This window comes from Leptosomus discolor, chromosome 26 (assembly GCF_034619465.1).
Source record: "Leptosomus discolor isolate bLepDis1 chromosome 26, bLepDis1.hap2, whole genome shotgun sequence".
NCBI lineage: Eukaryota > Metazoa > Chordata > Aves > Leptosomiformes > Leptosomidae > Leptosomus > Leptosomus discolor.
In genome coordinates this window covers 1,223,092-1,288,917 of record NC_141416.1, presented here as the reverse complement: position 1 = coordinate 1,288,917, position 65,826 = coordinate 1,223,092, and the positions used below count along the sequence as shown (strand labels likewise).

The following is a 65,826-nucleotide window of genomic DNA, read 5'->3' as shown; positions in this document are numbered from 1 at the left end:
ACCAAATCACTTTTTAGCTCACCCTCAGTTCTTCAAGCACAGTTACAGGCAGAAGCACACACTTTATTTTGCTGCATTTTCACCCTTACAATACCAAGTTTAATGAGCTGAATGCAATCCGGAACCTTCCATAATACGCCGGTTTAAACAGCGACTTTGACTCCTCTACAGTTACGAGGCAGCCCGAAGGGCTCCAGTCGGTGGTTCTCACCCCCCGAGCAGACACACGGCGGTTACGGGTCGGACCGCCGTGCAGACGGTGCCCTCTAGTGCTCCTTCTTCCTAAGCCAGGGGCCAGATCCCGCCTGGGGGGCCCGGAGCCCATCGAGTTTGTCATCAGAATCGGTAACGCGTGGTTAAATAACCGTCCGGAGATTTTCACGGAGCTGCAATTTTTGTTTTTAACAATTTTCCCTTCCTCTTTCCTCCGTCTCCCTCCCTGTTCCCGGAGCGGCAAATGAGAAACGGCACCGGGTGCCTGGGCGAGCGGCAAAGCGCCCCGTTCCCCCGGGCCCTGCACGCTGGCCGTGCCCGTCCTACTGGGAAAGCACCGGCCCACGAGAACAGCCCAACCCCGGGCGGGCAGGAGGCTCAGCGGCCGAGGCGCCGGCTGCTCCCCACAAGCCGGGCCCCGGGGAGGGTCCCAGGGCCCGGCAGCCCCCGCCATTCCAGGCACTTGCCAGACGAGGTCACCCCACAACCGGAGACAGGAGGTTCTCCCAGCCCCGCCGTCCCGGGCACTTTCGCAGGGGCAAAGAGCCATTTCCCGAGGGGGTTTCAAGCGCCCCAGGTCGGACCCAAAGCTGCGGCTCTGCCCTCGCAGGGCACAGCACCGCCGCGCGGTTTTGAAGCGGTGGCTGCCCCCGAGCACGACGCAGCGCATCTCCCGCGGCACCGGCTGCTGAACCGGCGAGTCCGGGCTTGGGGGCGCCCAGCGTACAACCCTCGTGGCGCTTTCGCGACTCTGATTTTGCCCGATTTACTGCCGCTTTCTGTCCCCGGGACCACGCGAGACAACCGGACCTGGCCTTTGTCTCTGCACGCCCACGCAAGCTTTTCATTCACTCACTCCAGCCAGAAAACTGACCAGCTCTGGGCACTGCTGCCGTTACGCTTGCTGGCTTGGCACTGGTATCTGGGGAGCTGCTAGCTGCCACCACAAAGGGGGGGGGGGAACCCGAAAATTCTGTGCCTGAGTGCAACTTGTGTGTTCTTTTACGTTCCTTTCTTCTTAATTGTGCCATATTGGAACCACCTGAGAGACAGCAGGTTTGCATACGTTCTCAGCTATCTTCTAAAGAGCAACTCCAGATAAATGCAATTGCTTGTAAAAGCAAATTGAGTTTTAATAAATTTATTTGCCTTCACTTTCTTAATTATGTCACTTCCCTTAATTATGCTTAGCTGTTTCTGAATTAGTGATTAATGAGAATATCTGTGAGTAATTCCACTGCCTCGGCTTCAAGCATGTGGCCAACACTTACACAGATTAAAGATAAATAACTAATTTGGTTACTATTGGTCTAAATACCACCAACCGCTGAGTAATCTCCCACGTTTAGGAGCAGATTCAGCAAAGGACTTCAGCAGGTCCTTAGTACCTCAGATCAGAGCCCGAAGTCCGTTCCTAGGAGGCGAGCCTGAACCGTACGTTGAAGCACACGGCTGCTCCCGCCCCAGCCCTGGCCCTCAGCAGAGGCCGGAGCAGCTTCTTCCCCGCGGCGGGGCAGGAGACCTTGCCCTGCTCTCCACTGCCCCTCACCTGCTCTCCCCTCTTTCGAAACCACATCTCTCCCTTCTGCGCAGCAGACAGCCTTCGCACTAATCTTGGATATAGGACCCAGGTTTGGGGGCCAAGGGAAAGGACATTTTCTGTACCATTGGAAATTCAGGTGAACTAAAGGAAGGACAAGGGACCTATTGGGCGAAAGCTGCAACTAAAACACTTCAAAAGACCTGCAGTAAGAGACACACAGCAAGAATTTCCAAATTTAAACGGTTGTCTCAGTGGGCGTTTCATATTATTATCTTCTTCATGATTCCTCACTTTGTTCTAGGAAATATTTTTGCTTTTCAATAGTACGATGTTCCCAGAATCTTCTTTGTAGTGAAAATGCTTAACCTTAATGCAGAAATTATGCAGAAATTTAAGCCTACAGCTATTCAGAAATTCAGAGCAGAGATACATTAATATTCTTCCTCCTTCCGTCCCTCCTCATTCTTACAAAGGTACAACTAGTCTGTTCAGACCTGTGGTTTGAACGAGGAGTAACTCGAGATGTCTGTGTAAAAAAAAAGAGGCGCTCTCAGGGAAAGCCTCTCATTCATTTGTGTAACATGGTAATGGAAGAGATTCCAGCACCAACCAACCTTGCTACCCCTGGCGATACACATCAATTGAGATGGAAATACCCCTCGTTATATCATAAGATAAAACATTTTCATCTCAAGAAGTCTGTGCTTCAAAGAAAGCAAGCCCCAAACACAGGCATTTCTCTTCAACACCGGAAGCTTTAAGCATTTCAAGAGGCACAATCTAAGCTTTCAGAGCTGTACTCACTTCGGAGGGATGCACACAGGGGGTGCGATTACACCCAATATTTAGCATTAAAAAGTCAGAGAATACAGACGGAAAGGAATTAAAGACAGGGAACATGCTGGGTGGGCCAGCCCACGGAACAGACCCCTTTCGTGCACCCGTGAGACTCTGCTTCAGCGCATCAGCCCTCAATGCCAGGCAGAGGGGGCAGAGGCCGGCCTGGCTGGTGGGGGAAGGAAGAGGCTCCTCAAAGCTTTGCCTGTTTCCCCAAGGCCTTCCATGGAATTGCTGTCAGATCCGGATCTTTCCTGCTATTTTGCACCAACCAGCTGACCTTTCCCTCCCGTGGCCTGCCGGGGTTTGCAGAGCGTTCTCCGTGGCTCTACACGTGCCACAGGGTCTTTCAACGTTTTACGGCACGGGACCGCAGCTGCGTAACAAGATGGAGCGAGCGGGGCTGTCACAGCCGCAGCCGCGGCGGGCGGTCTCTGCAGACCGGGGGAAGGCAGCAGCTGGCAGCAGCCCGGCGCAGCACTGCTGCCTGCCCGAGCCGCTCGCGCTCCGGCACCACGCAGACGTGGCATTTCTGTTTCGGCTGGGACCATTTTTCTTTTTTTTTTTTTTTTTTCCCTTTCGTTTTCCCCTCTCGCAAAACCCGAGCTGCATGATGTCTGTCAGATGCTTGTTGGAGCGCCTGTGTCCCCTCCCCTTCTGCGGGTCTCTTGGGGACAGTCGTGACATGGCAGTGCAGCCGCTGAGCATGAGAAGGGCACGTCGGGGCTGCCCAGCGAGGCAGAACGGGAACCAGCTACTTAGACCGTATTGAGCAGAGCAGGGTGAAATCACCCCTGTGCCCGCAGCAGCTCTTGAAGAACCTCTCCAGGCCCCTCAGCAGAGCCTGTGGGTTCAGTGCAGGTCTAACGGGCAGAAACCATTAGTGCTTTGCCTCTGTGGGGCTGAGGGGCTCTAATCTGCTCCTCCTCAGTCATCAATATGATTATTTTATTTGAATTAATTTTACTGTAGAAGGAAACGCACATCAAACACACTGTTTTAACATATTCTATTAACATAGGGAAAATCTCTCATTTTTTCCAACACAAAACCAAACATGAAGTCTGTGGTCATTTTCTTCCTAGAACAGAATCCTTTCCCTCAGTGCCAAGACTTCCCAGGCTTTAAGTGTTCTGCGGTTTTCTTCTGGTTTGTTGTTGCGGCCGTACATTTATTTTTGGATTCTCTCTCATTTTCAGCCATTAAATCAGAAGCATGAGGAAGGGATTTCCTCAATTATTTTGGGGGCTGGGGTTTTTTTTGAGACGCAATCAAAGCAGAAACCGATGCGTACTATGAACTAGAAAGTTCAAAAACCAGAAGGAGGTTCCCCAGAAGATAAAGCTGTAACTCAAGTGAAAAATCTCAAAACAGGAGCAGCACCAGAAATTTCACTGTCCCAGGCTGGGCTCTGCAGAAACAAATTTTCGGCCACCCTGCCCAAAGCGGCTGCTGTCCCTGACGTGTTCTGTCCCCGTCCTGTACACTCAGCTGCCCCAGGGCAGCCGCTCGCCCCGACTCCCCATTTGTGCCAGCCCTGCTGATCAATAGACCACAAACGGAGAACGGGAGCGTGTGCTCACGGTATGATGTAATCCTACTCAGGCTGCAACCCCAAGCACAACCAAGACATTAGAAGTAAAAATAATTTAAGAAATGGTTTATGAATTATTTTTATCTCACGACTTCTGTTCTTATGCTTTGGTTCGGACCTTTGTAACATTTATGATCAGTGAAACTGGTGTGTATTTTTTTGCTGTAAGGCAACAACTCTTGCTGCCAAAATCAACAGGCAGTACTCTGTTTACTGCTGAACGTGGCAGTTTTCATTTTGATAATTCTCATTACTTCATCATGCTGCTCCTAGTATTTTACACTTTTCTCCAAGCCCAAATTCCTGAATTCCTGTTTGCATGAGAATGTCGGTGTCCCCTTTATCACATAAAAATACAGATGAAGAAACTTGCAAGCGCAGTCCCTGAAGGCCAGACACTGAGAGACCCTTGTGCGTTTACATCCTTAACGGTATTATTTATTTATTTATTTCATTTGGGGGGAGGGGGAGGGAAAAAAAAGGCTAAATCATCATTTTGGAATGTGTGGGAATGGCAAGGGATAGCTCTGTGAGCTCTTGGTTACTTTACAGATGGAAGAAAAAAGCCTTTTGTGTAAATCTTACCTGCACTAGGGTTAAAACAGTTGGTAAGAGAAAAGGCTGCCTGTCCTGGGCAGGTCTAAAGACAGCGCAGGAGGTGACTGGGACGGTTGTGACATCTACTAGACACGTGCAAAGCAGGAGCAGTATCTTCACCAGCACCTGATCGAACCTGCAGAGGCAACAGCGCAGGAGTTTCCTGAGAAACACGACTCGCAAAACCAGGTTTCTTTAACAAAGAGCAAGTTTATTACCCCGTCCCTCTGTGAGAGCAGCCACGCCATCGCTCCCCTTGACCCAGGTACCCCAAATCCTTTTGGGACTGTGGCTGCATCAGATTTACCTGACAAAAGGCGATAGCTGCTGTGGGGGAGAAGGTGAGAAAAGGGGAAATTTGTCTGGCAACCCTGCGGGTGCCATGTTTCCTCGGGAGTGGAGGCCAAACGTGGCAAACAGACACACAAACTACGCTGCAGCACAAGCTGCCCGAGAACACAGAGCTCTCTAGCCACCAGGTTTTAACTAGGGAAGAATTCCTTCACATTTTCATGCTGAGAGTTTGTACCAAAGTCCAGCTAAACTTACCCTTTCTCACACGTGACGTTGAAAAAAACCCTTTGAGATTAGGTTGGGGTTTTTAGGGTTTTTTTCCCCCCTCTGTTTGGACGCCGAACCACACTCTGGTTTTCACCACTCGCCACCGGCATGAGGCTCACACGAAGTGACAGGAAAAGCCTCTCCTGAGGGGCGGGGGGGAGGCAGAGGCTGGTTTGGGATGAGAACGATGGCGGCAGGCGGCCTGCCCTCGCCTCCCGGCGCGGTGAGGGGCCGCTCCGCGCCCGCCCGCCTCGAAGACCCGCGGGAGGCGGGAACGGCCGTTGGGGAACGACCGTTACGGGGGGGGGTATGGGGGGGAGGCTGAGGGAAAAGGCGGGCTCCGGCGGAGGGGCGGAACTGCGGCAAATCTCATCCAATCAGCGGCGGGGTCGCGGCTCGGCCCCTGCTGCCCAGAGTCGGGGAACCCTGTGGCGGATGGTTTCCCGCTCTCGGGGGGCCCGCGCGCCCCCTCCGGCGGGGGCTCGGTGGGGCGGGAAGGAGGAGGCGCCCCCTCCCCGGCACCCGGTCGCCTCATGAGGCGTCCCTCCCGCTGAGGAAGGAAGGGGAGGGGAAGCAGCAGGGCTGGAAGGGGGAGATAAGGGCCGAGAGGGGCGGGAAAGAGAAAGAAGGGGCAACAAAAGACAAAAGCTCCGGGAGGAGGAGGAGGAAGGAGCAGGAGGGAGGAAGCGCACGGCCGCCCGCCAGCAGGGCTTCCCTTCACTGCGACAAAATGGAGGACAGCAGAGCCCCTGGAGACAGCGGTCTGGGGCGCTTTTGGAGAGCGGCAGGCTTCTCCCCGTCCGCGCCTGGCAGCCATCGGGACGGGGAGCGTGTCCACCAGGCGTGCGGAGCGCCAGGCCTGCGGGAGCCGGATGGGTGGCTTCAGCAGCAGCGGCGGTGTTTGAAACCGGAGGGACCGCCAGGCTGGGGCAGGGAGAAAGGTGGTTTATGGCAGGTCACGACAAGCTGCTCGCCTCCAAGGGAATGAGCTCGGGAGCAGCCAGCCCACGCCTCAAGTTTTTCCTGATTTTGAAGACGTGCCTGCACAGCGCTGCATTTCCCCTCGTCTCCTTTGCCGTGCACGTACCAGAATGGAACAGCCCGGTTTTACTTAACATAAGCCCACCACTATCCCCAAAAGGTAGACTCAACTTTTGTCAAAAACAATGCTAAAAGCTCAGCTTCCCCCTTCGGCAAATAGGTGCACAGGGATTGAGCGGCAAAATTGGAAAGGCAATTCTTCCCCACACTTTAAAAAAAGGAGGAAAAAAAAAAAAAAATCCCAGAAAACCACCACCCATGTCTTGGCTAATCATGAAGAAAAGCCTGTTTAGTTACTAGCTTTCTCAAGTGCATCCAGGGGATTTTTGCCAAGAATGCTGGACTAATCCCAAAATAAAAACAATGCCGTGTCTCGCTGTATAGGAGAAGCAGCTTTTCCTAAACATTGTTCTTGCATGAGGAGCAATTCACACAGACCGAGGCAGCTGCTTTGAAAGCACAGCGTCAGACCTGCAGCTCAGGCTGTCGGGCACACTAAGTCAGCATTTATGAAAAGCAAAACATACCCAGGCTCTTGCTGTTCATTTTTGTTTCTTAAGACTCAGCCAGACTTGCATAGCTCAGCTACGCTGGAGCGGTGGTGGTTTATACCATATGCAAACGCCCTGTCAGCTCCAACACTCGTTTCTGCATTAAATTCCTCTGGAAACGCTCTAAGGGAACTAACCAGACTCTGCTGTGGGTTTGCCCTAGCGTCCTTCCTCGACTGTGATGGTGTTACCAAGAACTACAGTACCATCAAGTCCAAGTTCTAGCCCCAGAAAGAGACACAGCTCTGCAGGTTTCCCCAGCAGCGAAAAGGTAAGAGGGAAGAACAGTTACCTCTCACTCCGTTCCTTCAGAAAGACGGCATTCTCCACAGCTGTGCATACTAAAAACAAGTAATCCAATACAATAGTCTCAATTTATTTGAAATAATTCGGTTTGAAAACTTTTTAATTTAAAATTTACAGCACACGTGGGGAGGAAACATGTTTTGTTACAACTAAAAATTATCAGTGCTGCAGGGTTGTTTTCTTTAATTTAACACTGTCATGGCTTTATTCAAAACACAGTTGCACAAAATCAGATACTCCAAAGTTTAAGGAAAGAGTTTGATAAGGAACCGAAACACACTATATACATACTGCCATACAAAGAGCATTAAAATAGGACAAAACCTCTACAAAATATAAAACCCACCCTTACATATTTGCATGAAAAGACCACCCACCAAGCAAAAAAGTTTCAAAAGTTATCTGGAGGCTCTGTATTACTTATTTTAAAAAATGCTATGCCGTTTAATCGCATGCCAAGCTGACAAATAGGAAACTATACTTGGATGGTAACACTGAGGAGAAGACGAAGTTACTTCGGAAGTTACGTTTTGTGTGAGGCTCAGATTTTTAGGTGTAGCGGCTGATGCACGACCCTGCGAGTTGGTCTGAGGAAGCGTTACGTCTGCCCATCCGGGGGAAGGTCTGCCAACCCCTCCCGAGCCTGTCCTGCTTTGTCCAATTAGCTCGTCCAGTGCCAAGGCTGGACTCGCGTACTGAAACGAGACCAGCACTCAAATAATTCTAATCCATCGAAATAGAAAGTTTTTCCATTTAAAACTAATGTTATATGCATCAGTAACAGACAGTTAAGGAAAACCCTGACAATGACGTACTTTAAAGTACACGCTTATAAATAATAGGCTTCAATCGTTCGCCAAGACTAAAAAAAAAAAAGTAAGCAAAAAGATGGGAAAACACACTTTTCTATCTCGAAGCTGAGCACTAAGCAACTGCCCTGAACACAGAGCCTCCACGACACGATAGGATGTGCACTTACCTAAGGTTTCTATTCATTCAGGATTCATACACAAACACAGGAACTTAGATTGTGGTTGCAAATGTAGTTTCACCACTACGTTTCTAGTGTCTTTACAGATACTCATTAAAAAATGCAAACCCCATTCGGTCAGTTCGTTTCCACGCCTGTTGCCATCTGCCTGACTCGTTTCGTTCCGACGCCTTTCGTGGCTGGCGATGCTTTACAGCTACATGAGAAACTATGATTTAAGGCTCTATTCGGGGGGGGGGAAAAACCACACACACAAGAAACTGGGCTTTGCAGAACTTCAACCCTGCAGTATCTAAACTCGATTTAAGAGCTGGAAGTCACGTTTAAAGTCTGCTAGTGTGTGAAATACCTAGTAAATATTCACAGGTAACCGATCTATGGGTGACTGACTCTCACTTAGGTCCAGGACATCTCCCTCTTCCCCACCCTTGGTGTCTCCCCCAGTTTAATGGCAGCTACTGTCAGCCAAGACAGGTATAAAAATAAGTCTCTTGAATAAAGCTGTGTGTGATATTTGGTTCAGTACCTACATGAAACAATGTAAATTAGTTTTACATCAAGACTGCTGCTTTAAACCCAAATCAAGACGGGCAGAGGAATGCTGTGTGTCTGAACTTGTTGCGCAGTGACTCCAATAGAAAACATGAATCCGTTGGGGCAGAACTATCGAGACCTGTCGGTCACAATCAGGCTGCTAGAAAAAAAGCTCGTCTGGGCGTCTCCTGCACTGGCCACCAACTGTCTGCAATGGAACAGGTTTCTGCAGCCATTCCATATAAAAAACTCTACACTATTAACTAGTATTATACATGAACGTTTTGCCTACAACCAGATTTAAAAAGTTTAAAAGGTGACCTGCGAAGAAAGACTAACACATGTTCATCTTTCCCCCTTCAGTGATTCTATAAAAGTGGGGGGGGGGGTGTTTGAAAACAACGTGCCTGAAGGAGTTACCCGTTAACGCTGCATTAGAAATGCACATATTTTATAGCCAAACACCATGACTGTTGCAGAATTCCCAACATGACAATGCAAGAGCGAGGTGAGTGAAAGTTTAACAAAGACTTTTAGCGAAATGGTTTAAAACTACAGATTATTTACTTTTGTTAATACCTGCAATGACTATTTTGGAGAAAATTTACTCATTACAACCCTTTCAGTTGGCCAAGATACGCTCTTGAAGGTATCTAGTGAATACTCCAGCAACCACTGAATGTCTGAACCAGCAGGAAAAAAAAAAAAAAAAAAAAAAAAAAAAGATCTTCTGAAACCCACTCAGGCTTTACAACATAATGCACAGAACGGGACAGAAGATTTAAAAAAACATTACAGGAGTCACCTTTCACAAAGCTGAAATAAAGGTGTAATCTAGTTGTTGATTTCAAACAGAATCTCTGGTAAACTCAGACTACAGTCAGCTTCTCTTTTAAAAGAGTCTGGAATTCGCCATGTAGCAGTTTTGAGTTCAGTTTTTTAAGTATAAAAACTTCAGGGAAATTCACAAGATTAAACCCACGTGAGATGGGTGTTTTAACTCTGGGCTAATGATGACCAACACAGCAAGCTTGTATAAAATTAAAGAGCTCCAAATAAAAGTCTAGGGGGGGAAATCTTGACAATGGCTTCAGTGATTATAGGGCTGGAAATTGTTTTCTACATATAGGTTCACTAACAGGCTATTATATCTTATTTGGAATGATAAAAAGGGCAAGAATAGTAAAACCACACTTCTCCTATAAAAAGTTAACATATTATCTTCTGTAGGGACATCTATGGTACATGGAGACATACAGATCTGCATAATCACTATTGCGTATTCTGTAACTGAAGAGTCTGGTCCTACTTGTGTCTATGACAAATTAATCATCCTCTTCCTCGCCTTCATCTTCGGGGTCTCGTTTCCTCTTCTCCCCTCGAATGCCCTCTGCTAAGGAAGAGAGGTACGCACACAGGGATTACTGACACGAAGCAGACCTATACAAAAGTGTTTCTTAATGTGTATTTGAGACCTAAAATGAAAATGACAGTTTTGCATCTCCCTAACTTCAGGAGCCGCACGCACGCTGCCCAAACCCCAGCAGTTTCTGCGGACACTGAGCGAAACACGCTCCGTTCTCCCTCCAATGCCAAGCCGGTACAAGCATCTTGCATAAACCTCTTTCAGCTTATTCTTACAAATATCCGTAATTTGGTCAGTGGACTATGCGCTCTTGTGGTGAAATCATGAAATGCAATTTTGTCAACTCTAATAGATTTCTTTTCCAGCAGTCATTTCCTGGCTAATGAGCCAGCCGGACCGCCTGCTTTGGTGTCTTAATAGACGCGAAGGCTGCGTTTGTAAAGAGGGAAGGACCAGCATTACTACTTCAGAAGCTTTTCAAGCGCAAGCTCCATCTCCAAAAACCGCTCCATCAAGCCGAGCGCACAGGTGAGATTCTGGTGGGAAATTCTAGAATTTGTCTACCGTTTGCACAGGCTTCAGGACTAATACACAACTTGGCTGCTAGGGACAGCTTAAAGATCGGGACTGAGTTCCTAAGCATTAGAAAAGCAAAGTTCTGGCAGAGCCTCACAGCAGAAGTACAGAGAAAAAAAACAGCTAATTTGAAGATGAAGCTTGACAATTTTTTTTAAGGGACTTCAGCAGCCGCTGGCTGGTGTAACGGGACTCCTATCCGGCATCTTGATCTCGGCCTTCGGAACACAGAGGTGCACACAACTAAGCCACCCACAAATCAGAGCGCGCCGGTATCTGCGCCAGAATCCAGACCAGGCCTTCCGCCTGCAGAGCACCTTCCGTCCCAGTGCGCCAGAACAGAGCGGGGGCATCAGCCGCACCGCTGGTCCCTACCCTGACAGCTTCGAAACCTCAATTAAAGCGGCAAAAAAGAATGAGGGGTATGTTTGTCCTGTTTGACTTCTTGCAGGTCCTTTTTGACACATCAAAAGATAAAATAAAATGCTGTTTTATGAAAAAAACACTCAACCCGCTTCCTGCAAACAGAACTTTATGTCCTGCAAAATACCAGAAGGGCAGCATCAGCCTGCGAGAACGCCACCTTTCCCACACCAGGTGCACACCCTTGACACGCTGCACCGCCTTAAAGCGGGAGGAACCACCGCACCGGCAGGCTTTTTCACAAGCTTTTCACTATTACGCATGTACCTGACATCAAACCGGTAGTTTATGAAGTTAAGAAGTTACAACCATTGATAAAAAGACTAAACAGAAAAAATACGATCAGGCTCGCCGGCTAAGCCGTGAGACAGGAGACAGGGTCCAGTTGGACTCTAGGAGTCACCCCTGGAGCAGAAGGGTTTACTGGAGAAGCCACTTCCAGCTTGATAAAGGGGAAAGACCCAGCAGCTACTGCTGCTTCGGGGGCTTTGTCTCTGGTGCACGAAACGAGGTATTGTAAAGGTATGTAGGTAGCAGTGCAAGGCACACAGAAGAGTCCCTCTCCTCTCCACGCTGGAAAATTAAAATTTCTAGCAGCGTAGGAGATGCAGTATCCTTCATTTTAGAAAACTGCTCCAACGAGACTTTGAAAACTCTAATTTCTTCCTTATTTTCACTTGCCAAGCGAGGGGACAACAGCACACCAAACACTGCACAGCTACTTTACCACCTGCTTGAGCTCTTAAACCAATCGTGAGACGGACCAGCCAAACGGTGATTTCTGCCATTAAACCGCACATCCCAAACTTGCAAAGTTATGGAATTAGAAAGAATCAATTGCTTCAGTCACAAATTTGATAACTTGAGATCTTACCTTCCTCCTCCTCCTCGCCTCCTTCTTCAACATAGTCATCATCATCATCTTCATCCTTTATAAAAATGGTGAAGTATTTTTACAACTGTGGTTGATTTAAGTTTTGCTTACACGCTGATCCTGAGCGGAAAATGAGAAAATCCTCCTTGCTCTGTCCAGAGGCGACATCCCACACTCCCATTTTGTTCCTGGACACCCAGACAGGGACAGGCAGCCAGACCATGGTACGCCGCATCACCCCAGCCTGGGTATTATCTGGCCCCGTGTTCTTGTTTCTTTGTTCTTCCCGCTTATCTCTACCTTACGCCAGCCCAAGAGTCAGTTATTGCAAAATTAACCGAAGGGGCCACGACAGCAAATAGAGATGACAAACAGCTGTAGTTTTGCTTTTAACCCACGGTCATTAAAGGACAAGGAAGAGGAGAAAGCAGAAGAGCTAATATCTTCACAAAATTATTGGGTTTATGTCAAATGACTTAAGTTGCTGGGGTTTTTCCCTTGTTTTTTGGTTGTTTTTTTTTTTAAAGCTGATTAGCTGAAAAATGTAAACCAATTAACAATCAGGAGCCCCAGAAAATTAAACAATGGTGCAAGATCTCTGCCCTATGGGCACCACGTCAGCCTTGCAGACAAGCTCAAGTCTGATTTTTATATCCACCCGCTATATCAAATTCTATACGTAGGGTAGCGTAACCAGTAAAAATGTGGAAACATTAGAGAGCCCACCTGACCCCTGCCCTTCGAACGCAGGAATTAAAAACCACTCTGGATTAATCCATCGCAATTAGAACAGCGCGTGATTTCATTTTTGGAAATACAGAGAAAAGCTACCAGACCAGAACTCTTCCAAACCTTTACATGCTTCGCCCGGGCCAGCCCCCTGTTCCTTCCCTAAACGCAAAACACAAGCTCCACGTCTGCTTTTGTTGCAGCATCAACAGAAGAGCTGCGGGTCGGAGCTGCCCCGACATCGACATCGTGCGGAGCCCATGCGTATACTAACGACCACACACGATTAACTCCTGATGCTCCTCCTTGTCGCATATTGTTCATTTTCCAAAGAACTACCTCTGAAGTCTTGGCTTCAAAAGCGGTTTAGTTTTAGCTTCAGGAATTAACTGCGCCACAGCCATTACCCCTTCAGAGCGTTAAGGCAGAACAAAGTTACCCAAATCGCCCAAGAGCCTGCTCCAAGGCCAAAATGAAGAACACCAGAGAGTTTAGTTCAAGACTCTCTGCACATCCACGTGAAAGGCAGCTGACAGGAAGTGAACTCTCATCAATAGTAACAGTAATGGCAGTGGTGGCCGCAGGGGGTTCTGCGATCTGGAACGTGTGAGCTGCTTGCACAGACCTGCACACAAAATCCACGCCTGACACCTTCTCCCTCGGAAACCCCTGCAGCTGCCAAGGGAGAGCACCGAGTCAGGACTCCTGGGTTTTCCTTCTACCCAATAAGCATTTTGGCACAAGATGTTTAGATCTGCAAGAATCCACTCACAACCTTGTAAAACGGGTGTATTTTCTTACCCTAAAATACTCCTCCACTTGCTTTTTAGCACAGAACTACTCAGAAGACCCTGTGGGCTATTTTCTTCACACCACCACCACCAACATTTTCAAGCGAGTGCATGGTTAAAAAACCCAACATTTGTTACAGCAAAACCCACAGACTTCTCCTTTGTTTCATTTCACTTGAAGTGCTGCTAACTTGTTGCTGCTTCATTCTCTTCTTTCACAAGACCAGGGTATTCTCCTTGGTTTTCCAGAAGAAATTCATTTATTCTACTCACTATGTGTTTCTATTCTGACATGTAATTGGTCACAGTGCAGAGTTTCAAAGCTTTGGGGAGAACTTACAGAGAATAAAGAGGGTCGACCGTCCTGCACCGGTACGGGGTGGGCTAAGAGCAATCCAAGCCTCGGAAGTCAGCCAGGCCCATCCTCGTAGCTGACAGCCACCGCTCCCGTTCAACCCTGGGTACTCCAGCAACAGCGGAGTTCCCGCCCAAACGCCTCACTGCGCCTCCCCTGCCGTTACCAGCCCCGTGTCCCCCCGTTACCGCACACGGCTGCCGGCAGCTTTTCTTGCATTGGGGAGAATTTACGAACGTTACCTGAATCTCTTCTTTCATCAGGTAGGAAAGACCAACTTCCTCCTCCTCTTCACCTTCCCCCAAATCTGAACCACCATCATCTTCATCATCTTCCTCTTCGTACTCTCCTGGAGGACCAGCTTCATCCTCATCTTCATCATCCTCATCTTCATCTCCCTCTGAAATGAAGGATACACTTACACACGTACGCTAAAAGTCAAGTTTCATTAACTCCTCGTTATGCAAGTTTGTACAGACCAGACCAAGCAAGTTGTAACTTTTTTTTTTTCCCAGAAGGGTTTGGGGGTTTATTAATTATTTTTTTTAAAATGCAGGCAACACGTGGGAAACAAGCCTGACTTTAATGAAGTTAATCTTCGTAATTTTTTTCCCTGAAGAAAGGCTCGATGCCTGAAGCAGCGACGTATGCAAACTCCCGCAAGGGAGCTGGGAATTAGTCAGTGGCGGGGAAGCAAGGCTTCTCTATGGAACCAACCCTAAAATATTTAAAGGCAAAACCAGCTTAACACATTACCCATATCTGGTATTTAATCACTTACTAGTAACTACGAAACACCTACAGTTCCAAGGAGACGACCTCGCATTTCATTTCTATGTCTGGGGCACATCAGCGCTTTCATAGTTTCAGTTAAGCAAATTACAAGAGATGACAAGGTGATTTGACACCTAAATTCGTTTTCAAGTTCATAACCTATTAATCTATTTTCAAATATTTGGTTTACTTTCACATTCCAAGTATCAACTATTTGACTTTCACGGGGTTCTTTCAAACACAGGCTTCCAAACCTCGGTGTGTCTGAGCCCCAGCCCCACGACAGCCACGACCCAGCAATGCCAGCTCCCTGCGAACAATTTAAGATGCAAAGAAAACACTGGGAAACCTCCATCATCCACAAAACCAGCCCAAACCCCTCAGCAGTTATCTGTGTGGATATTTAGAGCACAGCCGTGTGGAAGACGCTGCCTCACAACAGCGGCCCATATCCCATCTGCTATCAGCGCTCACACACATCTCTCGGGGTTTTCCTGAGGGGCTCTGCCCGTGTCAGTCACCTGCCACGCCGAGCGTGTTCGGAGACGAGCACTCGCCCTCCTGCTCCTGCAACCGCAGCAGCGCGGACCTCGCAGCCGCTGACAGACCTAGGTTGCGTTTTCAATCCCGTAACAACGGAACAAGGTGTAGGAACAGCCTCACTAATGACTGCGACTGAGATCCAATCAAAAGGAACTACACATCTTTTGAACAAAAAAAAAAATCTATTATACTTGAGCACGGGACTGAAGTCATTACAAAAACCAGTAAAATTCTAATTTTTCATACAAAATAACGTGTGTTTGTCCCTTTGCTTTGTATCGCTCAGTGCTTTACTGCTGGCAACAACCTATTTTGAGAGTATTTATGTATCTTTATAACAAATTCCCTTAAACTCAGAAGGCTTTTGCAAGAACACTCCAAACCTTTGACGGGAGTTTTCCTTAGTTTTCCTTCTCTATCCCCGTGCATTAATACCAGGGGACTTCTAGAAGCCTGCGCTTCAAGAGCGGCACGGAATTACAGCAGTGCACTTAAGAAGCCGCTACACCCCACGCTACGTACACGTCTATTACAGCACACTAGTTCTATCCACCGTTCATTGCAGGAAGTTACCCTCATCATCATCATCTTCTGAGTCCGGCGCCTCATTATCTTCCTGATCAAATCCATCCAGGTATGTGATTTGATGAAGCAGCTCAAAAATGCTGTCTCTGTAATCCTCGAGGTTTGTGATCTCACAGTTGAACAGGTCAAGGCTCTTCAAGTTTTTGAGATTTTGCTGAAAAGAAAGGAAAAGGTTTTTTCCCCCCTTCTCGATAAAACTACGTGGCACTCCAAGTCACACGCTCACAGCCCACAGACAGGTAACCACACACCCAGCTACAGAACGTGTTTCGGCCCCGTCCCTTCCCTTCTGTTCAGTATTTTGCTCCCCGTTAAACGCAAGCTGCTGGTGGTCCTCGGAACTCCCAGTGAAGGCGCTTTGGCAGCTGGACTCCGCAGCGCGTTTGCAGCGCACCCAGCGCGTCCCCGAAGCCCCAGACCACCGTGCGCAGACTGCGCAACACCCGTCTGGGGTTGGTTTTGGTTGGCGTAGCCTGGGGTCGTTCAGGCAATCACGGGCGAAAACTTCACAACTCCAGCAGCCTTTCAGTAAACAGTTTGACTAATTTAATTACAGGCCTCTTGTGAGGAGCCAAGCAAGAAGCACTTGGTAGGATTTATAACTCCACTACACAATTTGCCTTCCCAACAACAAAGACTAGACCAGCGATGGCGATTTTTCTCACCTTTCAGACTCTATACACGTGCAGAACAAGCCACCCGCATGGCCTGGCACGCATCTAAGACCTAACAGAAGCGTTTCCTCGCTAGAGCACTGCCACTGCTCTACCTGGGCTGCTCACCCCTGGGCTAAAGCGCCGTTGAAGCAGACGCAGAATCTTTATGAGCAGTTTTAAAAACACAGAGTCTATATCAAAGTGCTAAAAAAAAATATAATTATCTAGAAAAATGGGCGAACAGACAGGCGGTGACAGCGCTGGCAGCTCCCTCCTGCGTTAAGTAACCTACTAGTGGTGCTCTCCAGGACTGCTCCTAACTGCCCGCCTCGTACCCCCGTCCTAAGCACTTCACACTTAACGAAAGCTTAAGGCAGTCGCTTATGAGACAAACCTTAACAAATGAACACAAGAGGATTAGCAAGACAGAACTTGGCTACTTTTCTTTCAAAGACAAAACAGAAGCTCAGAAAAACTCTTCTCTAGCCCATCCCACCACCACCGCAGAAGGAACTTTACAGCCATACAAGCCCTGTTCCCAGTACCCCTGACATTGAGTTAATCGAGCCAGGACCGCCTGGAGCACTGGCAAACCTAAACCACCTCAGCGTCCATTTCACCTGAGCTGGCAAGAAAAAAAATAATAAAATACACAGAAGACAGGACAGGTAAGAGAAGAAATTCCGTTTCGCACGCCTTTCGGCTGAAAAGGAACGCAAGCAGCTAGAACCTAGCTCTGCGCTCGCCGATTTCTCAGGTTGTACCAGTTTCAAGACCCCGTTCGCCTCTTTCCATACTGTGCTTCTGAAAAACCCGCTCACACTCAGCCCTTGCAGCCACGTCTGTACCATTCCATTGCAAAAAAAGTTCATTTATTCTGCATAAAAAAATAGTATTTACGAGATTTAAATTTTCCCCCAGCCCCTCTCGCTTCGTACTTACAAGAGCTTCCACAGTGCCAAGATCTTTGATTTTGTTGCCACTTAGATTTAGATATGTGAGATTTGGACATCTTTCTGCGAGGACCTCCAGGCCTCCTGAAATGATGTTGTCGCTCAACTCCAGCTATTATACAGAAAAAACCCAGTCATTGAGTGGTCAGCTTTAATCGTTGTCCTTTGAGAGCTTAATCACAGAGAGTCCCACCAGGTAATGAGCTTTGGCCGTCAAAAAGTTCTCTAGGAATTACAAACCTCTCCTTAAAACCTCACGGGTGTGGATATCCAAATTCTAAGTTAGTCGAGTTTGTCACACCGGGATTCCCCGCGAGCCTCCATTCCGCCAGCAACGGGCAGCGGTATGTGACCGGTCGGGCAACCCAAGGGCCTCTCGTCAGCCGTCGGCACTCAGCAAGGCACGGCCAACCGTCCCAACACCAGCAGCCGTTTGCTGTCCCAAGAGTCACCAACCAAGCCCAACGTGCCCACAATGAACTGGAGGTACCCAAACCAACTTCAGACCCCAAATGCAGACTGCCATCGTTCCGCCGGCCGCCCACCTCCCAAAGCACCGTCGGCGCCACGCAAGCTCAGCGGCGAGCGCCACCAGGCGCAACCCTGGGTTGTCCCCCCCCGAATTTACTTCTGAAAGCGCTGGCAGACCAGAGGTACGTACCTTTCGGAGCTTACTCAACGTGGGAAGTTTGGCCAGCGATGTCAGCTCTACATTGGCCATGCTAAGAAACTCGAGTTCTTTAAATGAGTCATTCAGACCTTCGATTTCACCGTTGCTGGATCGGCAGTTATCGAGCACCAACTCCGTCACCTTCAAACAGGACAGGGAGGCACTTGTCAGTTCAACGAGCATCAAAAAACCACACACTTCATCTAAACCACAACCTGGCGGCTGTTAAATATCTGTTGGTTTGGTGTTTGGTTTAAATTTAGACAAGGCTTGCGGTCCGAAATCACCGACAACCCACCTATCTAAAAAAACCAAAGGACGCAGCAGCTTCCCCTCCTCTGGGCGTGCTTCAAAACCTGCAAAAACTGCCATCTGACCCCAAACTTCTGTCGACGGACACTTCTGCAGCTTCCCACAGTGCCACCGCAGCCCAGGGTACAAGCCGCCCTTGCCTACAAGCGACCTGCTGACTTGTTTCTAAAGCCTAATAACCAAATTGTGCATATTCAAACCCAGAAAAGCACCCGCTCCTTTCTGAACCCTAAACCGCCTGGCTCCAGCTTATTTTAGCAGTGAGTTCTGCAGGTTAATTAAGCCCAATTAAATAATTTCCTCATGCCAAAGCCACTGAAACAACTCGATAATCGATACAGGTCGTGTACTTCGAGAAGCTGTAACGAGGAGCAGCCAATTAATTTTAAATTATTTTATCTACAGTGGAACACACGGCTCATTAGAAAGGACATTAACGAGGTGACTCTTCCTTTCCCCCCCGTACACTTTTAAATACTAACGTTCTCGGACCGCTGCAGAACCCTCCGGGCCGCGCACTTGGCCAGCTTCAAATCCCACTATTGTTTTATTTTTTCCACCCCAAAAAAAACCATCCCCATCACTCCAAACAAGCCCAAAGTTTGCCGGGGGCGAGGGGGCCTTCGCAGCTTTGCCCGAGAAAGTCGCGTGCCAAAAGCACCATTTTTCCAGGTACCTGCCGCCGATAAAACTTACTCAAACACGAGCTGTTGGGTTAAATCAACACTTTTAGGCACTTTTTCCCCCCAAATCCCATCAGCCTCGCGGAGGTATCGATAGTAGCTGGACTTTACTCCTGGGGCGAGGCGCCGGGAGCTGCTTTTTTTTTTTTCATTTTTTCTCTTCCAGACCTCGATGCAAAACCATCTGCCAGAGGCACCGGGGGGGCCGGGGCGGGAGCCCACGGTGGTGGTGGTGGGGACACGCCAGTGGCAGGAGCCCACGCGTGTCCCCCACGCTGTGGCACGGGGGGTGGCGCTCTGGAAGGGCACAGCCTCGCCGCGCACGTGAGCTCCCGAATTTTCACCTTCCCCCACTTCCCCCCCCCCCCCCCCCGCATTTTTCCAAAGAAACGGGAAGTTGGCGGCGGGAGGACCCCGCGACCGGGCGGGGGTGCGTTTGGGGGACACCCCCCCACCCACCCAGGGCTCTGGGTGTCTCCCCTCGCCGCTCCCCGTGGGGCGGCCGGCGGGGCGGCGGCAGGAAGGAGCGGGACGGAGCCGGCCGCGCCACGCAGCGCACCGGGGCGGGGGGGGGTAGGAATGGGGTGGGTGGTGGAAAACAAAATTAATTTTAAAAAAATTAAGAAAAAGGGCTGAGGGCAGGGTTGAGGCCGGCCCCGGCGCCACCGCGACCTGTTTACTACAGCCGCGCTCGCCAAGTTGGAGGCGGCCGGCGGCGAACCGGGAGAGGATTAACGGCGGGTGCAAGTTGGGGGGCCCGCCCGCGGCCCCGCCGCCAACTTCGGGGGGCGGAGGGGGGAGAGGGGGTGAGGGGCGACCCCGCGGCGGGAAGTTGGCGGAGAGAACGGAGGGAATTAAGGGGGGGTGGGGGGTGTCCCCCCGCCGCCCCCGGAAGCGCCGCCCGCGCCCCGCGGGGCTCCTGCGCCACGGCTGACCCAGATTCGGCGGCGCCGCCGGGCCGGGCCCGCGCGGCCTGAGGCGGCGGCGGTCACGCCGTGCCGGGGTGGGAGCGCTGCCCGCCGCCCCGCCGCCCCTCACCTTCTCGGGGGCCCGGTTCCTCAACTCCAGGTTGATGCGCTTCTTCATCTCCATCGCCCCCCCCTCCCGCGGCTCCGCAGTGGCGAGGGAGGGTGGCCGGGCGCGGCGGGGAACCGACCGCGGGGTCTCTGTTGTTGCGGCCGCCGCCGGGAGGGAAGCGGGAGTGGGGAAGGGAACGCCGCGGGCAGCCGCCGCCGCCGCCCCGCTCCGCACGCAGCTCCGGCCCCGTCAATGGCCGCTCGCACACTGAGCCTCCATGACATGGCGCATGGCGCCCCCTCCCGTCGCCACGCCCCCGCCCCGGGGCGGAGCTTCCTCCGCACCACCGCCTTTCTCATTGGCCCCGCCGCTCCGCGGGAGGCACAGCGCGATTGGCTGGACGAGCTGCCCGTCTTGGCAGCGCGGCCTTTTAAAGGAGCGGGGGGCGGGGTTTCTCTTTGTGTGTGCGTGCGCGTACGCGCGCGCGTGCGCGCGAAGTGGCCGGCGGGAGCGGCGCGCCGGGATGCGCGCGCCCGCGGCACGTGGTGGCGGGGAGGTCACGCGCGGGGCTTTGCACGGCCGGTCGGTGCAAGCGGCGCTTTGCACGTCGGGGCTTTGCACGGCCGCTTGCGTGGGGCGGGCCCGGTTGCACGGGGGGGGGGGGAAGGGGGGGGGGGGCGGTTTCATGCCGAGCCGCACCCTTCGTGCGGCCTCCGGGGGGGGGGCAGGTGGGGGTTTGCACGCCCCGGTGCACGGGGGCGTTTGCACGACCGCTTGCACGAGGATGAAGCTACGGGCCCCGTTTTGCAAGGAGGGGTTGGCACGGCTGGTTGCAGCAGGGGGGCTGCAGGCCGGGGTTTGCACGCCTGGTTGCACGGGGGGTGGTGCGGGTGGGGGGGGGTTTGCACAAGGGGGATCTTGCACGAGAGGTTTTGCACGCCTGGGTGCGCGCAGGGCTGCAGGCAGAGCTGCACCGCGGGTGCTGCGCGCCCACCTGCGTGGCGGCAGCTTGCACCGCGGTTTTGTGCGTCTCGTTGCTGCAGGCGAGTTTGCACACGTGGGATTTTGCATGTCTGCGGGGGGGGGGGGGGCGCTGCAGGTGGGGGCGTTTGCACCTGGGGGGTTTGCACACCCGGTTGTGCAGAGGTTTGCACGCCCTGGGGATGGACCCGCTCCTGGGGCTCCGGAGGCAGGAGGACGTGACATGGCGACAGGCACCTTCCAGCTGCGTCTTCCTGCAGACCCGTCGTGCTGCGTCCTCGGCACAGGCGCTCGCCGCAGGATCGCTCAGCCGGAGCCTCGCCGAACCCCCCGGTTGAAACCCGGCCGCGGTCAGCTCCGGGCCTGGGGCTGTCGATGCCCCGTTGGCGTCTCCCCACCGATGGCTGCGAGCCCTGGCAGTTCAAATTGCGGAAAAAAAAAAAATCCAAATAAAGGTTGTAAAACCCCCTCGAACAGGGAAACGGGCAGGGGATGACGTGGTGCCAAAGCCAAACCGCAAGTGAAACCCTCGGGGTCCTGCCAGCTCTGGCCAAATCATGCCCTGGGCTTCCCGCAACCCCCATGGCTGACAAGAACCTCCTGTCGTTGCTGTTAATTTGCATTATTTTTCGTTAATTTGCACCAAGGCAGCTTTGCAAGCGTGCAGGATATCCAGGGGAAGGTAGATGGACGAGCAAACGGCTGTGTAACAGGAGAATTCTTTAATTTTGAGGCGCTGCTGGGTGGATGTATATCGTTTATCTAAATCTGGAAGCGTTTTTTGCTACTTAAAGAATATTTCTGTATTTAAAATAGAAAAGAAGGCAGTGGCTGCTGAATCATGCCCATAAGCCACTGCCATCCTTCATGCTGAGTACAGGCAGGAGCACTTTGCCAGGCTGGAAGTGTTACCCCTCCTAGACAGCAATTCCAAATATTTATGTGTTGATTCTTTTCAACTTGGAGACACAAATAACCGGGGACGTTTTGGCAACTCGGTGGCAGAACAAAAAAATAAAAAAAGAGCCTGACATGGGAATCTCTGCTGGTCGGTTCTGCTTTGTGTAAACTGAGCAGAGAAAATATTTCCTGTTTCAGGATCAAATAGTGAGAGTTCAGCCAGCCTGTTCCTCTGGGTGTTTGAGAAGGGGTTAAAAATGGGCTCGAAAAGACTGGATCTTGCCAATTTGGTGCCGTATTTGGTCTGGAAGGTGTTTCGTTTTAGGGAGTCGCGGGTGCAAAGTCACCCCCTGATGTAGGAAGAAAATAAGGGGGGGTTGCTGAAGGGGAGAACCCATGGCGGGGCGAAGGGCAGAGCATCGCCTTGTCTGGGATTGAAATTGGGTTGCGATCGCTGCCGGTGAACTCCTTAAAAATAGACATTTGGGGAAAAAAATAAACATTTGGAAATATAAATCTGTTGGGGGAGCTGAGGCAGGTTTTAATACCGGCAGTCCTCTGTCAGTCTTGGCATTGCCCACATCAGGATCGATTTAATTTTGAATTCGGAGTCTGCTTTCGGTCAGCAGCAGAAAAAAAGCATTTCGGGGGGAAAGCTCAACCTCCAAAGCGTCTTTAATGTTGCTGAACAGCCAGAAAAAATGAGAGTGTTTAGTCAGACGCTGCATCCTCCCCGTGCAGCCCCAGCCCGGCCGCCGGGCTCGCACCTCGCCTCGTCCCCGTGTGCTGCGGGAGTCCCGGTCCACGAGGGCGTGCGTGAAGCGCGTGGAAGGGAAAACGGGAGAATTAAGGAGTAAAAGAAGAATTACGCTTTTTGTTGTTGTTTCAGGTCCTTGTGATGCTGATGGAAACGGTTTGTGGTCTCGGTGCCACTGCCCTTGTCGGGGCTTTGGGGTCCGACGTGGGTTGGTGCCGACGGATGTCGTGAAGACGGTAACGTAGGAAGAGTGAACGCAGGAGCCCGGTCCCAGCCCTCGTCAGGGATTGGGTGAATCTGCACAAATTCATCCTAACGGGCCTCTCGAAAAGGGGGTTGTGAACCCCAGAGCCGGTCACCTCCTCCCTGGCCCCGTGGAGGGCGGCTTCGAGCTGCTCTTCCGTAGTCGCGGGCGTCGCTGGGGGGTCTGGGGGTGAAACCAGGGCGCTGCGACCCCCCCTGTGACCGCTCCTGGGCCGAAAGCAGGATCGCCCGCAGCCGGGGCGAGGAACCACCCCTAAAGCCACCCCAGCCCCTTAGTTTGTTGTTGTATCCATGAGGTCACGGGGGCTGGATGCCCCGTCTGAGGCTGGAGCATGTTAAATGCCTCCAAAACCGGCCGTTACCCTCCACCGCGGGGGACGCCTGCTCCAGGGCTTCCAAACCCTCCCCCGGGACGAAGCGCCCGGATCCTGGGAGTCGCGCTAAGGGTGCGGCACAACATCGGCCTCTCCAGTTTGATGAGGAGCTGCCAGAAAACGCCGGAGACCTTGGGAGACCTTCTGCTCGCTGCTTGCCCGAGGAGAACCGGGAAAGGTTTCCAAACCGGAGGGAAATCCTCTTTGTGCTAAAGCAGCTTATCCCGGGGAGGTTCGCAGAGCCGAGGGCCGGGCGGGCCTTGCAGGAGCAGTGGGAAAAAGGGGTAAATCTGGGAAAGCGAGTTGTGAGAGCGGCCGGCGGCGGCGGGAGGACGGCTGCACCCCCGCCTTGGCGGGCGGGCTGAGGAAAAGCTCCGGCTTTGCCCTCGGAAAGGGCCCTGGGTGAGATCCGGGGTTTCCTATTCAAAAGGCGGGCATGCCTTTCCGAAGAAAAAGGATCAAAATAACATCTTAAACTCTTAATATCGGCGCGTTTGCTCGCTCTTCGTGTCACGTGCAGGTCCCGTAGCAGAAAACCTGGGGTTTTCACCCACTCAGAGCTCCCTGGGTTGGACCCCAGGCACTGGGGGTGGCCGGGGCAGCGCCCAGAAGGTGCATTTAGTGTTGCAAGAAAAAAAGAGCGTTTCTAAACGAGAGTGATTTTGGTGAATCATACCAGCTTTGGGAAAGCGGTGAGGTCGTTTCCAGCTGTACATCGTTAGTTGTCGCGAGGTCAGGACGTCGCTTCTCCAAAAACTGTAGCTTGAACGTCGCTTTTGACCCGTCCTGAGGTGAGCTGTAAAGCTAAGCTGCGTTTTTCCAATAAACTGCCTTGGTTTATTGGAAAAATCTCCAATTTTCTCCTTCTGGTTGGGTTTTGTCTCCCACTTCTGGAAAGGGCTTGTGGTTTTCTTTCCCTCGGTGTTGGGAGCCCCACCGTGGAGCAGCGATGCCACTAATTATTTCGCAATTTTTTAATGAATAAACTTGGCATATTATAAACTTCATGCACATATTTTATTTCCCCCCCTTTTTTTTTCTTAACCTTCCTTGCAGGGTTAAAAAATCTCAGCGCCGTGTGTTCAGAAATCATTTTCCGGAGCTCTCCTCGGCAAAGCTCAGCGGTTTTCATCGACTTTTATAGCCGTGAGGAGCCAGGAGGTGGCACTGGCTGGCAGCGCATTCGGGTCTCGCTCCCTTCAGCAGCTCCTCGCCCCGTTTCGGAGCCTCTTGGCTTCCCTAGAAAACAAAATACTTCTAGATTTCAAGGCGGGGAGCCTGGATAACCCCACAAGCCGGGGTGGAGGCTGGTGGGACTGGGTGGTGATGGCCCCGCTGCTCTGTGGACGTGGAGGAGATGGGTGGGTTTGGGTTGTGCCTGCCCCGGCAGGCTGGGGAGTTCCTCCGTGGGGTTTGGAAGGGGTTGCTGGAGGGAGCCTGGAGCTCTGTGCGCCCCGGGGCCGCGCGGCCGTGGCCACCGTGAGCTCTGCCTGTTGGGTTGACTCAACCTCCGTTGACTTGCAGGAGCTCCAAGACCACGTGCGTGCAGCTGGATCGGGTTTGCCGTCCCTCCTTCCCCGTAACTCCTCCAAAGAAGAGCACGGGCTGTGGGACTGCGTCCTCTTTCTCCCCAGCTGAGCCCAGAGGGCTTTTATAAACTCCTGTTTCCCAACCAGAAAAACCCCGTTTCTGGCCCAGTTTATTCTGTGTGGGGAGCTGGTGGGGGCTATATTGGTTGGAAGGACTTTTTTTTTGGTCCAACTTCCCACTGCACCCCAAATACTGCTGGTGCTTCTAGAAAATAAAGAGTATTAAGAGCAGTTCTGGAAAAAACTAAGTAGAAAACATCTGCCTGCTTTTTCGGGCTGGCTGTGAGCTTGTGGCTGATGGGATTAGATGCTCAAAAAGATCCTTTGGGTGGGACAAGCGCTGCATGAGTTCCCTCCATTTGTTATTCCTGTTCTACTGGTGTCTACTGGTTATTTACCAAGCAACCACACGTGAAACCACACCGCCGGCCGCCGCAGACCTCGCTGGCGGATGGTCGCGGGCGTGGAGGGTTTGTCCCAGACCAGCCCCGTTTGGCGTGGTGGCCTGGGAAGGTGGGACACGGCAAAACCTGCGTCTGGTGGCCAAGGTTTTCCTGGAGAAATGGGAATTGGGGCAGGAGGAGCAGGTTAGCCCAGCGCGGGGGTGGATGGGGCTGGCGTCCGTCGTGCTTTTCTGGAGGGTGCCGGTGGCTTTGCGCTAGAGACCAACAGCCGGTTGTTAGTGATTTTATTGGCAGGAGTTCATATTTACAACAGAATCACAGAGAATGGGAAAGGACCTAGTGATTACAAAGCTCTTCAGCGTTTGCACAGCTTTCGTGGCTCGGGATGGCGTCATCCATCGATTGAAAACTTTGTACGTCAAGTCACAATCCTACTCAAAACGGAGGCGGCCGCTTCGTTTAGAGGATGCAATTGCCAACGCGGTGACGACGTTCTTTCCTTCATCAAAGCTGTCGTGTCTGAAATGAGGGGAAAAGGTGAGGAAGCGGTTGCCACGTCCTCCTATTGTGTTTCGAGCCGTGCTTGCGCCGGGACGGGGATTTCGCGTGCACCTGGGATGCGGGTGAGCTTCAGCCTCTGGAAAAAGGGGAATTTGGGTGGTTGAGCAGCGGAGGTGCCTGGGGCAGGGGGACCAAAAGGGTGTTCGCGGCATTGAAGCTCCCACTGAAGGCTGTATGCAAAGAGGCCGCTTGGGTACCTTGGAAAACTACCCGAAAACGCCGTTTCGGGTCATTAGTGGCAATGAACGGTCCCCAGCACTGCAGCTGGATGCCCGAAAGGTTCAATTGTTGTTTTGAAAAGTTGCTGCAGAGCCTCGCTCGCTGCCGCTTCAGAAAGGATGGAATTTCGCTGCCTTAAAGACCTGCTGGAAGCGAGGGCCTAAACCCGGCGGGGCTTTAGTACCTTCTGGGGAGGAGCCCGGGGGGTCATAGCAGGAGACGCAGGAGGCTGAGGAGGATGACGAGGGGGAGGTGGCACTGGAGGGGCGATCCCACCGACTCCTCGAACTCCTGGCAAGTCAAGGAGAAGAAATCGGTCAAAACTCCCGTGTTTTAATGTGCTAAAAGGCAGCGGTGGAGTTTCGTGCCCTGACGAGCTCCTCTGCCTTCCTGACTATCCCTGGTGATTGCTCCTTGGGCGGGAAACGGCATCCTTGCCCTGGAGCTGCCTCATCCGTAACCGATGGCCTCATCTATAACCGAGACCTGTAGCCATCACCGAAGCCCAGGGGGTGGCACCCTCTCGTGGAAGTCCCTTCCCCAAAGCCCTGACGGTGCTTGGATGGACGTGTAGGCAGAGGAATAACCTACGATGTCGCAACAGAGGATTGACTTGGACCCAGAGGGATCCCTCGTTGGGACAGGTTTGATATGATTTAATGAGGAAAACCGGGAATTTCCCCTTCTTTGAGCTTCTCCTGTGCAAACTGATGAAATAAGTCCGTGGCAAACTAACCACAGCTACCTCATCGCCCAAATTCATCTGAGTTGTTCGGTGATTCAGAAATCAATGGGTTTAACCCATTTGCTGCTTCTCGCGACAGTGGTTTCAGCAAGGAAGGCCTTTTTTTTCCATGAAATACGAAGAGAAAGTCCAACTCACCTCATATGAGTACATGGTGGGTGGTAACGTGACGTTCATGGCATAATACTCTTCTGTGGCATATAAGTAATCACCTGGAACGAGAGCGTCGTGTGTTAATACTTAACGTAACCAGGCAGGCGTCCGACCCGCTCAAGCCGTTACGATAATAACTCTCACAACGCCGAGCATCGCTTCCAGCGGTTGGAAGCTGAATTTTCGAGCCGGCCTGGCTCGGGGGATGAGTTTGCTTGGGAGCAGTGAGGGCAGCGTGCCGGGGGCCTGTTCCTGCCGCAGAACCAAAGCGGATCTCTCCGCCCAGGAGCAGCTACCGGGGTTATCTCTGCTCTTAGTCCGTCCCAGTAACCTTGGTAGCTCAGCCAGACGTGATTTCAGATGGTGACGAGGACCACTGGGGGCAGAACAGCTCCAGAAAAATGACTTTCAACTCTGCTTTTAATCTTGTTTAAGGTTTTACGCCAAAGCATCGCTGAATCGATAGCGGTCTGACCCGTTCGGTGTCGGGGCACGTGTTTCCTACAGGTTATTCACGTTCCTATCGGAGGTTCCTGATGTGGGTCAGACAGAAACGTTTTCATCTGAGAGCGTCTCCAGAGGCTCCTTTGGAAGTCGGTGGAGATACTGGGTACCAGTTTCTCCCCACTGACGCTGAAGGGGGTTGGGGGCACCTCTGCTCTGCACTCATCCAGCGTGAGGTGAGACAAGTCCCACCCTTACCTTGTGACGTTGTTATGGCACGTCTTTCCCCCTCTGAATAGCCCACGTAATCCAAATTAATCTGAATAACGCGGATAAATGAACTGCCGCTGCTTTGCTCGCGTGTCCTGCCGGAGCAGCCGCGGTGCCGGTAACCCCCCGCCCGCATCCCCGCGCAGCCACGGGCCAGCGGAGCAGCGGCTCCCCGGACCTCGCATCCACTTTCCTGCGGGTATTTCTGCAAAGCTCCGGCGCCGCGAGCGCCCGGGGCTGCGGCAGCCCCTTCGTTTCCTTCTGCCGCGCGCGGCAGCCTTGAGCTTTTCGCTTAAATGGAGACTGAGGACAGGGAGGTGGGGCGGGCTCGGTGTCCCTTGGGGGTTGTTTGTAATTGCGGAGGACTCAGTGGCTTCTCGGTGCCTTTGCCTTGGTTTTTATGGGCAAAGCCTGAGCTCCCTGCCTGGAGACCTCCCAGCATCCCTCCCAACCCCCGTTAGTCCAACTTGCTCGTGCAGCTGCATCAAATGATTAAGAAAAGAAAATAAAATAAGACTTTCTCACTGAAATGAGATGCGTAGTCATATAAAAACTCTGTTAAGTCCTCCTCTTCTCCTGTCTCGGCGTTCCCTAGAAACAAAAAACCACTTGGTTCATGTCTGGTGCCATCAGCAGAGGCTCTGGTCGAGCCGGCGGGGCGCGGTGGCACGGGGAGAGTGTCGCTGATTCACGGGCGCTCTGTGCAAACCCTGGTGGGAGCCACGGAGCCGCCGCCTGACCCGTCACGAAATCAGAGGCTCCGCACTGGGAGGCGTGGTGTGGCGGACCAGAGCTCATCCCGGGTGGGTTTTCCCCTTTATTTTGGGTGCAGATGTGCCGGGAGAGGGCGACGCAGCAGTGGGGCTGCAGCCCTCCCGCCGCATCCCTGCACCCCGAACCCCGGATTTACTTGGGGCTGGATCTCAAAGCTCTGCTCTGTGCGTTTTGAGCAGCCCCTCAGCCCCCAACCCGGCTGCTTTGTTCCTCATGTGCCTTTTGCTGCGAAATTGCTGAAGGCTCAGAAACAAGACTCGCGTTTCCTTGGGGTTCGGTCGCTATAAATAGATTTCTGGATCGTACGATGTCAGCAAAGTCCTATCAAGTCGCTGATTGCCCTTTTCCAAATACAAGGTTCGATGTGTTGTGTTTTGTTTGGGGTCTTACAAAGCAGACTGATTGGGAAGATTGATATTTTAATACTCCCATACTCCTATAATAATATAAGATGATGCTCATACGATAATGTAAGATAATATTTTGATACTCATCTATACTCATCTAATAAGATAATATTATAAGTTACACTATTAATCACGTTAGGGATGCCCTTGGTCATGCCCGGGGCCAGCCACAGCTCCTGGTTCCCCTCTCTCAAACTTTCCACCATTTCCTAACGAACCCCGAGTGTCTCAGTGCCGGCAGCGAGCTGAGCGAGAAGCCCCGACCCAAAAACCTCTCATCGTTGGGAAATGATCTGAAAACAGGGACCCAGCCTAAAGATTTCTGCGCGGGCATCGAAGCCCTTGGGGCAGGAGCCCGGGCTCTGCGGGTCGTGGCACGGCGCAGCCTCGTCCGTCGCTCAGCCTGCGCGAAGCGCCTCGACCCGTCCTGTCCCCCGTCCCCAGCTTTCGGGGAAACTCGGACCGAAATCGGGAGCGTGACGGACGCCCGTCCACCCGCGGACCTTCCCGCGCTCGCCCTTCGAAAATGCTCCGTCCGTTTGGGCTGTGCCGGCGTAAACCCCGGCTCGGGGGAGCGTTCTCCCACACACGAAGCTTCCTGAGCAAGTCACTCCAAGCTGGCCGTTGTATTGACACTGGAGCCGTGCGAAGAATAGTGGAGTTGCGTTGCTGCAAAGAATTTCCAGCTGGAAATCCCCCCCCCCTCCGCGGCCGCTTTTAACCCCTCGCGTGGTGTTTCGCACTTGGCTTCGTCCCTCCCTCGCGGCGGAGGGGGACGAAGGTTCTTTGCGGCTGGCGGAGCCGCAGGCAGCTGCTGGTTTCCAGGGAGCTGCCCCTCGGCCGGAGCCGCCCGCCGCCGCGCGTCCCCAGAAGCGTTACCTCACGGCACGTGCGCTCGCCCCTGAGCAGCTTCGTGTTCCTGCCTCGAGCCGCCGCTCGTCCCTCCCGGGCACTGCTGGTGCCGTGGTCTTCCTCCCTCAGCCGCCCCGACTTCGGGCTCCCCGCATCTCCTACGTGCCCACCTAACGCTTCAGGAAATCCTGTTTGGGGTTTTTTTTTTCTTTCCCACTTGCCCGACTCTGTCTCTCTTAACAGCTCCCAGCTGGGTGGTGCGATTTTGAATGCGATGTGGAAAACATCAATTATCGGGTTCTGTTCCCCGAGCACAGGCTCCGTTCTCCAAGCACACGCTTTACTCTGACTTCTAGTAATTGGATCATGTTTTCCCTTGGTTTGTTTTTTTGCTGCCGACCCCCCACCTCCCAGCAAACACCCCAAGACCTTCCAGCCTCCGCGACCCCACCCTGCGCGTCGTGCAGCATCCCAGCGGCACAGAAATAAGCCAAGCCCGGCACTTAGCGGCAGGAGAAAACTCGATCGCAAGCTGGAAAACCAGAGAAACGTATTTACCCAGTGAAAAACGAAGAACCAGGAGTGCTGCGATTAAAAAGTTAGTCATCCTACGTGTCGGTGGCGGTCGCCGGTGCGGCTCGGCGCTGCAGCTCGGGATTTCTTGAGACGTCCCAGCGGAGGCAGGAAATGACTCTTGCGAGGGCTGGACCGAGCGGCCGCCGCGCTCGGAGCAAAGACAAGTTTTTCTGCAGTTTGCCAGCGGTGAGGTGTCAGGCTGGGCTAGAGGTTGTCCTCTGCGGGCCGGGAGATGCGCGGTGCCCGTGCCACCGCTCCGGCGATGGGAGGTTTTCCCTTCGCAAAGACTTTTCCGATGGCCGAGTTGCGAACCTTGGGAAGTTCTGCCTCAGGAAGGGTTGGCGCCGCTGGATGAGCTCGCAAATGGAGGGAGGATGGTTTTGATTATGCTATAAGGGAGTAAAGCAGGAGTTATTAATAGCAAATCCTTCTTGTAGAGAAGGCGGCGATTAAGAGGCAAAGGCAGAAATGACGCCTGGGAGCCAGATTCACTTCCCGACCTCTCTTAAAATCTTGGGGGACTTTTTTTTTCTTGGCTTCCTTTCACCTTCCCACGCCTCAGTTTCTCCATCAGTAAGAACAAACGTGAAGGGTCGCAGGGTGGTTTGATCTTGTGGTGGACAGAAACACCCTGGGTTGGGATGCTCCAGGATCCCAACGTTCGGTGTTTGCTGTCAGCTCCTGTTCCTGTGCCCGCAGGGGGTGGTGCCTCATACGTACCAGTATCAGCTGGTGATTTTCCTCTCTTCTCTAAAAATAAAAACAGAATAGGAAAACATTTCTTGGAAGAGAAACGGGGAGGAAAACATGATCTCGCTTTTCTGCTTTGTGGGGAAATGCTGGTATCTGTGCAGGACTTCTCCGAGGAGATAATGTGATGCTGGTGGAAACTGGTCTTCACTGGGGGGATAGAAAGAGCAGGAGGTAACTTAGGTGTAAAACCAGTTCCCGAGCGGTGGCTGCTCCCCTCTGCGGGTTTGCTGCCGGGGGGTGCTGGGACCGCTGTGACTTTCTTGCTTACACAGTGATAAAAGTCAGTTCTGGGGGAAAAAAACCCGCGTTCACCCAAACTCTCCCGGCTGGTCTGTGGATGGGCGATGGTGTGTTTCGGGGGCGCTCAGGTGTGGCGCCAGTGATCTGAAAAAGCGGGAGATAACCCTTCGAAAGGACGAGAGGAACCGTATTCTGAGATATTTGAGAATTCCTAGCTAGGAGGATTCACCTGGAAGCAGAACCCTTCCGGGCCAGGAGGGTTGTGGAACACGGGCCGACCTTGGGAGGAGGTGCAGACCCTGCTCTCGCCTCCCCTTTACCCACCATCCCTCCAGGCGCGTTCTCCCCATCTTCAAAATCTTTTCCCACCCTGTATTTCCATTTTGTCCACCAAAATGCCCGGAGGACGATGCTCCCACCCGCCGCCGCGGACCCGGCGGCTGCCTCCGCCCCCGCTTCGGTGGGTGCTGCCCCCGTGGGCTGTGGGCTCCGCAGTTTCCTCTCGCAGATGAGAAAACGGAAGCGAGTTTTTCAGCGGGGCGAGGGAGATTAATGGGAAACAGCTGCGCCGAGCCCAGACCAAGGAGGGGGTCGTGGGCTGCAGCGGGGGTGGGAAACCACCGGCTGCGGTGGGACGGGTGCGGGCACCCACGGGGCAACCAGCCGGGGAGAGCAGCGGCAGGCGGCGGTTTGCTCGTCCTTGGGCTGTCGGGTTTAAGCCGAGGTTTGCTGTTGGTTTTAAGCCAGTTTCTTATTGATTTTAAGCCGAGGTTTGCTATCGATTTTAAGCCACCAAGGATTCCTGTTGACTTTAAGCCAAAGATTGTTGTCGCTTTTAAGCCAAGGATTGTATTTGATTTTAAGCCCAGGATTGCAATTGATTTGAAGCCAAGGATTGCCATTCATTTTAAGCCGAGGGTTCCTGTGATTTTAGGCAGAGGATTACTATCCATTTTAAGCCCAGGATTGCCAAAGGCTGATTTTTTTTCCGACTAAGGGAGGACCCAACTGAAGAGCTCTCCAAGCCCACCCCCAAACCGCCCTGCAGCCTCCCAGGGCTGTGCGTGCGTTGCCAAAGGGGCTTTTCCCACCCCGCAGGGAGATGCTTGGCAAAGGGTTAAGCGCAGAGGAATGCTGAGCAGGCAGGAAGCAAACATCTCCAAACCCTCCCCTCGACCCACAGAAATAACATCAAAACTCAAAATCTCAACCCAAGCAGAAAATCTGACCTCGTTGGGGTGAATCCCACCGGGGCCGGAGCTGCCGGCTCGGCCGGGAGGCGCCTGGGGAGCCGTGAAGGAGTTAAAATCCTCTGGGTTTAAAGCGATGGGGAGGGAAGGGGCAAAGGAGGTTCACGAGGATGAGGATGGTGGTGGCTGTTATTAGGTGAGCGGACAAACTGCTTGGCAGGGAGCTCGGGGTCTGAACTCGAAGGGCTTTGCTGGCTTGGGGCTGGGAACGGCTCCTCGTGGTGGGATGGGATGATGTAAAACTTGGGAAAAACCTGGAAAAACCCAAGTGCGGTACCTGCAGCGTGGAGGTGCCGCTGAGGGAGGTGGATAAAACGTGCTGGAAGGTGGTACGAGGGGGATACACACCCTGGGCGCCCAACGGCTGCTCCTGCCTGGCCGGGAGCGCAGCGGAGCCGCCTTGGGCGTCCCCGTCCCGCACCCGGAGCTGCGAGGGACGGCCCGTGGGCGCTGGGGGTACGCGAGCGTGTGTTTCGAGCCGTATTCCTGGCCGGAAAACAAAAACGCTCTGGTTTTGTCCAGTTTTTCTCCTTTTACGTTTGTCCTTACTCACTTTTCATGCCTCGCGAGAGCAAAACCGTTGCCCAAAGAGCGGCCAAAAAAAGCAGCCGAACCAGCGTCTTTCCCATCTCCGAATCCCGTGCTCCCTTCCCAAAACCTAATCCCTTATTTTGCGCAACCTCTGTACTTTTGTGCCTTTTTTTTTTTTTTTTTTTTTTCCCCCTAAAGTTTACATGCTGAAATCAAACCATAAAAGGTCCCGCAGCGAGGGAGCAGCGTGGGAGCGACGCCTTTCACGTGGGAAAACTCAACGGGCGAGCCAACCGAAAAATGGCTTTTCCAGCAAGCGGTGGCGAAGGCGGCTCCTGCGCCTCCCGATGCCGAGGATGCTGCGTCCCGGGGGTGCTCGGAGCATCCCGGGGCGGTGAAGCCCGGCAGGCTGCGGTCCGGGGGGGGGGTTGCCTGGTTTTATGTTGAGGTGCGAATGAGATCACCGCCGCCGCCGGCTCACGTTTCCCTCGTCTCTCTCTCATTTCCCGGCTTTAATAGGCGGAAGCGAAACTCGAAGGGAAATTTAAAAAATGCAGCCGGTAAATAAGAGTTTTCTCTTAACAATGCCTCGTGCCCGAGGAGATGACATTAGCAGGATTCCTGCGGAAGTCGCTGGAGGGGGAATTGTTTGGTGTTTTCACCCCGGGAGACGATGAGATGGGTGAAGGAAACCCAAAAATCCCCGTGGCACCGGCTTCCAGCCCTCCCCGAGGTGCCGCCCGAGAGGCAGGTGGGCCGAGGAGCCCGTCCCGCGGCAGCCCCGCGAGGAGCGGAGGGGCTTTTCTCCCGAACAGGCTGTTCTCGCCGTCCGGTGCGCGGGTTCTCTGCTCTAAATAAAGTTTTCCTGCCCTTTCGTAAACAGCGGCTGCTCGGGCTGGCTGCTGCGAGCCAGGGCGTGCGGCTCCGCCAGAGCGACCGGGAAGTGACGATGGGGCGCTGGGAAATAAAGGGGAAAATGCGCTTTGGGACAGTAATTCTGAAATAAAATAGATAATGTAAAATAAAGTCAAAGTAAAGTAAAATGAAATAAAATAAATAAAGTAAATTAACTAAGTAGTGTAAAATAAAGTAAATAATGTAAAATAAAGTAAAATAAATGATGTAAAGTAAAAGAACTAAATAATGTAAAACAAAATGACTAAAATAAAATAACATAAAATAAAATAATGTAGAATAAAATCAAGTATGTCAAACAAATTAAAACGAGCCCCTACTCCTGGTTTTCCCAGCCGGCGCCCGCTGCGCACCGGGGCGGCAGCTTGCTCTTCCTCTGGGCATCATCCCCGCCCGCAGCTCCGGGCGCGGATGGGACACGAGGGATGTTTCCCCCTCGAGCCCTCCCGCCGCCGGCTTTAGGCCGAGCCGGGCGCTGCGGCCGGTCCTCGCCGCGGGGGGTGATGCTGGGGGGGCCCGTCCCACCGTCGCGGCGCTGAGACGTCTGTTTTCCAAGCGTCGTTTTTTAGTTTTTCCTCCCTTGATTACACCCAGCTCAGCTGCCTGAGCCCCTGGGCGATGGGGGGGGTCCCTCCCTCCCAAACACCCCTCTGGCCGCAGCACCCACCGAGCGGGGGGTCCTGGCTGCACCCCCAGACGCCACCGACTCCGGGCGTATTCCCGGGGCGTCTCCGGCGAACGGGGAGCGCCCCCGGAGCAGGGGGGGGAGGCGTGTGGCGTGTGGTCGCTCCTCAGGGCGTTTTGCCGCCCCGTGAGCCGAATGAGGAGAGAAGGGGCTGGGAGAGGGGTTGGCGTCGTCTCGGATGTGCAAAAGCCTTTTTTCCCTGTTTGTCGGCGATTTCTGATGGCTGCTCTACAGGTACCGCAGGGAACAACGTGGGAGAAACCCAAAACCTCCGTTGCTTACCCAGGAATGAGGAATTTTATTATTTTTATGCGATCTCTCATTGCTGTTGAGCATCCCCTCCCTCCCGCTGATGCTTACAGCCTTCCTCCTCTTCCACCTCCGTCTCCTCCTCCAAGCCAAGCAGAGAAACGCAGCAGGTAAAAACCCCCAAGGTTATTTCCCACCCAGCCCCGCTGCCCTGGAAGGGGGAAAACCAGGATCGTGGAGGTGCTGGAGATGCTCCGGCCGCCCAAATCGGCCACACGGTCCCGGACCGTGTGGCCGCAGCACGGGACGGCGGTGACACCGCGCCGGTTGGTCCCGTCCCACCTCCCCCCCGGCACTCGGCAGCTCCCCCGGGGGGGGGGGTGGGGTTTGTTCCGGGGCGCTTGTGGGCTGGTGAACCCCTGAAATCAGCTTTTCCGGCGGTTTGTGTGCGATACCGCCTCCGGGCAGCTGTGAAATGCGCTCTCAGGGTTAAAAAAGAACAACAAAAATTCTGCTAAAAACCTTCCCCAAGAGGCCAGAAGGGACCCGAAGGGAATTTTCCCAGGGCTGGTGCTCGAATCCTATTGGGAAAGGTCCCGCCGACAAAACCCCTCCCGGCTTTTGCAAAGCTCCTCCAAGTGCACGAACTCTTCCTGGGGCAAATTTGCAAGCGATCGCTGGAGGTTTGCGAGCTGCGGCCGACAAGGGGTCGTGCTCACCCACCTCCCATCCCGCAGGCTCTTGCAATTTTCCCTTTTCTCTTGGTTTTTAACTCATTTGGGGACGGCGGTTTCGGCAGAGCGGGGCAGGGGTGTTTCAGTGCCTCACCAGTGCGGATACGACTGCAAGAGAAGGCAAGAACTGGTGTTATTAAACCTTATTTGGCGTTTGAGGAGGTGTGGAGCGATGAAAACAAAAATACTTTGGGTTTTTTTAGCTCAATGTCATTAGGTGACTTCGGGGACCGGTGCCAAAGGCGGCCCTCAGACTCGGAAAATGGAATATTTTGTGTCTAACCCAGCCTTGAACCCAATCTCGATGGTTTTTGAAGCAGCTGGGCTGCGTCTGAGCTGCTCCTGCTGGGCAAAGGGCTGGGAGTCAGGCTGGGAAGCTGCGGTGCTCCCCCAAAGAGGGTTTTTCTGGGGTGGGGGACACACACCCAACACCTGGGTGTTCCCCGCTCGTGCCACTGCAGCCGGACCGAAGCGTGAGCTGGTGCCTGGACGAGGTTTACCCTCGGCTTTCGGGTGACCCGGGGAGCCACCGGCGCTTTGGGGGATGCTCCAGAGGAGCCCGGGGATGCGGCAGCGGCGGTTGCACCACCCGCACCAGCCAAAGGGGAATTTTCTCGCCAGGCTCGTGTTTTTTTTCCCCCGCAGTGAAACTCGGGAAGGAGTTTTGGATCCGAAGGTGTTGAGTTTTGACCAGAGCAGCGTTACGACGCTAGAAATAAATGAATTTGTTTCACAGTGGGGTTGAGGAAGTGGTTTCACGTCCCGGGTGGGCGGTTGGGGGAGGTGAGGAGAGAAACGGGGCGAAGGGGCGGCGACGGGGGTGCCGGGACAGGGGGGTGGCAGAGCAGGAGAAGGGGGGTTAACAGAGGGAGCTGGGTGGGGGTGCTGGTGCCCCGAGGGGACCCCCAGGCCCCCCCAGCCTGGACAGTGCCACTGCTGGCCCCAGAAATGCCCCCCAATACTCTCTGCCCCCCCAACTGCCCCCTCAGCCCCCCCCAATGCTCTCTGACCCCCCAACTGCCTCCACTGTCCCCTCAGCCCCTCAACTGCCCCCTCAGCCCCCCAAAACACTCTGACCTCTCAACCACCCCCTCAGCCCCCCTCAATACTCTCTGCCCCCCCAAAGGCCCCCTCAGCCCCCCAACTGCCCCCTCAGCCCCCCCCAACACTCTATGACACCCCAATCGCCCCCTCAGCCCCCCAATGCTCTTTGACCTCCCCAAACAGCCCCCTCAGCCCCCCCCAACACTCTATGACCTCCCAACTGCCCCCTCAGCCCCCCCCAACACTCTATGACACCCCAACCACCCCCTCAGCCCCCCAATGCTCTTTGACCTCCCCAAAGAGCCCCCTCAGCCCCCCCAACACTCTATGACCCCCCCACCGCCCCCTCAGCCCCCCCAACGCTCTCTGCCCCCCCCCATGTACCCCAGAACCGCCCCCCCCAGCCCCGCAGCGCGGCGCGGCCTCCCGCCGCCAGGGGTCGCCGTCCCCGTCCCCCCCCCCGGACTACAGCTCCCGGCGTGCCCCGCGCGGCCCCGCCCCGCCCGGCCCCGCCCCCCGCCGCCATGGGGGCCGCCGTCTTCTTCGGCTGCGCCGGGATCGCCTTCGGGCCGGCGCTCGCCCTCGTCCTCCTGACGGTGGCGGCGGAGCCGCTGCGGGTCATCGTGCTGGTGGCGGGGTGAGCCCGGGGGGGGGGGCCCTTGGCGGGGGCTGGGGGGCATTGGCGGGGGCTGGGGGGCATTGGCGGGCCTTTGGGGGGGCGTTAGGGCAGGCCTGGGGGGGGGCCTGTGGCGCCGGGGGGGCGGCTGTGGGGCTGAGGGGGCCGTTCTGGGGCACTTGGGGGGCGGTGAGAGAGCATTGAGGGGGCGTTTGGGGGGCTCAGGGGGCAATTGGGGGGGGGGTCAGAGAGCGTTGAGGGGGCTGTGGGGCAGTTGGGGGGGGCTGAGGGGGTGGTTGGGGGGGTCAGATAGCGCTGAGGGGGTGGTTGGGGGGCCAGAGAGCATTGAGGGGGCAGTTGGGGTGTCAGAGAGCATCGAGGGGGGCTGAGGGTTGTTCGGGGGGGCTGTTCTGGGGGGGAGCGGCTCTGAGGATGCATTGGGGGGCGCTGTGGGGGCAGCTCTGGGGCAATTGGGGGATCAGAGAGCACTGAGGGGGCAGTTTGGGGGTTCAGAGAGCATTGGGGGGCGCTGAGGGGGCAGCTGGGGGGTCAGAGAGAGGAGCGTCTCGGAGCCAGCTGCGTCCCACCTGCCTTCCCGCGGGCGGGCCCCCCTTTACCCTCCGAGGGGCGACGCGCTGAGCGCCCCCCCGACCCCGTCACGGGGCGGCAGCTTGGCTCCCGGCAGGTCGTTGTGGCCCCGAGCAGAGAAAGGAGGATTTTTGGCTCCTGAATCCGTTTGTTTTTCAGCCACACGTGCCCTTCACGTGCCCTCCCCGTGTGCCGGTGCCCGGGCGGCCCGTGAACGCGCGCCCTAGAGCTCGGCCCGTGTTGGCGGCGCGACGCCGAGCTCCGTGGGGGCGTTTTTATCTCCCCAGGGCGTTTTTCTGGCTGGTGTCGCTGCTCCTGGCATCCCTCATCTGGTTCGTTTCCGTCCGCCTCAGCGACCGGGAGGACGCCAAGCTGCAGTACGGCCTCCTCGTCTTCGGCGCCGCCGTCTCCGTCCTGCTGCAGGAGCTTTTCCGCTTCGCCTACTTCAAGCTGCTCAAGTAAGAGCCCTCCCCGGGCGACCGGGCGGCTTGTCCTGGCGGCCCCTCGCCGGGGAACCCCGCAAGGTTCCTCCCCGCTGGACCCCGGCAGGAGCCGTTCCTCCTCGCCCCGGCCTCGTTTCTCGCCGTCCCTTCCCCTCCCCTGCGGGACGAGGTCCCCGTCCCAAACCGCTCACGCTTTCTCCCCCCGCCGCCGTGGGCAGGAAGGCGGATGAAGGCCTGGCGACCATCAGCGAGGACGGCCGGTCCCCCATCTCCCTCCGGCAGATGGCTTACGGTGAGCGGGGCTGCCTCCCCGCGCCGGGGTGGGGGGCGGCACGGCCGCGGGTGCCCTCGGCTGACTCCCCCCCCCTCCCCCCGCAGTCTCGGGCCTGTCCTTCGGCATCATCAGCGGCGTCTTCTCCGTCATTAACATCCTGGCGGACGCCATCGGGCCGGGCATCGTCGGGATCCACGGGGATTCGCCCTATTACTTCATCACGTCCGGTGAGGCTCGGGGCCGGGGTGGGGGCCTGAGCCCTTCACCGAGGTGGGGAGGAGGAGGAGGAGGAGGAGGAAGGCGGTGGTGGAGGCTGAGGGGGTCTGTGTCGCTCTGTCCCCTCAGCGTTCCTCACCATGGCCCTCGTCTTGCTCCACACCTTCTGGGGGGTGATTTTCTTCGACGCCTGCGAAAGACGCCGCTACTGGTGCCTGGGGCTGGTGGTGGCCAGTCACCTCCTCACCTCGGGGCTGGTGAGTGGGGGGAGCCGGAGCCGAGCGGCCCCGCGCCGCGAGCTGTCCCCAGAGCGGCCGTGGTTGTCGCCGGCGCGGGGAGGGGGACGCGGGGGCGCCCGCTGCTGCCTCAGGCTCCCTAAATCCCTGCCCCTGAGATGGGGGGGCGAGTCACGGCCCTCTTGGGGCGCCTTGGGGGGGCTTCATGGGGGATTCGCCGCAAAGCTCACGGTGGGACTCGGCAGGAGGTTAAGCCGGGCATACCGGAGCCCTGCTCTGCTTGGAGGCTCCCTGTTCCCCCCCGGGGCTGTTTGGGGGGGCTGGGGGCAGGCGGCAACGTCCCTAACGGGGCTCTCTCGGTCCCCCAGACGTTCCTGAACCCCTGGTACGAGGCCAGCCTGGTCCCCATCTTCATCATCACCCTCTGCACGGGCCTCTGGGCCTTCTTCACCGCCGGGGGCTCCTTCCACAACATCCTCAAGTGCCTCTCCTGTAAGGGGGGGCCCGGGCAGGGAGGGGGGTGTGACGGGGAGGGGGCTTTTCGGGGGGGGGTGTTGGACGTGAGCGTGGGGGGACCCGGAGCTGCTGGGCCAGCGGAGGACGGGTCTTGCCTGGAACCTTCTCCCTTTCCTTGAACGGGAGCCGCGTCTCCCGGCTCACGGGAGGGTCTGGGACCCCAAAAGGAGGTTCTCGGACCCCAACAACCCGGCCCTGCTCACCCCCTCCCTCCTTTCGGCCCCCCCCAGGGAAGCAGGAGGACGACAGCAGAGTGATGATGTACTCCGCGCTCCAGGTGCCTTTCGAGGACTGAGCGGCCGCCGCCGCCGCACCCAAGTGCCCTCTGCTCGGCTGCCGCCCGCCCGCCCGAGCCCCGGCCCCTCTCCGGGCGCAGAGGCGGCTCCGTGCCCCAGCCCCCTCCGGAGGGGATTGGTTTTTTTTGGGGGGGGTGGTGCTGTGTCCAACCAGGCGCCCCTTTAACGACTTCCATGAGACTTTTTCCCCCCCCCCCCCCCGTGCAGGGGGGCTGGGCGCCCTGTGCTGCGGCTGGGCTTGGGGGGCTCAGGGCAGGACCCCCCTCCCCTCGCCTTCCCCCCCCCCGGGGGGAGGGGGGAGCCCTGTGCTCGGTGCTGCTCCCCTCCGCGGTGGGGTGATGCTCTCTGGGGTCGGGGGGAGTGGGGATGGGGGGGTGCTGTGCCCCACTCCCCCCCCCCTTTCTGCCCCCTGCTGGGTCTGGTCTGGGGGATACCCGTTACCCTGCTGGGCAGCTGGGGGGGGATAAATTATTTTTTTGACTCAGAGTAAAAACCCTTTTAATAGAGCGACGGGTACCAGGGCACGGCGGTGACTTCTGTGCTGGGGACGGGGGGAGGGGGGGGGCAGAGGGGTCGGTCCCCCCCGTCTCGTTCTGCTCCCAGCTCCTCTCCCCAGCAAAGAGCCGCCAGCGCCGTGGGGTGGGGAAGGGGCTTTATTTCCAGTGGGGCCGGGGCAGGAGCTGCTGCTGCTGTGGGGCTGAGCCCCAGCCGGCTCCTCTGGGGTGGGCAGAGGGTTGGGGGGCGGCGGGGGGGTCCCTCCCGGCCCGGGGTTCAAGGGCGGGGGCCGTCGTCGGAGGGGGTGCGGCGGGAAGAGGCTTTGAACACGACGTCCTGCTCCTGCGCCCTCCTCGCTCTGCCCCGCGCGGGGGGGAGAAGGGCCGAGGTGAGAGGCACCCTCCCCTGGGTGGGGGAGGGGGGAGCCAGACCCTCTGATTTGGGGGTGCGGGGTCCCTCCTTGGGGCGGGGGGTGGGGGGCTCTCACCGCATCCTCTTGGCCACGAAGTGGACGCCGAGGAAGAGGCCGAGGAAGGCGGCGACGGCGCCGAAGATGATGGCGACGACTTCGCCTGCGTGAGGCCACAAAGGGCGAGGGGTGGGGGCGAGGGGTGACCCCCCCCCCCCCCACATCCAGCCTTCTCCCCCTCCCCCAGCCGGGCCGTACCTGTCGAAAACCCCTCGGGCCCTGCAAGAGAAAAGCCGGGGGGGGGGGGGGGGGGGCTCAGCGCCGCAGTCTCACACCCGGCTGGGGCTGCGGGAGCCGTTTTGGGGGGGCGGGGGGTGGCTCTCACCCCTGGGGAAGGACGCCAGCACCGGGCGCTGGTTGAGCTCCTGCGGGACCCGAAAATTATCCACCAGGCGCTGGGGCTGGGGGTCGGCCGCCGCCGTGGCGTAAAGGGTCCCCTGGAGCTGCTCCAGCTGAAACGGGGCAGGGAGGGGGAACATTGGGGCTGCCCCCCCTGCCTGAAACCGGGGGGTTTCACCCCAAAACCCTGTCTACCTGGGCCAGGCTGATGCGGACGGGCTGCTGGAAGAGGGTCCAGAGGACGCCCTGGAAGCAGGGGGGGGTGGTGAGGGACCCGTTGTAGCGGTAGTAGAGGTCGAGGCGTGGGGGGAGCAGGTCCTGCACGCTGAAGGAGGGGACGGCCGTCGTCTGCCCTGGGGGGGGGGGGGAACAGTTGGGGGGCGCAGAGGGGGAGTTTGGGGTTCCCCCCGACCCGCCGTCACGTGTTTTCCCCCGCTATCTGCCCTGCGCTGCCCCCTCGCTCGCACGCCCTTCGCTCACCTGCGTAGCGGATGCTCCCGAGGTGGCTCAGGATGTTGTCGTAGGCGGGGTGGGGGTCAGCGCCCACCTGGGGGGAGCGAGGCGGTGGTTGGGGAAGGGTTGGGGGGTGGGGTGGGGGGTGTGTTTTGGGGGTCCGCGTACCTCCAGGAGGACGCCGAGGACGGCCAACCCGCCGGCGTGGTGCTGCGCCTCGCTGGCGTTGGCGTAACGCTCCGCGTCGTAGTGCACCACGTGCATCTGGGGGCAGAGGGGCTCGGGGGGGGGGGGGCGGAGCAGGGACCCCCCCCCCCCCACCAACCCACGACCCCCGGGCTGGTGTCCCCCGCTCGCCCCCTTTCCCGTGCCCGCTTCCCAGACCTGATCCCGCACCGCTGCCTGCGCCCATTCCGGCACCTTCCGCGGCGTCCGGACCCGCTGCCCGCGTCCGTCCCTGGTCCTGTCACCCAGTTCCTGCCCCCAGACCCTTTCCTGCACCATTCCGGTGCTGTTTCCTACCCCCATCCTGCCCCCAGACCCAATTCCCACCCCCATTTCCCTGCTGCCTTCCTCTGCCTGGACCCGTTCTCTGCACCACGACCTTCTTCCCATTCCCTGCGCCCAATTCCTGCACCCAGAGCTCTCCCTGCACCCATTCCTGTGCCTGTCCCCCTGCTCAGATCCCTTCCTGCACCCATTTCCCACCCCCAGACCCATTTCCCTGCCCGTTTCCTGTGCCTGCACCTATTTCCCATTCCCGGCAGCCAATTCCTGCTGCCATACCCATTCCCATGCTGGTTCCCGCACCCAGCCACCTTCCTGCACCCATTTCCCACCCCATTCCCGTGCCACTTCCCACCCCCAGACCCATTTCCCACCCCATTCCCATGCCATTTCCACCCAGCCCCATTTCCCACCCCATTCCCATGCCATTTCCCACCCCATTCCCATGCCATTTCCACCCCAGCACCGTTTCCCACCCCCAGCCCCATTCCCAGGCCAGAGCCCCTTTTGGGACCCCCACCCTCGGGGGCCACCCCGTACCTCCGCGGGGGCACGGTGACCATCGAGGAGATGCTCGGCCCCGCCGGTGCTGCCGGGGCGGCCCCAGTGGAAGTGGAGCTGAGCGGCGGCGAAGCTGCGGGGCAGCCCCTGGAGCCGCAGGGATGGCGGCAGCGCCAGCACCGCTGCAGGGGGGGGACACATCGGGGGAGGGGGGGGGTCTTCACGGTGCTGCGACCCCTGGGGACTCCCCCACCCAGACCCCCCCGCTCACCGGTGTGGCCGTTGTTGGCGAGGGTGAAGGCCGCGGCGCCGGGGCGGTGGTAGCCCACGGGGCGGACGGGCGGCAGCGAGGGGTCCGGCTGCGCCCCCCGGGTCCGGACGTCGATGGGCGACTGGGCTTTGCCCCCACAAGCCGGGTGCCCCTCGGGCCAGTGCTGCTGCCCATGGGGGCCTGGGGGGGCCCAGGCACGCGGGTGGGCCCCCACCCCCTCTTTGCGGACGCCGCTTTACCCAGCGCAGCCCCGTGACCCAAAACGCCCTCGTTTTCTCCCCAAAACGAGGACGCGGGTGACATTCCCAACGTGCTCGTTAATCTTCTGGGGACATTTTTTGTTTTCCGGCTGGGGGAGCGGGGACAAAGCTGACCCCGCGGGAGGGGGGTGTGGGGGGACCCGTGGGGTCCTCGTGGGCCTGGCGGGATGGGGCTTAGCCGGGATTTGGCCGGGGCCGGATCCTAATTGGATTTGGCAGCCGGAGCCTTACGTAAAGGGGCACAATGGGACCATTGGAGCGCGAGGGGCACCCGGGCGTCCGGGGGGCGGTGGGGGTGGGGGGCTGCACCCATCCAACACCCACCCCCCCCCCCCATCTCAGGGGACCCAGGTGTCTGGAGGGGGGCGGGTGTGGTACGGGGGTTGTCACCCATTCGTGTCCCTCCCGTCTGGGGGGGGACCCAGGTGTCTGGGTGGGGGTCACAGGGGGCTGTCACCCATCCAACCCCCCCTCCCATTTGGGGGCCCTAGCATATGGGGGGGTTTGGGGGGGCTGTCACCCATCCAACCCCCCCTCCCAGTTGGGGGCCCTGGCATATGGGGGGGTTTGGGGGGGCTGTCACCCATCCAACCCCCCTCCCATTTGGGGGCCCTGGCATGTGGGGAGGGGTCTGGGGGGGCTGTCACCCATCGACCCCTTTCCCTTCTGGGGGGACCTGAGTGATGCCCCTCGGTTCTGGGGTGCGTGGGGTGGTGGATTCAGGGTGGGGGGGGGTCCCTGGTTTGGGTGGGGGCCCCACTCACCCTCGTATGCCCAGTGGGGACCTGTGGGGGGGATCAGAGGTATTGGAGGTTGGGGAGGGTCCCGGGGGGGCCAGGGCTCAAGTGGGCCCCCCCGACCCTTCCCCAGGGGACCCCGTGGGTGCTGGTGGCTGCACCCCAAAGCGGGTCCCACTCCTGGGGAAGCCGGGAATTGGGGTGAAGGACTCGGGGGGGAGGTAGGGGGCACTCACCGGCGGGCAGGGCGGGGGCCAGGCCCCCCAGCAGCAGCAGGGTGCGCAGCATGGCGGGGGGCTGGGGGGGCCGGGTGCCGCCGGCCCGGCCTTAAATACCCACCCGGGACGGGCCCCCCCGGGGGGACGGGGAGGGATGGAGGGGCCATGGCCGGGGCGTGGGGGAGGGGGGGTTATGGGGGCTGTGGGCCCCGAGGGGGGGGGCGGATGGTGGGGCTGGGAGCTGGGAGGGGCCTTGGGGGGGGCTGGGGGGGGTGGGGGGTCTGGACCTTGCGGGAGGGCTGAGGGTCTTGGGGGGCTGGGTCTTGGGGGGGCTCTGGGCCTGGGGGGGCTTGGGGGTCTGGGGGGGCTGTGGGACTTGGGAGGGGATTGGGGGGGCTGGGCCTTGGGGGCGCTGTGGGGCTTTTGGGGGGGCTGGGGGGTGCTGGGGGGTCTCAGGGAGGGGCTGGGCCTTGGGGGGGGCTGCGGGGCCGGGGGCTACGGGTGGGCTCTGGGGCGGGGGCGGAGCCTGCACGAGCTCCCCCTCCCCCCGCCCCCTTCGCCAGCCCCGCCCCCTTCGCCAGCCCCGCCCCCTTCGCTCCCTCCCACCGTGGCGGCCGTCGGAGGGGGGGGGGTAGGAGGGGGGCGGGGCCGCGGACGCGCGCGCGCGCCCTGGACAGCTCCCGCCCGGCGCGCGCTGCCGCGCGCGCACGCTGCCGTCCACCCAACCGCGCGCCCCGCCCCCGCGCGCCCCGCCCCCACGTGGGGTCTCACGCGCCTGCCCTCCGCTATTATGTAACGGCGCCGAAGCGAGGCCGCCCCGCATTGGCCGAGGCGGCTGTGACGCCCGACCGACGCTGACGCCCATTGGCGGCTGGCGGCGGGGAGAGGCGGGGCCGGCCGGGGGCGGGAGCGGAGGAGAGAGGGGGGTGGGCCTCCTCGTGCCTCCGCTGCGCGGCGGGGGCGTGGCCCGGGACCCCCCAGCGCGGAGCCCCGTGACCCGCCGCGGCCCCCGGTCCCCTCCGCCGCCCGCCAGGGGGCGCTGCCCCGCGCCGCGTCCCCCGTGTCGCCACATGGAGGGGGCGTGGCCTCGGCCCCACCCTCCCCGTCCAATCAGCGCAAGGCGGCCTCCGCATTGGGCAGAGCCGGCGGCGGCGCGAGCCAACGGGGTTGAAAGGGCGGGGCGGGACGCGGCGGCTCCACCCGCTGCCGGGGAGCGGTGACCAATGGGAAAGCGGCGGGGGCGGGGCCCAGCGGGAGGCACGTGCGGCCGCGCACGTGTCCGCGTGGGGCCGCCGCAGCCGGGGCGGAACCGGCGCCGGCGCCGGGACGGGGACACCGGGACGGGGACAGCGAGACCGGGACCGGGACCGAGACAGCGGCAGAACCGCAGCTGCAGCCGGGAGCAGGTGGGACCCGGGGGGGCCGGGTCCGGGGGGGGTGTCCCGGGGCCGGGGAGTCCCGGTCCTGGGGCTCGGGGGGGGGTCCTGGTGCCAGGGGGGGCTCCCCGGTGCCTGGGAGTCGCGGTGCTGGAGCTGGGGGGGGGGGGTCTCAGTGCCGAGAAGTCCCGGTGATAGGGCTGGGGAGGGGGTCCCGGTGCCAGGCAGGGGTCTCGGTGCCTGGGACTCCCGGTCCTGGGGCTGGGGGGCTGGGGGGGAGCTGGTTTGGGGGGGCCTCGGTCGTGGGGGCGGGGCGTGGGACCAGATTGAGGGGGGCCGGGCCTGGCTATGGGGGTGCTGGGGCCAGTTGGGGGGTCCTGGTGCTGTGGAGGGGGGGAAGGGGGGTGGTTCGGGGGGGGGTACGTGTCCCAGGCGCTGGTTGAGGGGGTTTCTGGGGGATGAGGGGTCCCCACCTTGGGCGGGGGGAGCCTTGGTCCTGGGTGGGGGGGTCTTGGGGCCAGTTGCGGTGGGAGGATCCTGGTCCTGGTCATGGGGGTGGCAGTGCTGGGGGTGGGGGGTCCCAGTGCCAGGTGGGTTCCTGCACCCCCACCCCGTGCTGGGAGGTGCCCCTGGGGGGGGGGGGGGGTGTTGCAAACACCCCCGTGAGGCAACGCAGCGGTTTCTCTATTTTCCATTTTTGCCCAATTTCCCCCCGTTTTCCCTCTTTTTTCCTCCCTACCCCCAGGCAGCCTCAGTCGAGCAGCACCGCAGGAGCTGAACCCAGGGAGAGGCTGTTCTGGGGGGGCCCCCCCCCGCCCCCCCCCCCACCATGGAGCCCCGCGCCTGCTCCTGTGGCTCCCCCGCCTCCAGCCCGGGGGGCCCCTCCGACAGCGAGGCCGAAGCGAGCAGAGCCCCCCTGGGTCCCCCCAAACCTGAGCGAAGCCGCAAGCGGCCGGGGGGGTCGGACCGAGCACCCCCTGAATTACCCCCGTCACCCCGCGGGGGGAAGCGGCCCCGGAAAGGGGATGGGGGAGACACCCCTCCCAGCGATGGTGATCGCCTCTTTGCCCAAAAAGTGAGTATTTAGCAGTAAAACAAAGGAGCGGCCCTAAACCTGGCGGGTGGGGCAGCACTTGGCCCCCCCAGTTTTATCTCTGCCCAGCTCTGCCTCAGTTTCCCCACCTGTTTAAGGTGGGGAAGGGGGGATAAGCAGGGTTGGGGGGACACACGACGCCCCCTCTCCATCTGGATCGGGCCCAGCCACCATCCTCCTCCTCTTCCTCGCAGTGCCAGGAGCTGCAGGGCTTCATCCGGCCGCTGGCGGAGCTGCTGGAGGGGCTGAAGCGGGGGCGATACGACAGAGGTGGGTGCACCCCCCTCTTCTCCCCCCCTCCCTTCCCAGCTCCCCCCCCCCCCCCCCCCCCCCCAAGGAGGATTCACAGATTTTTGGGGTTCCCCAGGGCTGAGCAGCTTCCAGCAGAGCGTGGCCATGGACCGGATCCAGCGGATCATCGGGGTCCTACAGAAACCTGAAATGGGGTGAGTGTCCCCCCAAGAACCCCCCTGGGGGGGGGGAGGGGCGAGGGAGCAAAGGGACACCATGGGGTGCTCCCCCCTCCACTCCCCAGCAGTGGGGTGACGGGTTGTTCTCTGCCCCCCCCCTCCCAGTGCCCGGTACCTGGGGACGCTGCTGCAGGTCGAGGGGATGCTGAGGGTCTGGTTCCCCCACGTCGCCCCCAAACCCGCCCAGGATCCGGCCCCCGCCTCCGCCCTCCTCCGCCGCCGCCCCCCCGCCGGCCCCCCCGGGGCCCCCCGCTGCCGCCGCCTGCCCGAGGACACCCCAGCATCCATCCATCCCGTGGGGACATCGCGGCGGGGGGGACACCCCAGGTGCCGCCGTCCTGCCCAGACTGGGACCCCCGCGTCCCCCCCGGTGCCGGATGCATGACCCACCCCCCCCAGCTGGGGCGGGGTCTCTCCTGGATTTCTTGGGTTTTGCCTTTTTTGACTTTTTTTTTTAAAAAAAAAAAAAAGAAAAATTGTGGACAGCGAGACCTGCAGGCGGGCGGGCGGGGCCGTCCCATGGGGGGACCCCGAAACACCCCCCCCCGCCCCAGGAAGCCCCAAAACCCCCGGGGGGGGCACGTGCCTTCGCCAGAGCGGAGCCTCCTCCCCAGAGGGGGGGTCGTGCCTTGGTGCACTGGGGGGGGACACACACACCACGGGGCAGGGGGCTGGCCCCCCCACTGGGCTTGTGCCTTCCCCCCCCCGTGTGGCGTTTTGGGGGGGGGGGGGGGGGCAGGGTGGTGTATGTCACACACACACCCCACCCCCCCGTCATGTGGGGCTGCCCCACGGCTTGGCCCTGCTGGGAGCAATAAACGCCGCGGGAGTGGCTGGGGCCACCCGGTGCCGGTGTCCTCTGTTCCCTGGGGGGCGGGGGGGGGGGGTCCGGAGGGGAGGTGGGGGCGTCTTGTCCCCCAGGGAGGGGGGTGGGAACGGAGCTGCCCCCACCCTGCGCCTGGTGCCACCCCTGTCCCCCTCGGTGGGACCCCCATGGTGCCCCCTGTCCCCCCCTGCTGTGGGGCAGGGGCAATTTGGGGGCGGGGGGGGCGTGGGGGAGCAGGCCTAGTGCCCCCCTAACAGGCCTCACCCCTCCCCCTGCCCCACAGGGCCCAGTTTCGCGTGTCCCTGCCCCACATCCCAGCCCTGACCCCTGCCCCTGTGACCTGACCCCTTCCCTGCCCCACATCCCGGCCCTGCCCCTTGGCCCCAACGCTCAGGCCCCGCCCCCTGCCCCACATCCCGGCCCCGCCCTTTGTCCCCACAGCTCAGGCCCCGCCCCCCTGCCCCACATCCCAGCCCCGCCCCGTGACCCCCCCTCGACCCTAAGCTCCGCCCCCTCGGGACTCCTAAACCCCGCCTCTGTCCTGGCACTGCCCCCCCCCCCCCCCCGACTTCAGTCCCGCCCCCGCCGCGCCGGAGCCACTTCCGGTTCCGGGGCGGTGAGTGGAGCGGTCGCGGTTCGTCCGGGGGGTCACGGCGCCACCGTGACCGGGGGGGGGGGGGGGGGCGGGGGGACCGGGACCGGGACACGCGGCTCTGCTGGAGCCCCGGGGGGGGGGGGGCCCTGTCGGCTCCGTCCGGGGGGGCCGGGCCCTTCCGTGACCGGGGGAGGGGCCTTACCGGGACCGACCGTGCGGGGCGGGGGGAGGCTCCTGCCAGGCCCCTCCGTGGGGCGGGGGGGGGGGGGTGGGGGGTGTCCTGCCGCGTTCCCCGGGTGGGGGGGGGGAGGGGAGGACGCGGTGCCACCGGGGGTGCGGGGCCCGGAACCGCCCCGAGCCCCCCGCCCCCGTCCCGCTGCAGAGCGACGGGGGCCGCCATGGCGAACCACCTCCGGTTCCTGGGCCGCACCGTCATGGTGCAGAACGGCAACGTGGAGGCGGCCTACGGCGCGCTCAGCAGGTGAGGGGAGGGGGGGGCAGATCGGGGGGGGGGGGGGGGTGAGCTGGGGCCGGGACCGGGACCCCGCGGTTTGGGGTCAGAACGTCCGTTTTCCGTCCTCCATCGTGACATCCCGGGTTGGCAGAGACCCCGAGGATCATTTTTTCCCAGGAAAAGCCCGGCCTGGACGAGGTGGCCCGGCTGAATCTTCAAAGTGTCTGATTTTGGGGACCCCGGCGCTTCCCTGGGGAGATGATTCCAAGGGCTGATCGCTCTCGTGGGGAAACGTTTTCCTTTTCCAACTGGAATCTCCCCGGGAATAACTTGTACCGGTTCCCCCTTGTCTTTTCCATGGAATAAGGGAGTCCCCTCTTCTTGGGTTACTGGGACATGGTGGTACGGCCTCCCCGGAGCCTCCTCCCCCCCCAGCCCCCCCAGCTCCCAGCCCGCCCTCCCAGCAGAGCTGTTCCACCCCCCGGATCACCCCCGTGGCCTCCTCTGGGCCCGCTCCCGCAGGGCCGCGTCCCTCCTGTCCCGGGGACCCCAGCGCTGGGCGCGGGGCCCCGCGAGGGTCTCACCCGAGGGGCAGCATCCCCTCCCTGGGACCTGCTGGCCACGGGTGGCCGGTCCGAATGCCGACCCCAGCGCTTGCTCGTTGTTGCCCCCCAGGACCCCCAGGTCCCTCCCCTCGGCGCTGCCCCCCAGGCAGGCGGATCCCACCTCCGGGGTGGTGTTTTCCCTGTGGGCAGCGTGGCCAAGGTGGCCACCAGCCTCCTGGCCCGTCTCAGCCACGGGGTGGCCAGCGGGAGCAGGGAGGGGATCGTGCCCCTGTGCTCGGCACTGGTGAGGCGACACCTCGAGCGGTGGGTGCAGTTTGGGGCCCTCGCTGCGAGGCAGACACTGAGGTGCTGGAGCGGGTCCAGAGGAGGGCGGCGGGGCTGGTGAGGGGTCTGGAAAATCTGTCTGGGGAGGAGCAACTGGGGGAACTGGGGGACACCTCATGGCTTCAGCTGCCTGAAGGAGGTTGTGGTGAGGCCGGTGTTGGTCTCTTCTCCCGAGTAACCCGGGACAGGACAAGAGGTGATGGCCTCAAGCTGCACCAGGGGAGATTTAGGTTGGATATCAGGAAAAAATTCTGCGCTGTGAAGGAGTGGTTGGGCATCGGAACGGGCTGGCCAGGGCGGTGGTGGTGTCCCCATCCCTGGAGGCGTTCAAAAGACGTGTAGATGGGGTGCGTAGGGACGTGGTTTAGTGGTGGGCTGGGTAGCGTGAGGACAACGGTTGGACCTGATGATCTTAAAGGTCCTTTCCAACCCAAATGATTCTGCGGTTCAACGGCGTGAGGAAGAATTCCTGCACCAGAAGGGTTGTCAAGCGTTGGAACAGGCTGCCCGGGGCCGTGGTGGAGTCCCCGTCCCTGGCGGGATTGGAGAGACCCGTAGACGTGGCCCTTGGGGCCACGGTGCAGCGGTGGCCTTGGCAGTGCTGGGCTACCGGTTGGACTCAATGGGCTTAAAGGTCTTTTCCCACCAGAACGATTCCGTGTTCAACAGCGTGGGGGACGGTATCGATCCGGGGGAGGCCCCGCTTGCTGCAGGGACCCTGCTCAGGACAGGTTGACGAGGAGCCGTTTCCCCCCGCCGTCGGCAGGAGGGGGCTGTGGGGCTCCGTATCGGAACCCCTGGGAAAATCCGGAGAGACGGTGGCCACCGCTCACCCCCCACCGACCGAGCGGGGGCTTTGCCCGGCACGACTTGTCCTTCGGGGGCTTTTCTCCGCACTCGAGGCCTCAGGGAGGGTCATGCTGGGGCTTTTCCCGCCCGCTCTCCATCCCGACGCCCCCTTCGACACGGATTTAATTAAATTAGAAACCAAATTGGGCCCAAACCACAGCAGGGGTGTGGGCAGTGGCGTCACCAGGGGGTTGGGGAGTCGGTGGCCAGTGGCAGCTCCCACCACCCCACTGGGACCTGCCACGCCCCCCTCCGTTCGTCCCACCTCCACGGACCTCCGGGAGCGCTCACGCCCCTCCCCGTTACCCTCAGCCCGCTGCGGGGGGGCGGCTGAGGGGGGAAACGAACCGGGGGAGCCCCGGGGGACCTCAGGGGTGCCCGGCTGAGCCTGGCGTGCTCCGCGCTGCGCCCGGTGTTTGCGGTGGGGGGGGAGGGGGTCGATCCACTGTTTGTGGGAAGGGGGGGTGGGGGGTGGGGGGGGCGCGCGGCACATCTCACCCTGTCTCGCCCCGCCCCCTCCCCAGGATCCTCTCGCACGACGGGCTGGTGGAGGCGGTGCGGCGTGGCCGGTACTACGAGAAGCCGTGCCGGCGGCGGCAGCGCCGGGCCTACGAGGCGTGCCGGCGGATCTACAACGCCGAGATGGGGCGGAAGATCAGCTTCCTGGCGCGGAGCATGCGGCGGGACCCCTGGCTGGGCTGCTAGGGACACCCCCCCCCCCCCAATAAAGGCTCCTCCCCTTAATCGCCTCCTCATTGAGCGTGAATTGATTACGGGCGGGATCAGCCTCGCCCACACGTGGCGGCGCCTCCTGCGCGGGAAAAACCGGGGGGGGCGGGGTCTTTCTGCAGCCACGTGATGTGGGCGGTGCAGAGGGTGAGCGGCGCGCCCCGCCCTTCTCCCGCCCAGCCCCGCCCTTCTCCCGCCCAGCCCCGCCCTTCTCCCGCCCAGCCCCGCCCTTCTCCAGCCCCGCCCTTCTCCCGCCTCGCCCCGCCTTCCTCCTTCCCAGCCCCGCCCTTCTCCTGCCCAGCCCCGCCCTTCTCCCGCCTCGCCCCGCCTTCCTCCTGCCCAGCCCCGCCCTTCTCAGCTCCGCCTTCCTCCTGCCCAGCCCCGCCGTCCTCCTTCCCAGCACCCCCTGCGCGAGCGGGCGCGCAGGCGCCGCGCGGGCGTTTCCGCTTCCGCCGCGACGTGCCGTAGCCGTCAGGGCCGCCGTCGCCACCGATCGGCCGGGGCCTGCCGGGGCCGCGCCCCGCCCGCTCCGGTGAGGGGAAGGGGTTCGCCAGTGGGCTGGTGCGGTGGGGAGCGGAGGTGCGGGAGGAGACGCGGCCGAGGCCGAGGCGGGGGGGAGGCAGCGGGGAGGCCGCCGTCCGTCCGCGCTGAGGCCGCCCCCCCCCGCCCCGGGGAGGCCGCGCCGAGCGGGTCCCGTTCGCCTCCCGGGCCTGGGGCCCTGCTCGCAGTTCCGGAGCCGCAGGGGGCTGTAAGGGGGGGGGGGGGGCTACCGGCGGGGAGTAGCGTGGGCTCCTCCGGGCAGGACGGAGCCGCCGCCTCCGGTAGCGCTGGGAAAGGGGGGCGGGCCGTGCGGGAAACGACCGCGCTCCTCGGGGACCGGCTGGGGGAACCTGCCGGGGTGTCCAGCGCCGGGTTCGAGCGTTCCGGTGCGGCCGGGCGTGCGGAGCCGCGTCCTTGGTGCGCGACACCGGGGCCGGGGGATTCCGCCTTCAGGCGGGCGAGTTTTTCCGTGGCGAAGCTGAACTCTTCTTTTTTGTTTTTGCTTTATTTTTTTCCTGGTGATTATTTTTAGTCCTTGAGGGAAGCGGTCTGGCTGGCTGGCAGCGCTGCAGGAGCGTTGCCTTCAGGTTCGCACCGTTCTGGGGGTCAGTGCCTACACGGGTGGATTGAAAACCTCACCTCTGGGTTATCGCCCCCCCCCCCCGGGGCTCCTCGGTGACCCCCCCCGTGCGTGCCCGGGAGCCCCAGCACAGGTTCTGTGTTTAACAGCATCTGTGCCCAAAGCCTCAGGGCAGGAATTAATTATTTCCACTTGTTTTGAGGGTTTGTCCCGGAGCGTTATGTGCTGCCAGCTCAGAACTGAGAGGTGAAAGTCTGTAATAACGTTCTTCGGGGCTGTGTTTGCTGCTACGTTTGAATCCATCTCTGAGAAACCTCCTGTCAAACGTGGAAGGCTCTGGAGATTTTCCAGCTTTTGGCTCCAGAGGTTTTCCAGCTTTTGGCTGTGGAGAGGGGTCGGCTCTCCAGAGGGACAGGCTCTCCCCTCGTCGCTGCCTTCAGCCTGGGGGTTTGCCTCTCTGGGCTGCTGTTGGCAGCCCCTGAGTCGAGAAGCCCTTCGTTAGGGCTGACACCCAGGCTCTTGGTTCTCCGTTTCAGCCATGATACCCTTGTTTGGGTGGATTTCTGTTAAAACACGTTAACTTCGGGGCGCTGTGGGCCCTTCTCGTGCGAGGAAGAAATGCCGAGGTCAAACATATTTCCTTAAGAAGATTTTCTCCTGTTTCCAGATAAAGGACACTTGGTTCCCAAATCAGATTAGGGCCGGGCGCGTAATTAAACATTCTCGTGTCCGCAGGCCGCGGCTGACGGCACGAGAACCACTAAGGATTCACGGTCAGGAGCTTTTTCCCTGGAAAAATCCATCCTTTCGGCTTCGCTGCTGCGAAGTGGAACGTGTTCCGAGGAGTTTGGGGACCTCCCGGGGACGAGGCTAATGGGGGGCGAGCGTGAGGCGGTCCCGTGCCTGAGGGCAGGGCTGTGCAGCTCGCGTTGGGCCAGGGAGGCTCTGACCCGGCCGAGCGCAGGCTCCAGGCGCGGTGGGAACTGGTGTAGGAGCCCCCGAAAAGAGCCCAGGGAAGGTCTGGGAGAAGCTGAGGGATGAGGAACTGTTGGGGCGCGGAAGCAGAGCCGGAGCGGTGTCACCGCGTGCCCTTCCCGGGGCCGTGAGGGGCCGCAGGAGGGTCGGGGCTTTCCCTGCGCGGGGGGTGGTGCTGCCGCTTGGCTCCTCGCTGCTGGGGCCCTTCCTTCCCGCGGGGCTCGTCTTGTTTTAGCTTCCATTTTGAAGGGAAATGAGCAAAAGTCACCTCCAAGAGCTTTCTCCGCTTCCGAGCTTCCTCGCAGAGGAGGAGAACGCGGCAGCGAGGCAGCAATAACCCGACCCTCTGTTTCACCCGTCGTTTTCTCCTCTGTCGCCTTCGCAGGTACGAGCAGAATAACCCCGTTCAGCTCCTGGCCGAGATGTCGCTCTCCAAAAGGGAACTGGACGAGCTGAAGCCATGGATCGAGAAGACGGTGAAGCGGGTCCTGGGGTTCTCGGAGCCCACCGTGGTCACGGCCGCGCTGAACTGCGTCGGGAAGGGCATGGACAAGAAGAAAGCGGCCGGTACGTCCCGCGGGCTCCGGCCCCGGCCCCCCAGCTGTTGGCAGAGGTGGTCAGACCCCCTTGGCGGAGAAAATGGGTGCAGGCAAATCCTCAAATCGCCTTGAAGTAGCCTCAAATCAGATTTAAACTCTGTTCCCAGACCGAGCTCCTGCTGGTGGTGCTGGGCTGCGGGGGAGGTCGGGGGTGCGGTGGCTGCGGGGGGCGAATGGCGTCCTCGCAGGGGTGGAACCTGGGCTGTGTTGAGGTGGTTTTAGGAAACAAACAAAATCCTCCCCCCAAACCTGGAAGCTCTCGGGCGTGCACGGGGCGATTCTGAGTCTGCCTCGACGAGGCGGAGGTGAGTACGTGGGAATCCGCGCAGGGAGGTGAGACGCCGTCGAAAGCCTCGGGATAAGTTACGGAAAACGAGGACGTAAAACTGAATTTGGGGCCTGTTGAAAATGATAATTTAACCCGTGAAGGCTTCTTTTGACCGTTAGAGCCCTAATTTTTGTCCTCGTCGAGGCCTGGACTCCCTTAATCCTTCAGATCCCGCAGATCCCAGAGCCCAGGCTGCGGCCCCCGCTGCGTTAGTGGGGTCGAATCCGCCGTTCAAGAAGCGTTTGGGAGCTTCGCAGACCCCTCTGCGAATCCTCCCTCCTCCCGCTCGTCCCAAGCAGGGAATTCGGCATTGACACCCCTCCTCCTCTCTTCCAGACCACCTCAAACCCTTCCTGGACGATTCCACCCTGCGGTTTGTGGACAAGCTCTTTGAGGCGGTGGAGGAAGGCCGAAGCTCCAGGCACTCCAAATCCAACAGTGACCGGAACCGGAAGCGAGAGCTGAAGGTGATTATTGATTATTGATTATTGATTGCTTTTTTTTTGATTGATTGATTGATTTTTTTATTTATTTTCCTGTGGTTTGGTGGCCGTGGAGGCAGCACTGGTTCTCTGCCACACTTTCCTCTTCCAGAGAGGTACATCTCCTAATGCTTAAAGTTCAAGAGAAAAGACCCTTCTCCATGATGAAGTGTGTGAGCCTTTGCCTTTCGGTTCTCTTGCCTGCGGAGGAGGGAGCGCCGCGCTCTCCTTGCTGCCCAAACTTGGGCTTTTCACCTCTCTAACCACCCCTGCCAGGCTGGTGCGGCGGAGCAGCTTCACGGGGCTCCATCTCTCTCATTTTCTTTCGTGCTCTTTTGTCCTGGGAGCCTGGGGTTGGTGCTCCCAGCTCCCAGCAACTTCCCCTCGCTCTTCCTTGCCCAGCCGGCTCTCCCCGTCACCGGCGAGTGGGGCTGTGGGTGATCCGACGGGTTTTCGTTCTCTTTTTTCCCATCTGGAAGCAACAGCGGGTGATTCTCGACAGCCCTGCCGCAGCACCGGGTTCGTTGCAGCGGGGATTCAGCCGCTCTCTGCGCTTTCTCCCGTCTGACTCTTGTTGGGGCTGGCGGAAGCCTCGTGCATCCAAACCTGTTTTCACCTCCTTTCGTCTCTTGAAGACTTTACTCGCCATCCTCTGGCGTTGCCTTTTCTCCATCCCTTGCGTGCCAAGGGTAAAAGGGGCCCCTCGCCCCGCCGCTCCCTGCTCACACCGTACGTTCCCTTTCACTTTTTCTGAGGTTCCTGCTTTCCATCAATCCGTGTTTCTCTGTGACAGTTTAGCCAGCGCTTAACCCTCGTTAGCTGGAGTGGTCCCGCTCAGGGTTTGGATCTCTTCAGGTGTGTCGGGAGGCGGCTGCCTCCGCTCCCTGTTCGCTGTTGGAAACTTGCTTTTCCTCCCACCGTCTGGCTGAGGCTTTAGCGGGGCCGGGAAGGGGCTCCTCCAGCTCCGGGTGCGGTCACGAGCAGCTCCCGGCCCGCAGAGCTGCCGCGGGGCCGTTGGAAAGCGAGGGTTGGTGGATCCCAGCTGCTCCTCTCCACCCTCCTGGGGAGGTGGCGGAGAGACAGGGACGTCGTCCAGCCCGTCGCCGCTTGGTGGCAGGGCCGCAGCCCGGCCGGGCGACTCTTGCAGCCCCGTGGCACGGCTGGCGGGCGCGGATGCCGCCTTTCTTCGCCAGCTGAGCTCGGGTTGTGCCCGCTTTTGGGCTGTCTCGTCCTCTCATCTTCCTCGCGGCCGGTGCGGGACAGGGGGAGGGAGCAGCAGCCCGTCGCAGAGGGGATCTGGCGCTGCCAGAGCGGAGCAGGGATGGGGCTGGGTGTGGAGTAGGGGATTCTTCTCCCTTGAAGCGTCCGCTGGGGCGTCTCGCGTGGCCGCAGATGGCTGACGGCGTTCCCGGCTTCCCAATGAACCCGAAAGCAGGGCTGGGAAGCGCCGGAGCAGACCCATCCTCTTCTCTTGGCTCCTGGCCTGCCAGATCATCAACTCCTCTCTCTGGAATTCCCTTTCTTGGACGTCCTCCATCAAGATCCAGACCTGTCCTGACCCTGCTGGAACACGAGATGCTCTGGTGAGGCGCTCAGGTCGCGGTCAGCCCTGCAGACTGGCTTCCCCACCCACCCCAGTGCAGGTTTTAGAGCTGAATTTGCACTTGCACGCTTAGATCTTGTCGCAGCGAGTGGTGGACTGGTTCAGAATGCTCCTTACTGGTCGCGTTCGCTGCCTTCAGCGCGCTGCCTGGCCTGCCTTCTCTCTCCGTGGTTAACTCCTGTGGGGTAGGTCGTTGCTTGGGAAGTTTCAGGAACTAAAACGTCATGGTTTACACACTTTATACTATGGGCAAGTCCTTTCTCTTGAACTTGTAGGTTTTCCAAGGAGTACCTGTGTCTGGATGAGGAAGTGTCCTTGTAGAATATGAACCGTTATAGTGAAGAAGGGATTGCAACTAACGCTTACAACCGGTGTGTATATTTTCTTTTCAAATACCACCCTGACACGCGCACCACAGTCACCCAGTCGCACGGACAGATCCAGCTGACCGTGCCCAAACCAGGCGCTGACCAGAAATCCGTGGCCGCAGCCTCACGGGCTTGGGCCGCGCTTGACCGGAGCTCGCTGTCGAGCGCCCCTCGCCGCGTGGCGCGCGACCCCCCCCTTCCCCGCCGCGCGGCACGCGGGTCCCTCCGGGCCGCGCTTCTCCGGCGCGGCTCAGCTCCGAGCGCGGCCTCGTCGGATCCCAGCTGGAGTCGGCTGGGGCGGAGCGCGAGGGAACGGCGCGGGCGTCCCGACCCGCGCTGGGGCTGCGTCTGCCTTTTGGCGAGGACGTGGTAGGACGTGGTGCCACACCGTCTGAAGCTGGCGGAACATGCGGAAACCATTTCAGCCCAGTCAGGCCAGCTTGTGGGCAGGCTTGTTCCATCTCTCCGGGCGGCCGAGCGAGACCTTGAGTCTCCTCAGCGCCAGAAATCCTTTGGCCGCCTGCGAGAACGGTGGCGGCTTTTGCACAGGCGCGTCCCTGTGCTGTCTCCTGTCCTTCCCGCTGTTGGGTGGATCCTCATTGACGCTTCTCTGGTGGGGGACCAGGGCACGGGCTTCGTGCGGGATTACCGGGAGATCCGCCTGCGGGTGCCGCCCTGGAAGCTGAACCCCGAGGCAGCGCCGGATCTGATCCGCGTGGTGGTTTTGTTATAAGCACGTTTGGATTTTGAATAGATAATGACTTTTCATTGATCACTAATTGCTTTTAATGAACGACTGAGTTGCTTTAAGGAATAACTCACGCTGCGTATTGATGGTATTAGTTTCCATTGTGCTAAGAAATACCCAAAACCTCACTGATGCTCGGAAACGACAGCAGCTGCCTCACGAAGAAGGTCAAAGCTAAAGCTGCTGCGGGGTGTGAAATGGCCCAGAACGGAACAGGGAGGCAGGAGACAGGGACGGGGGGTGAAAGTTTCATCTTCTCTGATGGGGTGAAACCAGAGAAACTAAGGAATGTTGAGGTGAAGACCCTCACCTCCTCCCCATCCTGATTTGTACATCAGAGACCTTGATCAGTAAGATAACCCCTGATTACATTAGTATGGGAATACTAATGAAGTTAGTTAATAGGGTGGAGCAATCAGTGTAAATGTCAACATTCATAGCGGGCATAACACGCACGCTGATGTTAAAATGTGTTAAAGAGCACGACTTTGCAGAAAAAGGATACAAAATGCTGAATTTTTTGGTGTAACTCTGAAGCCCGTCAGGAGGAGCCACCCCCCGTGCTCCCCAGCGCTGCCGTAACGAAGCGCCGGCTTCTCTGCCGCGGGGGAGAGAAGTCGGTCGTGACGGCGACCCCCCCGTCAGCAGTTTCTCATCCTACAACACTGGCCGTGAGGAGAACCCTTGGGTTTTAACCGCCGTTTTCTCCTTCTCTCCTTTTACGTTAGGACGTGTTTGGTGATGACTCCGAGGTATCCAAGGAATCTTCCGGCGTCAAGAAGCGGCGCATCCCACGATTCGAGGAGGTTGAGGATGAGCCCGAGGTCATTCCGGGCCCGCCATCGGAGAGCCCCGGCATGCTGACCAAGCTGCAGGTCCGTCCCGCTCGGCCGCGTTCCGTGAGCTCTGCCCCTGCCCGAGGTCTTGAATCCCAGCGTGGTTTAGCATTTGCTTCGCCTTCGTTCCCACCACGAGCTGAGCGAGCACAGGGCGAGCTGCTTTGCCTGTCCTTTGTGTCCCCTTGCTCGCTGCCCCTTGTGCCGAACGGTAGCGGGAAGCCCTCGGGTGGGGAAAGTTTGGGTGTTCTCTTGGCGCAAGCTGGAGACAGCGGCCTTGGTAAGAGGGCCCGCGCCGTCCGGTTCCTCCTCTACAGCTGGAGGTGGTTGAGGAGAGCGGTTTGGCACGGCTCTGTCCTCCTTGCCTGCCTTTGCAGCTCTAAAAGGGGGCCGAGGAGCCCCCTCTCCCCTCCTGATAGAGGGAAGGAAAATTCACTGTCCCCTTTCCTTTCCGCAGATCAAACAGATGATGGAGGCAGCCACCCGGCAGATTGAAGAGAGGAAAAAGCAGCTGAGTTTCATCAGTCCTCCAGCCCCGCAGGTACTGCAAGCAGCGGGCAAATGGTCCCCGTTTTTCAGCGACGACTCGTTCGTGCTGCAGCAGGCCCGTAACAAAACTTCCTTCTCTGTCAACAGCCAAAAATTTCTTCTTCGTCCCAATCGGAGCGTCTCCCCATCGGCAACACGATCCAGCCCTCCCAGGCAGCGACGTTCATGAACGACGCCATCGAGAAGGCCAGGAAAGCGGCGGAGCTGCAGGCCCGGATCCAGGCTCAGCTGGCCCTGAAACCGGGGCTGATCGGCAACGCCAACATGGTGGGGCTGGCCAACCTGCACGCGATGGGGATCGCGCCGCCGTGAGTACCTGCCGCTCGCGGGGTCGTCCTGGCGGGCCTAGCGCCGGTGGAAGGGCTGACCAAAGGGTTCTCCAGCGCTGCTGGGTCCCCAGCAGCGGCCTAAACGGCTGCTGAAGGAACAGATTTTGCGTTTAAAAAGTGCGATGGAGGCGACTCCTTCCTTGGGTAAGGCTCTTCCAACTTCTGCAGGCGAGACTGGAGTTCTCTCTGGCGGCATAGATGGGATGTAACGTTACGAGGAGGCCTTTCGCCAGCCGGGGGCTGGTTCGGTGCTTGCCGTGGAAACCGGGGCTCAGGTTTCCTTGGAGTTGGCGCTGTCCTCGGGGGGGTTTTAACGCAGCGCCTCTTGTCTCGCCCCCCCAGGAAAGTGGAGCTGAAGGATCAGACAAAGCCCACGCCACTGATCTTGGATGAGCAAGGCCGAACTGTTGACGCGACTGGTAAAGAGATTGAGTTGACTCACCGCATGCCAACCCTAAAAGCAAACATCCGAGCCGTGAAGAGAGAGCAGTTCAAACAGCAGCTTAAAGAAAAGCCCTCGGAAGATATGGAGTCGAACACTTACTTTGACCCCCGGGTCTCCATAACCCCAGCCCAGCGTCAGAAACGCACCTTTAAGTTCCATGAAAAAGGCAAATTTGAGAAAATTGCCCAGAGGTTGCGAACGAAGGTATTTGAGGTCTTGCCATGCTAACTGACAGCACAGAAGTGAGGGTTCCGTGCGGGATGGGAGTTGATTCTCCTCTCCTGGGATGTGAAGGGACCTGTGTTGGCTTTGAGTAAGAAGCTTTGCAGTAAGGTCACCTGAAGCTTTTCTGTCGGCGCCGTTCGTGTCGGAAAGGCGGGCGTCCAGATTAGGACACGTGCATGGAAGGTGTTTTCCTACAGCTAGTTTCACATGAGGAAAGACAAAATCTAGGGTTTGGGGTTTTTTTTGACAAAAGATTGAAAATTTCCAAAGGGAATAGATCATTTCCTGGCCGAGTGTTCTTTCCGTAGAAGTGATCACCTTAGAGGTGGAGATTTAAAGGAATCGTGGTAAAAATGCCCAAGTTCTTGGGGAGAAAGGGAGAGAAGAGCTTTACTAGACAGAAAAGTCCAGGGATGCAATGCCCGGGGGATTGTTCCGTGCCCAGGGAGACATTCCTTTGGGATTGTTCCGTGCTCCTAGAAGGCTCGGTGACGAGACCAGGTTTTTAGCGGGTTTGTGAGCTTCGCAGAAGCCCTCCGCCGTCGTGTGCCGTGCGGTTTCTGCTGCGGTCTGCTTCACATGCCTCACAAAAAACAAATCAATGGGCAGGCGGATACGGGTTGTGCTTTTCCTGAAGGTTGTGCCCTCTTGGAATGACCTTCATGTGCCGTTGTCCTCTCCTCGTTCTCAGGCTCAGCTGGAAAAGCTGCAGGCGGAGATCTCGCAGGCTGCCAGGAAGACGGGGATACACACTTCCACCAAGTTGGCTCTTATTACCCCGAAGAAGGAGCTGAAAGAGGGGGAGATCCCGGAGATAGAGTGGTGGGACTCCTACATCATCCCCAACGGCCTCGACCTGTGAGTACTTCGCTTGCCAGGTTTTGATCGTTCTGCCGCGCGGCTGGAGACTTTGGGGAGGTCCCGAGCGCAGGAGTCGCGGCTGGGAGGTTTCCAATGACTCCAAACTCTCTCCTTTCTAGAAAAGGTGGAACGTCCTCAAAGAGAGACGAGTACTTCGGGATCACAAACCTCGTGGAGCACCCGGCGCAGCTCAACCCGCCAGGTACCGCCCCGCTTTTGGTCGACTTCGCTGTTAAAACTAGAGACAAAACACTCCCGAGCGGCTGGCGCTTGGGGGGGGTGGGCCAGCACGCCGGCCCCCACCTGGAGCGCTGCAGCCCAGCGTCTCTTGTCCCTGCGAGGAGAAGGAATGGTGCAAAGATGGGTCTGAAAGCTCCGAAATGGGGAGGGGGAGCCTCTGCCCTGGTTTTGGCAACCTGCAGTGGTCACCGGGAGCTTGTTTACCCCCTCGGTGGCCCAGGCGGGGTGGCAGCGCGGACACGAGCGCCTCCTCTCCGGCAGGTTGGTTTTGACCTCCTTGCCTTGAGGAAGGGATGTGAAGCGACCACAGGGCGTTTTGCTTTTCAGTAAAATCAAAAACCGGCCAAACCCCGTTTTCCTGGTTCGGTGTTGGGCGCCGGCGGCCGCCGCGGGGCGGGTTTGGCGCGGGGCGGTTGCGGGCGGCGTTTCCTCTTGCTCCTCCACGAGCAGATGGCGCTTATCTCGCCTCGTTTCTCTTCCCAGTGGACAGCGACACGCCAGTGACCCTGGGTGTTTATTTAACCAAGAAAGAGCAGAAGAAATTACGGCGACAGACTCGGAGAGAAGCGCAGAAGGAGCTGCAAGAGAAAGTCAGGCTGGGCCTGATGCCACCGCCAGAGCCCAAAGGTAAACGGTGGCCGCGGCGGGTGAGCCACCGGGCTACCACGGGCCCGCGGGTGTCCAACCGGTGGCCTGGGCCAAGCGTGGGCGTGGTTGGGAAGGGTGCAGGCAGCACGGGATCGCACGGATCCACGCCTCGGGGCAGGGGGGGGTGGGTGCTGGTGGGAGCCGGCGCCTGCCCGCGCAGCCCGAGCCGGCTGTGCCCGCGCTTTGCCGGCGTGGCGCTGCCCGGCCGGAGCCTCTCACGGCTCCTCTGCCCTTTCCCTCGCAGTGAGAATTTCAAACTTGATGCGAGTCCTGGGGACAGAAGCTGTTCAGGACCCAACGAAAGTCGAAGCTCACGTTCGAGCGCAGATGGCGAAGAGACAGAAGTAGGTGGCTCGTTGGGGCGTATTTGTTTGGTTTGGGTTTTTTTTCCGGTCGTTTCCAGACTGATTTAGCGCTGGCGCTGCGTTTCTTTGTGGAGCCCAAACTCCTTGCCCTGGTGCAGCAAAGCAGGAGCAGGCTGGTTTTCCCCGTGTCGCTCCTGTAGCCTGTTTCAGCTGCCTTGAATGAACCCCCCCCCCCGAGGCCTGGGGGGAGCTGGGTCTCGGTGATCCGCTCGTGCCAGTGGAGTAGTCAAAACCCTGGTGTGTTATTCGGCTACCGCTGCCCGGCACGGTGGGGGCTGCACCTCAGGCAGAGCCGTTAGACCCGCGTTAAATGAGTTTCTCACCATGATGTCGCAGTTGGTACTGATGAGAGGACCGAGGAGGAAACAAACTGGTGACTGGATTAAAAAAAAAAAAAGCCAGAGTGTTACTAATTCAGGCAGGAACCTGGGCAGGAGTTGCAGCTGCTTTGGGAGCTGTGGAACATGCTCTGAGCTTGGGAAAAGAAGGATCCCGTTTGGGTGCGGCGCAGGCTGCGTTTTGCTTATGGCCGCGTCCCTCTGTGCCTGCAGAGCTCACGAAGAAGCCAACGCTGCGAGGAAGCTCACAGCAGAACAGCGAAAAGCGAAGAAGGTTAAAAAGCTGAAGGAAGACGTTTCGCAGGGAGTTCACATAGCTGTGTACAGGTGAGGGCGGGGCGGGGCGCTCCTGGCGGCGGTTCCCTTCCCGGGGACGCCTGACAAACGCTCTGTAGAAGCACGAGGAGCAGCCTGCAGTGGCAGGACTGTGCACCCGCCCGGCGGGTTTCCACCAGGCGTTAAAGAATCCCGGCCCACAGCGATTCCGCTGTCCCAAAGGACGCGTCCGTTAGCTCTTGTCCGTAACCCAGCGCAGCCCAGCGCTGAAAACCCGGTGTTTCAGCTGGGATTGAGGTTTGTGATGGGGAGAGCCATTTCCCGGAGCTAACCCGGTCCAGAAACCAGGAAACTTTCAGGATCTGGATGAAATGAGGGTGGGAAGGGACGGACGCAGCCTGTCCAGTACCAGGCGGGGCTCATTGCGAGGTGTGGGTGAAGCCCCTGAGGAGCTGGAGGAGGAAATGCTGGACCCAGGCGAGGCAGAGTAGGGAGCGCTCACGGCTGGTGGTGATAGTCCTGGTCTTCCACAACCATTTGGTGGTGGGTTTTGTTGTTGTTTTTTTTTTCATCTTATCCTTAGGGTCAGAAACTTGAGCAATCCAGCTAAAAAGTTCAAAATCGAGGCGAACGCTGGCCAGCTGTACTTAACGGGCGTGGTGGTTCTACACAAAGATGTCAACGTGGTCGTGGTAGAAGGAGGTGAGGACTTCTGAGGCGGGCTTTCGGTCCCGGCGTAGCGCGTAAAAGCTTGCCTGCAGCCGAAATTACCCTGAAAATTGTTGGCTGAGGGTGACGGAAGGACGGGGCCGTTTGAAACTCCCTTAATGACAGCTCTGCCGGGGTTAGCGCTGACTGCAGAGCCCGCTGTAATCCTGTTAGAAAACCCAGCGCGTTCGCTGCGGGAGGGAAAAGCACTTCATTCAGAGCCTTGATGCTCTGAGCGAGGAGAGCCTCAGTTCTCTCGTCGGCTGCGGTTCCTCGTGGTTTGCGCTGTTCCGAGTGATTTTTTTATTTTTTTTTTTTTTTTTTTGGTGAGGGATTGAAGAGCCTGTTTGGCAGCAGGAACTCCCGAGGCGGCCGGGAGCCGAGTGCTGTGCCAAAGGATGCAGGGAAAAGCTTGGCTGCCCCGGGGGTGTTAGTTCTGGGTCGGCCTGGCTGCGCTTCGCTTGCCGTGGCCTGGTCTGCTGGGCTGGCTGGGAAGCGCTTGTGGGCGTCGTTTGGCTTCCGCCGCTTGTTAGAACCTCTGAAAAACTGACGGTTCGAGGACTTTTTGTGAACGTTGAGTCTCGGTTCTTCCCCAGGCCCTAAAGCACAGAAGAAATTCAAACGTCTTATGCTGCATCGAATAAAATGGGACGAGCAAACCTCGAACACGAAGGGAGAGGGTGAGTGTCAAACTGCGCGGAGGGGCGGTAAAGCGGCGGTGGGGCTCCCTGCCCTTGCTCTGCTTTCGGGACCAAATTTGACATCATCGGTTGTGGTGGTGGTGGTTGTTTTTCAGATGATGATGAGTCCGACGAGGAGTCTGTTAAGAAAACAAACAAATGCTCTCTGGTTTGGGAGGTGAGTCGTGGGTGTAGTGCGGTACAGGGGGGGCTGAGGCTGGAGGGAAGAAGCCCTGTCTGGCAGCAGCTGAGTTCTGGGGCAGGAAACGGTGTTCTGAGCCAAAAACGGTGCTCTGAGGCTTTGGCTCTGCCCCTCCCCGTGTTTCTTGAGCTGTCGCAGCACTAGGAGCCTCTCCCCCGCACGGTGCTCCTGCAGCGCTCCCCCCTGTCACGTGTCAGCCTCAAAAAATATTTATTCCTGGCTTCCCCCGAGTTTCTCCGAGTTTCCCCCGGAGCCGGCTCAGAAATGGTCCCTTTTGTGTTGTTCCCCCCCCCCAGGGCACAGCGAAGGACCGCAGCTTTGGGGAAATGAAATTTAAGCAGTGCCCCACGGAGAACATGGCACGGGAGCACTTTAAGAAGCACGGCGCCGAGCACTACTGGGACCTGGCCCTCAGCGAGTCCGTGCTGGAGTCCACAGACTGAGGCGATGAGGGGGCTGCCGCCGCCGCCGCGCCCCCCGCCCTCCCACCGCCACCCCCCCCGCCGGAGCTCGGACAGCCCCCTCCTCCCCTTGCTCTCCTCGGCACACCCATTAAAGACATATTTTTTAAAACAAATCACCGTTACGCTTGTTTTGGGGATAAAGGGGGGAAATGATGGTGGAGGCTGCCTGCCCCCCCTGGGGGGACAGACCCCTGCTCTCAGGGGCGACACTGAGGGAAGCGGGGGGCGCAGGCCGCCCGTGGGGGCTGTCGGGGGCAGGAGCCGCCTCCCCCTCCGTTAGTGACGCCGTAAACTCTTATTTTTTAAAACGCTGTTTTCCAGCCCCGGGCTTATGCCCAGGCCCGACTCCCCCCTCACGACCGGGGGCGGCCGCCATCTTGCACGGCGGGGGGGGGGGGGGGGGGGGGCACGGCGCAAGCGCGAAGGGGCGCGCCAAGGGGGCGGGGCGCATAGCGCAGGCGCGGCGGGCTAGAGCTGACCGGAGCATGCGCGGCGGGTCGGCGGCGCAGGCGCGGAAAGACCCCGGGGGGGGGGGGGGCGCACCGCGGCGGCCCGTGTGAGGGAGCCCGGCACAAAATGGCGGCGGGGGGGCGGGCGCTGCGCGCGGGGGGGGCCGGGCAGTGACCGCGCCGCCGCCGCCGCTCCCAGCCGCCGCCCGGGGCAGCGGGACGGGCCCGACGGGCCTCGGCCGAGCGATCGTCCTCGGGGCGGCGGCGCCGCCGCCTGCCGTCTCTTCCTCGGCCGGGCGTAGCGGACCGTCGCATTCCCCGCCCCGTCGCGGCGGGCCCCGCCGCTGCCTCCTGAGGCGCCGCCGCCCGACCCCGCGCCGGGCCGAGAGCGGAGCGGGGTGCGCCGCGCCGCCGCCGCCGCCGCCGTCCGAGCGGCCCGGTTGGGCGAGCAGGGCGGGAAGATGGCGGCAGGCGGCGGAGGCGGCGGCCGGGCCTCCTCCTCCTCGGCCGCCGCCTCCTCTTCCT

General features: G+C 58.8%; 7 protein-coding genes across 14 annotated transcripts in view; 5 read left to right on the top strand and 2 right to left on the bottom strand.

Annotated features, from left to right (window-relative positions):
- Positions 1-7,292: 7,292 nt before the first annotated feature.
- Positions 7,293-20,190, bottom strand: ANP32E (acidic nuclear phosphoprotein 32 family member E). Of its 3 annotated transcripts, none has more exons than XM_086478561.1 (7): positions 20,097-20,190; positions 18,055-18,204; positions 17,383-17,505; positions 15,773-15,938; positions 14,125-14,282; positions 12,008-12,062; positions 7,293-10,161 (listed from the first exon to the last, which is right to left on the bottom strand). In XM_086478561.1, exons 1-7 carry the CDS (start codon positions 20,148-20,150, stop codon positions 10,094-10,096), a joined length of 774 nt encoding a protein of 257 aa, XP_086334687.1. In that variant the 5' UTR covers positions 20,151-20,190; the 3' UTR covers positions 7,293-10,093. The 3 variants fall into 3 exon arrangements, with proteins under 3 accessions (XP_086334687.1, XP_086334684.1, XP_086334685.1); XM_086478558.1 differs by having other exon boundaries at positions 14,125-14,276; positions 20,097-20,187; XM_086478559.1 differs by lacking the exon at positions 17,383-17,505 and having other exon boundaries at positions 20,097-20,187.
- A 17,080-nt stretch (positions 20,191-37,270) lies between these two features.
- Positions 37,271-39,968, top strand: APH1A (aph-1A gamma-secretase subunit). Of its 2 annotated transcripts, XM_086478295.1 has the most exons (7): positions 37,271-37,383; positions 38,238-38,408; positions 38,612-38,685; positions 38,772-38,894; positions 39,013-39,140; positions 39,488-39,611; positions 39,866-39,968. In XM_086478295.1, exons 1-7 carry the CDS (start codon positions 37,271-37,273, stop codon positions 39,928-39,930), a joined length of 798 nt encoding a protein of 265 aa, XP_086334421.1. In that variant the 3' UTR covers positions 39,931-39,968. The 2 variants fall into 2 exon arrangements, with proteins under 2 accessions (XP_086334421.1, XP_086334422.1); XM_086478296.1 differs by lacking the exon at positions 38,612-38,685 and having other exon boundaries at positions 38,374-38,408.
- Positions 39,969-40,702: 734 nt separating this feature from the next.
- Positions 40,703-44,251, bottom strand: CA14 (carbonic anhydrase 14). Its single transcript, XM_086478229.1, has 11 exons — positions 44,200-44,251; positions 43,991-44,011; positions 42,967-43,146; positions 42,735-42,877; positions 41,856-41,951; positions 41,715-41,781; positions 41,430-41,587; positions 41,221-41,347; positions 41,094-41,114; positions 40,914-40,998; positions 40,703-40,784 (listed from the first exon to the last, which is right to left on the bottom strand). The coding sequence occupies exons 1-11, from the start codon at positions 44,249-44,251 to the stop codon at positions 40,703-40,705; spliced, it is 1,032 nt and encodes a 343-aa protein (XP_086334355.1).
- A 2,135-nt stretch (positions 44,252-46,386) lies between these two features.
- On the top strand, positions 46,387-47,505 carry CIART (circadian associated repressor of transcription). The gene is made up of 4 exons (XM_086478228.1): positions 46,387-46,632; positions 46,845-46,920; positions 47,018-47,096; positions 47,226-47,505. The coding sequence occupies exons 1-4, from the start codon at positions 46,387-46,389 to the stop codon at positions 47,503-47,505; spliced, it is 681 nt and encodes a 226-aa protein (XP_086334354.1).
- A 1,431-nt stretch (positions 47,506-48,936) lies between these two features.
- Positions 48,937-51,439, top strand: MRPS21 (mitochondrial ribosomal protein S21). The gene is made up of 2 exons (XM_086478505.1): positions 48,937-49,022; positions 51,259-51,439. Exons 1-2 carry the CDS (start codon positions 48,940-48,942, stop codon positions 51,437-51,439), a joined length of 264 nt encoding a protein of 87 aa, XP_086334631.1. The 5' UTR covers positions 48,937-48,939.
- Positions 51,440-51,966: 527 nt separating this feature from the next.
- PRPF3 (pre-mRNA processing factor 3) lies at positions 51,967-64,862 on the top strand. Its single transcript, XM_086478268.1, has 16 exons — positions 51,967-51,995; positions 53,944-54,125; positions 54,822-54,952; positions 58,415-58,561; positions 58,980-59,063; positions 59,159-59,379; positions 59,743-60,049; positions 60,762-60,928; positions 61,051-61,133; positions 61,655-61,798; positions 62,064-62,163; positions 62,736-62,849; positions 63,382-63,500; positions 64,103-64,186; positions 64,303-64,364; positions 64,685-64,862. The coding sequence occupies exons 2-16, from the start codon at positions 53,981-53,983 to the stop codon at positions 64,829-64,831; spliced, it is 2,055 nt and encodes a 684-aa protein (XP_086334394.1). The 5' UTR covers positions 51,967-51,995; positions 53,944-53,980; the 3' UTR covers positions 64,832-64,862.
- Positions 64,863-65,762: 900 nt separating this feature from the next.
- RPRD2 (regulation of nuclear pre-mRNA domain containing 2) overlaps positions 65,763-65,826 on the top strand; it is a 19,889-nt gene continuing 19,825 nt past the window's right edge. For all 5 annotated transcript variants that reach the window (XM_086478256.1, XM_086478253.1, XM_086478255.1 and 2 more), the window contains exon 1: positions 65,763-65,826. This exon is cut by the window's right edge and continues 150 nt beyond it. In XM_086478256.1, the coding sequence (XP_086334382.1) occupies positions 65,763-65,826 (64 nt within the window).

Bases quoted from the DNA above. Each gene is read 5' to 3' on its own strand.
- APH1A (XM_086478295.1), top strand. From the start codon at position 37,271: ATGGGGGCCGCCGTCTTCTTCGGCTGCGCCGGGATCGCCTTCGGGCCG. The intron at 37,384-38,237 runs GTGAGCCCGGGG...TTATCTCCCCAG, and splicing joins GTCATCGTGCTGGTGGCGGG to GGCGTTTTTCTGGCTGGTGT. The intron at 38,895-39,012 runs GTGAGGCTCGGG...CTGTCCCCTCAG, and splicing joins CTATTACTTCATCACGTCCG to CGTTCCTCACCATGGCCCTC.
- PRPF3 (XM_086478268.1), top strand. From the start codon at position 53,981: ATGTCGCTCTCCAAAAGGGAACTGGACGAGCTGAAGCCATGGATCGAG. The intron at 58,562-58,979 runs GTCCGTCCCGCT...TCCTTTCCGCAG, and splicing joins GCATGCTGACCAAGCTGCAG to ATCAAACAGATGATGGAGGC. The intron at 60,050-60,761 runs GTATTTGAGGTC...CCTCGTTCTCAG, and splicing joins CCCAGAGGTTGCGAACGAAG to GCTCAGCTGGAAAAGCTGCA.
- MRPS21 (XM_086478505.1), top strand. From the start codon at position 48,940: ATGGCGAACCACCTCCGGTTCCTGGGCCGCACCGTCATGGTGCAGAAC. The intron at 49,023-51,258 runs GTGAGGGGAGGG...CCCCCTCCCCAG, and splicing joins GCCTACGGCGCGCTCAGCAG to GATCCTCTCGCACGACGGGC.
- CIART (XM_086478228.1), top strand. From the start codon at position 46,387: ATGGAGCCCCGCGCCTGCTCCTGTGGCTCCCCCGCCTCCAGCCCGGGG. The intron at 46,921-47,017 runs GTGGGTGCACCC...GGGGTTCCCCAG, and splicing joins GCGGGGGCGATACGACAGAG to GGCTGAGCAGCTTCCAGCAG. The intron at 47,097-47,225 runs GTGAGTGTCCCC...CCCCCCTCCCAG, and splicing joins CTACAGAAACCTGAAATGGG to TGCCCGGTACCTGGGGACGC.
- ANP32E (XM_086478561.1), bottom strand. From the start codon at position 20,150: ATGGAGATGAAGAAGCGCATCAACCTGGAGTTGAGGAACCGGGCCCCC. The intron at 17,506-18,054 runs GTACGTACCTCT...TCTGTATAATAG, and splicing joins CGTTGAGTAAGCTCCGAAAG to CTGGAGTTGAGCGACAACAT. The intron at 15,939-17,382 runs GTAAGTACGAAG...CTTTCTTTTCAG, and splicing joins TTGGCACTGTGGAAGCTCTT to CAAAATCTCAAAAACTTGAA.
- CA14 (XM_086478229.1), bottom strand. From the start codon at position 44,251: ATGCTGCGCACCCTGCTGCTGCTGGGGGGCCTGGCCCCCGCCCTGCCC. The intron at 42,878-42,966 runs GTGAGCGGGGGG...CCCCCCCTGCAG, and splicing joins CGCCAACAACGGCCACACCG to CGGTGCTGGCGCTGCCGCCA. The intron at 40,999-41,093 runs GTACGGCCCGGC...GGCCTCACGCAG, and splicing joins GCCCGAGGGGTTTTCGACAG to GCGAAGTCGTCGCCATCATC.